Here is a 72,089-nt window from a genome sequence, read left to right on the forward strand (position 1 = left end):
ACTGCAAAAAGACCATCTTCTCCAGGGTCCTCTTCCTTCCCTGACAACAGCTTTCTCCACGCAAGCCCAGTGCCCAGTCCTGCTTTCCTGTACAAGGAAGAGGCTCCAGGTACACACTTCTTTACCAGAGACTTCATAATTGACAGCAGTCATCATGTTGTTTCAGCCCTGCTAAAAAGTGGAGGAGGCAACTGGAGAGGATATGATTGAGTATATACTAGAGTCTCGGCAAATATATCAGAACACCAACACTGTATGCAGCTGGAGGGCCTAGTTTCCAGAGGTCTTGGCCAAACCCCTGAAAAGGACACAGGAATGATAGTGGGGGAGGCACTAGGATAGGTACTATGGACAATTTTGCTATCTTTGAGTTTCATGTGTCAAACAAGAACAGGTACAAATGACAGTTCCAATGGGACATGACATTGGTACATCAGAAGGTACCTAATAAATTTGTTAGATGTGTAAATGCATGATTTACAGAATAAAGTTGATCAGTTTGGATAGGAGGTGAAGAGGATGGGAGGGCACTGTGCTAGGCAAGAGGGGAAGGGAATGGTGGCACAAAGGAATATGTGCTTATATAAGAGGCAGAAGACCTTCTCAGTAATAATTATTAGTAGTAATAATTAATTAGTAGTAGTAGTAATTATGCCTCAATCTGCTTTCCAGGCCCATCTGTCACTCTGCCCATGCTATAGCCATTTCATTCCTGGACAGGTACACACACACACACACACACACACACACACACACCTCTTCCACTATGCATACTATTTCCTTTACCTAAGGGACCTCCTTCTTCCCCCTTTCCTGCCATTCCTTCTTGCTAGGTAAACTCCCAGTGATCCTTCAGAATCCAGGCGAAATGCTTCCTCTTGAGTACCTTCCCTGGCACCAACCCACTTCTTGTGCCACCCCTTCCCCAGCTAACCATTCTCTCTCCCATGCTCCCACGGCATTTTGTGTTCATCCCTGTTTTAGTACTTGACACCTGTGTCATCATTGTCCAAGTGTCTGTCTTCCCTCTAGACCATGAACTAGGGCAAGCCATGAGTCTTAGGCATCTGTGAATGGGGACTCACCAGCACAACTCCAGGCATATAGTGAGTGCTCAATACATGCCTGGTAAATTATTGAATGACTAGGGTTTGGAGTGTATGTCCTGTAACTTTATGAGTCAACAGATGTTATTAATATTGCTAGGTGGTTGTTGTTTACTTGAGGAGTCAATGCTGAGTTTAAAGTGACTGAAGAATTAGTATCTATGAACAGTCTACATGGAACAACTCTGGGGAGAATATTTTTGAAGAAGTTGAAAAAACACTAATTTAGTATAACCTGAAGTGGAATCTGCTAAGATGTGTTACAACTGATGGTGGTAAAAATCTGTATGGAACAGAAAAAGGGTTAGTGAACAAATATGTAAAACTTGTGAAAATGTAAGGCATTTAATTTGTATGGTTATTAATTATATTATTTACCAGCAGTTACACTGCAGAAAATATTTGAATCTCTCGTGTGTTATCAAACCAATAGTGTCAATGGGGAACTTCATTGACTCTCATGAACTTAACCATTGCAGTTCTGTGAACTTTGGTCGGAAATAGAAGCTGGATATCCTGAATTGCTCCACTACACAGCAATTCTATGGCTGTTTTACAGTGGTAAAGGGATGAGTGTGTGTGTGTGATTTTTTTCGAGCTCAGGGTGGAGATTGAATTATTTTTGATTGAGAAAATCTCCCTCAACTGAACACTAAATGGCTTTGGAAATTAGCTTTTGCTGCAGGTTTGGTAATATTTCTTAATGAATTCAACCTAAAATTACAAGGCAAATAGTGCTTATATACAAAACTTATACTGTGGTAAAGTCATTTCAATGACAACTAACATTGTTTGAATCCAAGTAATGTCAGGCTGCTTTATACATTTCCCATGCTGTCAAAACGTAAAATAAGAAGCAAGATCTCTATTGCCACACAAATTTGCAGTGGATATATATCCAAGCTCAGACTACAGTTCCAGCAGCTTTTTTTCTGACCTCTGTGTAAGTACAAAGGAAATTTCAACATTTCAAACCCACTTAACTGTGCAATCGAGGAACTTCCACATAAACTCCAATTGGAAGTGATTAATCTGCACTGTAATGACATGCTAAAAGGCAAATACCAAGAGAAGAATCTAATAGAATTCTATAAATGTCTTCCAAGAGATCAACATGCTCAATTAAAATCATATGCCTGGGGATTGATATCAGTATTTAGAAGTACCTATCTCATGGATTGATATCAATATTTGCCAATATCTGTGTGAAAAGACATTTGCAAAGATGAACTATGTAAAACCTCATTACAGATCAACAGATGAACATATGCAATCAATTTTGATAATAGAGAACACTAACTTTGAACTCTAATTAAACAAAATGTTATTCTCCCAAAAAGTTCCATTTTGCTCATTAATAGTCCTATATTATTTAAAAAATTGTATGCAATTATTATTATATTTTTAGTTTCAACGATAAAATATTTTTGGAAATTTGTTTTCTCTCTTGTTATATAAATACCTACATAATGGTCTGGATTTTACTCCCGGCCCTCCCAAACCCAAAATGTTTACTCTCTGCCCTTTACAGAAGAAGTTTCCTCAACCCAGGTTGTCAATTCATTGAAGTGCTACAGTTTGGTGACAATCGCAAAATTGGGACAGGAGTTGTGTGGACCTAAGCGAAGCACAGGACCCTAAGGCCTCAAAGAACAGAGGCGATTGTGAGCAATCTTAGAACGCAAGGGCCTTGGCCATTCATTGGATGCAGGGCATGTCAATCCTCGCGTCTCAGCAAATGAGCTGGGAGCTCTGATGAGGGGGCGTGGCCCTTTGACTCTTCTGGCCCCGCCCCCATCACCTTCCTAGCGGGATCTTTCCCGCCTTGTCCGCCTACGTCTGAGGTGCCCAAAAAATTCCATTTTGCTCATTAATAGTCCTATATTATTTAAAAAATTGTATGCAATTATTATATTTTTAGTTTCAACGATAAAATATTTTTGGAAATTTGTTTTCTCTCTTGTTATATAAGTACCTACATAATGGTCTGGATTTTACTCCCGGCTCTCCCAAACCCAAAATGTTTACTCTCTGCCCTTAACAGAAGAAGTTTCCTCAACCCAGGTTGTCAATTCATTGAAGTGCTACAGTTTGGTGACAATCGCAAAATTGGGACAGGAGTTGTGTGGACCTAAGCGAAGCACAGGACCCTAAGGCCTCAAAGAACAGAGGCGATTGTGAGCAATCTTAGAACGCAAGGGCCTTGGCCATTCATTGGACGCAGGGCATGTCAATCCTCGCGTCTCAGCAAATGAGCTGGGAGCTCTGATGAGGGGGCGTGGCCCTTTGACGCTTCTGACCCCGCCCCCGTCACCTGTCTAGCGGGATCTTTCCCGCCTTGTCCGCCTACGTCTGAGGTGCCGCCTGGGCGGGAGCTCCTGACCGTGGTCCCCTGCCCTTCCCGTCGTGGGGCCTCCTCAGGCACCACCACAGACTGTTGTCCCCTCAGCGGCCGGCTCCTCTGCCGCCCCGTGCGCCTCGCGTCAAGCCCCACTGCCCACGGCCTCCTCTCAGCGGCAGCCGCTGAGGGGGCCACCATCTTCGCCGTCGTCGCCACAGCCGGATCGCCGCCCCGGTTGAGGTAGCGCCTGGTGCCATGTCTGCGACGGGAGAGGGAGACATGACCCTAGGTGGCCCGGACAGCCCCATGGGCATGGCGGGAGCGTGGGCCAGGGCGGCCGGAGCCGGCGACGGGGTGGGCAGTGAGTCCGGGCCCCACGGGGCGGCCGGCGTCCGGGGCGCCGCGGGAGGCCTCGGGGAGGCGGCGGGCGAGCAGGGGGCCGCTGCGGCGGAGGGCGGGAGCGCCGGGGAAGACTCGGACATCGGGCCGGCCGAGGAGGGCGAGGAGGAGGCGGGCCGGGACCTGGTGGTGGACGCCCACCTGTTCCCCATGGCGAACTTCCGCCTCATGTTCCTGGACCTGGTGCGCTCGCTGCTGCACCGCGTCTACTACAACGACCACGTGCTCGTGCGGCCCCGCGCCGGCCGCCTGCTGCTAGGCCGACCCCGGCCTCGGGCGCCCGACGGCGCGGCCGAGCTCCACGCGCCCCAGCCGCCGCCAGAGGGGGCCGCTGCCCCGGCGCCCGCGGAGGAGGCCACCCGGGAGCCCCCGGAGGAGGCCACCCGGGAGCCCGCGGAGGAGGCCACCCGGGAGCCCGCGGAGGAGGCTGCCGCCGCTGCGGGTGAGGAAAGGCTGCGGGGGGAGGGCGTCCCTCTCGGCGGGGCTGCGGGGGGGGGGACCGCGTCCCTCTCGGCGGGGCTGCAGGGGGGGCCGCTGCCCTCTCGCTGGGGCTGCGGGGGGGGGGGCGCTGCCCTCTCGGCGGGGCTGCAGGGGGGGGGCGCCTCGTGGGCGCAGCCGGGGCACGTGCCGCCCGCCCAGCGCGGCCCGGGGGCGAGGCCGTGGGTCCGGGTCCCCAACCCGCCGAGGGGCCAGTGGGCCCGATTCCGTGCCACCTTGACGGTTGTGAGGAACAGTACGCGGCCGTGGCGCAGCCTCTGATGAGAGCTGAGACCACCCGGGCGATTTCGGAGCCGCCGGTGCCTGTCGGCCGAGGCGGCGTTAGCGGGGAGCGTGGGAGGAAACGGAGGGGAAGCCTGGGGAAAAGAAGGAGCTAACGGCACGCCTCCTTTCTGGGTCGTGGCTGTCAAAATTCAAGATCCTTAGAAAGTTGATCCCAAAACATCAGGAACGGATAGGCGGGCACTTGGTAAAAAGTAAATATTCGGGGGGTTGAGGAACTAATGAGCTTCACCAGAGATTTTGTCGTTGAGGCAAAACGTATTTTCGCAAGAAAGTTCTGACCAAAACATACAACATGCATCAGGCCCCGGTAATTCGGATCCCTCCTTCTCGGAAGGGCCCGAGATAACCAGCAGCACAGGGTGGCGGGTTTACCAGAAAGAGAAATAAGGTCGCTGTGAAAACGGTCAGGCAGCAGAGAGGTGGGGGCCGTGGCAGCGTCGTACCAACCAGCAGGAAGGTGGCCAACCGTTCTTCTCTTAGTTCCTTCCATCCTCCTGCTTCTCCTGAGGGCAGAGTCCTGGATGGCACTATTCCTGATAAACTGGGATTGTGTTCTCTGAATGTCTGGTCCCAACATCTCTGTTGTTCTTCACTAAAGAAACAACTAAATGTCGGTATGAAAACGCGAATGAAGAGGTCGAGGACGCTGAAAGTAAGGAAGAAAAAGAGAAGTTTAACAGAAAACAGGAAGGACCCGAAAAGGATCTGGACCCAGCAGAGAGCACGCTGAGAAAATCCAGGTATCTGTGTATAACTTTGAATATCACCCAATCATTCCTGGAATTTACCTGTTACTGACAACTTTATTTTTTCTTAATTGTTCCAGTAAATTAATTAAGAAAATGTTTGTTTAAAATTAGTTTAAAAATTCAATTTTACCTCCTTAGAATGTTAACAGAATACTCATGTATCTAGTAATATAAAATGCGTCATATACTGAAATATACTTCATGGCTACTCATTGGTTCCTATGAGGTCTCTTGTCCTCTACCTGTAAGTCTACTAATGAGTAGTAAATGTATCAGTACCTAAGACCAGTATTTGTTTAGAAAACAGTTACTAGAAGCAGCAGCTAAAGTCACTGGGCTGTGCACTAGTTGGGCCTTCAGTACTTGGCTTCAGAAATGCAGTCTCCTGTACTAACTAGGAGACAATACCTTTTAGAATGTGACTACTTACAAAGAGCAAAACGTTAAGAATTTCAAGTAGGACCACATTTAATGCTTAATACCTAAACATTTGTTCCATTGTAGACTTTTGTATTGTATGTGACAGTCAAAAGAAAAGAAACTTAGTCCTAGTATGACTATTGTTTATCACTGAATTGGTAATTAAGTCTTAAGGTAGATCTTGTCTTTGAGTATATTTAAATGATTAACATATTTCTTTTTCTTTTCTATTTGCATTTTCACAGCTGTGTATTTCATACTAACACCTCTTTCTCATATGGTAGATATAGAAACCAAGGGTCTGGGAGGGTGAGGGAGTATCATTTGTGGAATGAGCACAGGCTTTTAAAGGTGGAGAGATTTATTTAAATCCCAGAATGGCCTCTCAAGGATCATAAAAGCATTTACGGTGTTGGAAAGAGACAAAGTTGGTATGATCACATGACTGAAGCCGTCGGTTGCAGGAGCACCTTATATCCAAGGGTGCAGGTTACAAGAGGAAAACGTGTTGTTCTTCTCTACTTGTTGGGATATAGCACACAAACGCAGCAGATACACATAGGGCTGACTATTTTCTTAGATTTAGAAAGTGACTGTGCTGGTTAATGCTGGATAATTGTTAATTTTCTCTCATTTCATCCTGCAGTTGCGAGGAATAGAAAGAAGATGGAAGAAGAAGAATCTGTTCTTCACTCTTTAGATTTCTTGTTTTTTAGAAGCGCGAGGGAATTTTATCAACACTGATTTCATTCCAACTTCATCACCCAAAAAGTGATATCCACTGACATCTGACTTTTCCCTCACATTTTACAGATATATTTGACAACATTTGTTCACGTTAAAAATAAAAGTTTGTTTTAATGCGCAAGTTGAAATATGTGCACATTTTTTTAAGGGTAAATAGCACTCAAATCCCTGTTTTACCTCTTTTTGTTCTGGCCCACTTTATCGTCGTTTGAAAGGGATCACTTTCCACCATTTGGTAAGCTCAAATTCTTTTATCCCAGCCCAAATAATTAAAATATCAAGTTTAAAACAGTTTTGAAAAGACAGAGCTGGAGGTCAAGCCTTTAGAGCTTCACTATTAACTCCGTTAGTCACTACCCACGTGTGGTTGCTGAGCATTCAAAATGTGCCTAGTCTGATTTGAGATGTGCTGTAAGTGTAAAAAATAATGTAAAATATCTCATTAATAATTAATTACATATTGAAATAATAATATATTGGGTTAAACAAAATATAATATTAAAATTACTTTCATCAGTTTCTTTTGACTTTTAAATATGGCTGGTAGAACATTTACAATTACACGGGACTGGAGTTATATGTGTATTGGCCAGCACTGCTGCATGGTTTTGAAGGAAACCTCATGGATGGCCCAGCTTGCCTGGAGGCCAGATGGTGTTGCTCAGCCTGGGCCCACACATTGATTTAGAGCGCTGGTTCTCAAAGTTTGCTCCCCAAAACAGCATCATCAGCATCACCCAGGAATTCTTAGGCTCTACTCAAGATCTACTGAATCAGAAACTCTGAGGGTTAGGCCCAGCAATCTGTGTTTTAAGAAGCCCTCCAGGGGCTTCTGATGCAGCTAAGGTTTGAGAAGCACTGGTTTAGAGGCATAGGGGAAGAAGCTGAGACTCACCTATGGTAGGACCAGCCTTAATTCACTGGCTTGGGACTGTTGCAGGTAAACTGAACAGGATGGCAAGGTCTGGACTGGGGAGGAGACTAGAACTCACAGTAGCTCAGACACAGAGGGGCTAAGATTGGGCGATGGCAGCAGAAAAATGCATAAGGGAAAAAGCTGGTTCCAGAAGGATACAAACATGATACTACGTATATGAAGTCTAAGAAAACATGCAAAATGATCACCATATATTGATTGTGGATACAAATATCTGGAGTAAACATGCATATGAGAGATGCATACAAATATAGCATGTGTAACAGCATGGGAGGAAAAGATAAACATCTCATTTAGGATGGTGGTTACCTCTTGGGGAAAGAAAGGGAGGGGGATCCTGTTGGGGAGGGCTCCAGCTGTTTTTGTCATGTTATATTTCTTAAGCTGGATGGTGGGTACACAGATGTTGATAATATTATTTTCTGTACCTTTGTGTAGGTCTGAAATATTTCCTAATAAAAAACGAGAAAAATAAAAAGAGGAAAGAGAGAGAATGGGCTTAATCTCTAGCCTCTGTTTTTAAGGGGGGAAAAAAGGTGAAGTCGTGTTTGACCAGAGGCTTAGAGAAGGGGAAGAGCCTGGGGTTTGAGACTAGAGGCTCATTTCTGCATTTAGTTAAGGCTTCCAAAGTGCTCTCTTGGTAGCACTGATACCTTCTCTCATAGTCTGTGGTAGCACATCTCATATTCTAACATATTAGCATTACTTTTTTAATTGAGGTGAAATTCATTTAAATTTAAAAGTGAACAATTCAGTGACAGTCACAATTTTATGCAACCACCACCTCTTTAGTTCCAAAACAATTTCATCACCCCAAAACCCTGTACCCATTAATCAGTCACTTCCCACCTCCCCATACCCCCCAACCCCTGGCAACCGCCACTCCGCTTTCCATCTCTATGAATTTACCTATTTGGGACATTTACTATAAATGAAATCATACAATATGTCAACTTTTGTGTCTAGCTTCTTTCACTTAGCATAATGTTTTCGAGGTTCATCTATATTGTAGCATGTATCAGTACTTCATTCCTTTTTATGACTGAATAATATTCTGTTGATGTATACACTGCAATTTGTTTTTCCATTCTTCTATGAATGGACATTTGCACTGCTTCCACCTTTTGGCTATTGTGAATAGTGCTGCTATGAACATTCGTGTCCAAGTATTTGTGCATTACTTATATATATATACGTGCATCTATTCCCTCCACCCCGCCACCCCCTGGACTGTGAACTTCTGAATGGTTGGGACCTGAAAAGTTTTCATGTTTCTTTCCCAAAGCAATAGGTACTGAGTTTTTCACTTAGTAGGTGCTCCACTAATGCCTGTTCAAGCGAAGTAAACTTAACACCTCCGCAATCCTTTTTTTGGTCACAAGTGTTGACGTTTTAAAATGTATCATCATGTATTCCTTATGGCTAGAACCACATGGTGAGACAGAGGCACAGGCCCTTTGTCATCATTACTGAAAATGAAAGAGCAGGCCAATAGACAGTTTTCCATATAGTGTGATTTGAGGGGCTTCAAACTGGTGCTGATTTGTCGATGTTTATGCTGTGCTAGTTGTTAACATGATATTCCTTTCAGACCCAGGCAAGAGGGACCTCTGTCCTGAGCTCCATGCTTTAGAGGCCCCACTTCGGCTCTCTTCAACCACAGCCCTCCCTACAGGGCCAGGAGCCCAGCCCTGGGAACAAGGGGTGTGCCCCTGCTAGACCATGCTCCAGGTACCTGGCACCTCTGCACAGTCCCAGGACTGCTGCCAGGGCCTGCATGCTCCTCTTGGAGCTGTCCTTGGGAGGGCTGACTGCATGGCCGGTATGTGCTCCCAGGCCCAAGGGAGGGTTGTATGCCCCAAACAGGGGATGGGGCCTGGTCTAGGAGCCGGGGCAGGGGTAGGGGGAAGGGAGAGGGGGCAGCTCGTCCCACTCCATTGGAGCAGAACTTAGAGGAATCCAAGAATTCTACATCCCAACCAGGACTTTCAGGTCATCATGAAGGTATATTTGTCATGGAAGGAGATAAACTATTAAGTAAAACATGCTGTATTAGGTGCTTTAAACATTCAAACATTTAGACATGGTATTTGGATCCCCAATTGAACTCTTTTTCTGAACGCTGCAAATGTTACAAATGTTACAGGAGGGCCAGGTTAAATATCTGGTCTATCATCCCTTCCCCTTGCTCATTCCGTGTTATACTTTGTTACCTGCATGCAGTGGGGCCCTCTCCTTTTGATAATGGCTTGTTCCAATAGCCCATCTTGCTATAGGACTTGGACCTAGTTCCTGGGCCCGACTGGAGTACAACCACCATCTTGCCCCCGCTACTCACTCCCATCTGCATTCTCTCTCCTGTCCTTCTCTTTGCTCTCCAGGTGTTTACATACATGAAAACCTCCTCTTCAATACCACTTTTCCCCCATACAAATACCCACCTGGGGGCCATCAGCTTGATCAGGCACACCTACATGGGGGCCCTTTATGCCCCGCACAACCTCTTAAGATTATTTTGCTTCTCTGACAAACCTCAGGTCTGCGTTGTCAACATCCTATTTGATTTCTCTCCCCATGTGACAGAAACAGACTACAGAATAGGTGTTATTAAATTTATTTGCTTTGCATATAGCAAAAATCAAGAATGCTAAAAGAAGCTGAAAACTTGTCCGAATGTGCCTCTAGGCATTAAAAAAACACTTAACTCTTTTACTTAAACACAGAGTTTTGTTGTTAACTGTGGAAAAGAAATTGTTAATGGAGAGTTCTCAGAGTGAGAATAACCTAATAGTGGTCCACCCTGAGAGAAGGGGGAAGGGAGGTATAACAGCTACTCTACCAGAATTACCTGGGTAAAGGGCATTGATCAACCTTAATGAACTGTTCACTATGGGAATACAAAGGAAAGCAAACCCAATCAATCAAAAACCAAGCATTATCAAAAAGGCAAAGATACAGTATCAGGAAAAATAGATGTTTTATAGAGAAAACGCAAATTTCAGCATATGATTGTACAATGTCACATTATACCATCATCAGCAAAACCAAGCACCAAGGGTTTAAATAAGCTCTGGCACCTCACTCTGTCTCTGATTTTTTTTTTTTTTTTGCATGAAGCAGCATGCCACTCAGAATTTAAAGGCACAGTTATGTCTAGGCCTGCATTTCTGTTCAAGCAAAGTAGCCCCGAGGTGACAGAGGCAGACACAGTGAGAGGTATACTAAGAAGACACTTCTGGGTCTCCCAAGAAAATGAGCTAGATACTGTCCAGGCATCCAAAGGGAGCTCTCAGTGTTTGGTGTGTTTGGAGGATGGAATAAAGGGGAAGGACTTGGGGGTGAGTGGTTCAGTGGGGAAGTTGGGGCTTTCCAGCCTAGTAACTTTTGAGGTGTGTGCCTCTAGGAATGAGGGCAGGGAGAGGCTGATTTAATCACTTAAGGCTTCCAGTTAGCAGAAAGTTAATCGTTCTATGGCTTTGAGATTGTAGTCTTGCTTTGGGCTAAAATCTTGTGAAACAGAGGCTGCTGAGGGAAAGGATCTAGAAACTAGGCTACATGGAGGTCTCCAACTTAAGGCTGGAGCCAGGGGGACAGACAGCTCTCCAGTGGCCCCAGACTTCCTCGTGGAAGGCTTCCCATCTCCTGATTGAAAGTACAGCTTTTGGCATCTGTAGAATTTTGAATTTCAACAGGGTCTTAAGTGCTTACAAAACAGGATATGTATGACATCCAGTACATTTCTGAGCAAGTGGAGAGGGTCACAGTGATGTTGGGGCAGAAGGTCAAACACTAATGGACTAACCATCCAGAGGAGTACAATAATCCCCAAGAAATATTCTGCATCATAGGAAGGTGCTCACTGCTGCCAGACCTGGAACAGGTTGACATGGGGCATGTGCAAAGAGAGAGCTCTGTATTGCAGGAATTGGGGTCCTCCAGGGATACAAAGAAGGTTGTTTCAAAGGGCAGTGTGCTGATTAGGAGACCAGCTGTGCAAAATTTTTCTTGGAGACCCAGAATTTTTACTTCCACCACCTCTTCTAGGGGCCTTTGCAAAGATTGGAGCAGCAAGCAAAGAACTGAAGCATTTAACTAGGCTCATAAAACCTAAAAGTGAATCCTTAGGCCAAATTATCTGGACATTTCCATTAGAATTAATTTATTTGATCAAGGGAAATGTCCACTTCTTAGTTGCTCCAATGAAATGTTTTTGCTTTCTCCCTCCTAAAGCACATTGTCCAAAGTTAAAGATTTCCCAGTTCTACAGCAGTGCAAACATTTTACATAGTTTCACAGAGGAAATGCTGGGTTTTCAGATGCTGGCAATGACTACTGAAGATTAGGCATTCATGGCATTTGTTTCATTCAAATAATTATTAGCTTTAATTCCCATTTCTAAGGCTGTTTTGCTTAATAAAAAATGGTTACGGTAAAAGAGTGACTATGTGGCATTAATACACCTATTGGCAGTTATCATTTGAAATGCTGATGCTCCACCCAGGAGCTATTTATTGCATGATTTCTGCTATGTGGCTCCATGCTTTGGCTTTCTTCTTGGCCAGAGAGAACCAGATTGGCTCAACCGGCTCAACCAGCTCAACTGGATCCAATGGCTCAACCAGCTCAACCGGCTCAACTGGCTCTTGGAGCACTGCTGGGAGAGTTGAAGATCGTCTGGTTTCTTTTCCCATGGCAGGCACTTGAAATATCTTCGGATCTTCAAATCCTACGAGAACCACAGCAAATAACACACAAGCAGTAAGCAGCCCCAGAGAAACTGAGGCATGTTTACGGGATGCAATAAAATTTTTCCTCCTTTCAGGTTTCTTCCAGCTTCTAAAAGTCAGTGCATGGGCAATGCCATGGGTGGTATGTCAAAGGGGTCAAATTAATATGGCTCTGGCCACAGGGGCCTGGACATGGGAAGGTCTGAGAGAAAATACCTACAGCTGTAACTGCCAATCTTTGAATGGTTATTATTGGATTGTCTTACACTTTTGAATTGAGACCACAGAGGAAACATTGTATGGTACCTGTTCGGTTTTTTAAATTTTAAATAAGGTAATATTATTTTTATTTTGCCAATCCATGATGTTGTGTGAAATGACTGATGATTCAACAGATCCATCCAGTAAAAGTCTATGCTAAATGACATTGTACCAACTGCTCTGACGCAGCAGACTACCTCCCTCTTCCCCAATTCAACTCCTTCCCTCATCCTGCTTTATGGTTGACTGACTTATGGCTTAGACTCAACCAGTGGTTCTCAACCCTGGCTACACATTAGAATCACCTAGGGCTCTTTTTAAAAACACCAATGCCCATGCCATTTCCTGAACTAACTGAATTGGAATCTCTAGCAATGGAGCCAGGGTCATCTGTAATTTTTAAAAAGCTCACTGGGTGATTCTAATGCACAGTGAGAGTTGAGAACCACTTGGCAGGAGTATAGTGCCCATGAGGCCATTAATAGCTATGAGCAGGTCAGGCACTGCTATTTCATGGCCAGACAATGGGTTCCTAAATTCCTAGTCTAATTTCTTCATGAGGGGCCTAAGGGAGAGGACAAAGATGAGGCAATATAAATCCACTCTCCACTCCCCCTGCTCCTGCTGAAAAAAAAAAAACCCTCTGGCACACAACTCCACTGATGAGACCACATTCTATTCTATCCCAGCACAGTGTTTTCTCAGCTTTCAACGTTTCCTTACCTCTCATACCCCTGCTCAGAATATGGGGGGGCTGAAACAAGCTTTTTAAATAGTTAAAAAACAATTCAATACCATTGAGCCTTTATAGTGGATTATTTTCAACAGTTTCATTGGGAACATAGAAGGTAAGAAAATACCGCTTTGATATGAACTGGAAGGTAGCTTGGTTCTTTCCTCTTAAATACTAGCCACAAGAATGTTTTAGTGAGTGATCACAATTTTGTGCTTATACAGCTTCCTTGATGGGGTAAAAGACTGGAAGACTCTCTGAAAGTTACACACTGGACTTACAGTAGTCATAATAAATGGACTTTCCTAAAACAAGTTAATATCTGTATCTAATGGAAGAGCCATGAGAGAATCATGAAGCTGATTTGGGGAGGAAGAGACATGTATTGTCTGAGCTTGAAATTGCAAAAGTTTCACAACATTCCATCAGAGCTGTTTTTGGGGGAGGAAGGTTGGGGTGTGTGTTTTTACCTGCTTTGGTAGACTTAGGTAGCTTCATCTGTGTCATCTTCTCCTGTCTATTGACATTAGAAGTGAAATTCCTTCTTGGTTGTTTTTCATTTGCAATGCCAGTTCCCTTTAACACAAAAATGAAAACAGAAAGCTTGTAAGTCCTGACATGAAAACAGCAAATTACTTATTCAGAAGATCACAAAGTACAAGCCCTGTCCTGGGTATTATGAGTTCAACATTAATCAAAAGGAAAGAGATAGAGAGCTAGAGGGAGAGAGAGATAAGGAAAGAAATAGCACTGAGAGTACCTTGGTTCAGAATTTAGGTTCACAAAACCTAAGCTGGTTCTAGTTTACCACCTTTTAGATCTGAAAGAAAATGTCTAATCATACAAATAGCGTAAACAGGTTAACATGAGAACTATATAACTTGAGAACAACCTTTTCCCTAGCACTTTACCAGCACCTAAGAGCAAACTAACAGAATGTGGTGGTTACAAACAAATCTTATCAATTAATTGAAGTGAGTTCCGTAGGATTTCTACTTAGCAAAACTTGTTGACATCTGACTTGCACTCCTTGCGTTAGAAAGCGATATAACTGTAGGTCTTTTCAAAATTGTACAGTTTAAGTTTTTCTTTTTTTTTAATTTTAATTTTTATTTATTTTATTTTTTCCCCCAAAGCTCCAGTAGATAGTTGTATGTCATAGCTGCACATCCTTCTAGTTGCTGCATGTGGGACGCGGCCTCAGCATGGCTGGACAAGTGGTGCGTCGGTGCGCACCCAGGAACCGAACCCGGGCCACCAGCAGCGGAGCGTGCGCGCTTAACCGCTAAGCCACAGGGCCGGCCCAAAAGTTTTTCAAATTAACTTCTCCACAACTGGTCTAAATGAATGAGTTCGTATACCCTAGTGTATTACCCCTGACAAAAGGTTTAACCAAGGTGAACTTTGCCCCTGCATAATCCCACTCCCATAAAAATATTAGTGATAAAAATGACAAGCTCTTTAAAGCAAAGAGTTAAACAGATCCTCACGTGATCCCTCAACAACAGTCAGCACTTAAAAATGTAGGAATTTAGACAGATCTCTTGCTATGTAAATTTGATGTTTTCCTGAGTCAGTTTTCTGCAGTTTTGACAAGAGGGATTCTCATTCCAACACTTCCAAAGACATTGCAAATGGGACATTGGAAGCAAGACACAGTCTCATTATCCATGATCCACATGTGGCACCATTAGCCTAGTCCATCACATAACTTTTCTTTTAACCTATAGGGAGGTGCCACACCAAACCAAATCAATATGGAGAAACCCAAACATCAAACATTACCTTTATTTACATAAAAGTAAATTATTATGTACTGATACGGAAAGGTGCTCAGAAATAAAAAGTTAAGTGAATAATAATATGTATAGTTTAAATCCATTTACAGTTTCTTAAATACATGTACATATTTATGGGCATAAAATATCTGTTACTCAACTCCCACCACAGTGGTTACTTTTTTTTTATGACTTACTCCTTATTTTTCAACCCATTTCATGGAATCCTGCTCTAGAATATTTAGGACAGGATTTGATTTATAGAATCTTCTCATATTCATTACTTTTCACAAATCCTTTAAGAGCATAAAGCGGGGCATGTTTGTATGAGTACAAAGCAAGTCTTTTCCCCTGAAGAGTCCCCCTTCCTTGATTAACGCACCCGAAGAGGTGGGTAGCTGCATGCCTGACAAAGTTCCCGATGCAAGCTTAACCAATTGGCTCCAGCAAACTTTTGGAGTATTTTGTGGGTTGCCCCAGGTCCTACCCCATATCTAGGCTCCTTAGTCTCAGCCTTGGCTTCAGCTCTATTCTTGGTTTTTGGCTCTTTCATAGGAATGTGGGCCTGGAAACTCCTTTGCCTCTGCTTCACCATGGTTATCCAAGCTGGCTCTGAGGTGGTATAATCTGACTGTCGATCAGGAGCCTTTCCTGAGAAAGGAATGAAAGGAGTTAGAACTGAAGTGAGGCAGGCAGGGTCTTGAGCCTGGCTGGTGCCTACCCACAATAATGTCCCAAATGAGATCCTTGTTAATTGACAAATGAAAATAAACAGATATCACGTAGAGAAGGGCCCCCTTCTTTTGTGCCCTCCCCACAACCTGGCAAGGCAGGAGTTCCTTGGGTAGATAAGAAGCTGTACTTCAAAGTTTGCATACTGTCATCTTACTGGTCCCTTTCCCTCCCTTGTCCATCCCTCTTCCTATCCCCAAATGGGAGTAGGACAATGGTTTCCAGGTGGGCTGGGAAAATGCCTGGGAGGCCAGAGGCTCAGGGCATTGATATCATTCCTCTAACTCCAAGGAAAATCTTATAGTATTTGTTACTTCATAGTCCCTCATGCAAGTGTGTGGTTACATGTGTGTGGTTATAGGCATATACAAGACTGTGTGATGGTGAGTCTGAAGGTACAAAAGCTTTGAGAGAGATTGGTGCTCAAAAGATCACCTAGCTCTGGATTCTTAGACATTTCAAGTGAGTGAAGAAGCTGTGGAAGTACAAACATTTACAGTAAACTAAGATTTCAAGACGAGGGTCTGAACATAGTGCTCTGTTAATGAGCTGCCTTTAAAAATCCACATGGTGTTGGGAGGAGCATAATATATGTAACAGTATTTTGAGAAAAATACAAAATTTCATCTAAATATAAGGTGTACAGAGGGTAGGGGAGAGGGAATGGGGAGATGGTCATGTGTCTATTACAAAATGTGGATGGATGTCCAGAGAGGACCCCCTTGGGAAATGGAAGACTCAAAATTAAGCATCTCCAGATCCATTAATCTAGAATGGGGCACTATCCTGCCCCTAAATCCCCAAGCCAGCCCTATCAAAGCAACAACTCAGCAGGCAAGGCTAGAATAGACTTCCTCCCATTCAAGACTTTGATTTCCAGTTCTTCCCTCCATTTGGTACCTACTTGCCATCTGGAAAGATAAAGTCTTACCTGGGATCTTGTAAGCCAGTTCCTTCTTGGCCATGCTTTCAGATTTGGGCCTGCTCCGTTGCTTCTTTCCAAAGTCAGATATTGTGGTGAGGTTCTCTGTGGTGCCCAGGAGCCCCTGGGAGGTGCTTCTTTTGATTGGCTGTCCTCTACCTATGGAAGATGAAATTGGGCCCAAAGAGAGTGAAGGAAGCTTGGTAAAATCATCTTGTTTCTCATTCTTGTACTTCTGTGAGGAAGGGACTCTTCTCAGTCGGACTCCAAAAAGATTTTCAACATCAGCCCCGTTGGCAGATAAATTCGAATGGCTGATATTTCGATTACCACTCTGAAGAACTTCCTCCTTAGAGTAAGTGTCCCCTGAAGTGGATGTTTGCCAGGCAGAAGCAATGGTGAACTTCACAGGTTTGGTAGCAGTAGCTGGCATGTTCTTAATGAGGTCTTCAGAGCCTTGGCTGTGTTTCTTGGTTTTGTTTGGAGAAGCTGGGCCTCTTGGTAGGGACCAGTTGCTAGAATTGCACTCAGAAATGGTTCCCTCAGCAGCAGCACTCACGGAACTGGAATAAACCTGTTGCTGATATTCAGGATCTGCAAAAGCCTGAAAAGGGTGCCTCGGAGGCAGGGGTTTCTCAGAACTGTTCCACTCTACAGGTACACTCACTGAGCCTGTTGAGGAAATCTGTGGCTGGAATTCAGCCACATCCTCGGCTTGGAAAGGGCATCTGGACAGCAGCTGCTCTTCAGAACTCCGTTCTTCAGTGGAGCTCTCAGAAACTGAGTAGACTTCTTGCCGGTACTCCAGCTTCCCCAATGCCTGGGAAACGTGCCTGGGAGGCAGCCGCACTTTAAAACCGCTGCACTTCACAGGAGCCCTCTCTGAATGTGAGAAAACTTCTTGCCGGTCTTCAGGCCTCCCCAAGGACTGCAAAGGGTGTTTCGTAGGAAGTAGCTTCAAAGAAATGCCTCCCTCGTTACTGGCACTCTCCCAACCTGCGAAAACTTGGTGCTCAACTTTAGGCCTCAACAAAGATTTGGAAGGTTGATTTGAAGACAGAGGATCCACATAACTTTCCCCCTCAATAGCAGGGCTCTCTGAAAAGATTTGCTGTGCCATAAACTTCACAAATGACTTGGAAGGATGCCTGGGACGCAGCGATTTCTTAGACATGCCTCCTTCAACAGCAGTGTTCTCGACACATGAGGACATTTCCTGAACTTTATACCTCATTAAGAACTGAGTAGGATGTTCAGAAGGCAGTGGCCTTCCAGAAATATCCCCCTCAACAGCAGCACTCTCAAAACTTGACATTTGCTGGACTTTATGTCTCACAAAGGACTGGGAAAGATGTCTGGGAGACAGTTGCTCTGTAGAAGCACCCCCTTCAATGGCAACACTCTCTGGACCTGCAGAGATTGGTTGGTTGACTACTGGTTTCATCAGGGGCTGAGAAGGCATTGTGGGAGGCAGTGGCTCCATAGAAATGCTCTCCTCAACAGCTGTGCTCTCTGGACCTGCAGAGATTTCTTGCTTGGCTATTGGTTTAATCGGGGGCTGAGAATGATGCCTTGGAGGCAGCAGGTCCATAGAATTGACCCCTTCAATAGCAGCAATTTCTGGATTTGAGGAGACGGGTTGCCCAACTTTAGGCCTCATCAGGTGCTTAGAAGGCATTCTGGGAGGCAGCGGCTCCGTAGAAATGCCCCACTCAACAGCAATGCTCTCTGGACTTGCTTGTTGCTCAAATTTAGGGCTCACCCAGGGCTGGAAAGGGTGCCTGGGAGGCATCGCTTCCACAGAACCGCTCCATTCTACAGAAGCACTCATTGAACCTGAGGAGACCTGCTGCTGAACAATCGGCCTCACAAAGTGCCGAGAAGGGTGTCTGGGAGGAATCTGCGTCACAGAAACATTCCACTCCTCAGGTGTGTTCTTTGCAACTGAGGAGACTTCTTGTTGGTCTTTGGGCTTCCCCAAGGCCTGGGAAGGGTGTCTGGGAGGCAGATCTTCCTCAGAGCTGCCCCAATCCTCAGCACTATTGTCCTTTTCAACATAACTATTTGACTCTGTGGAGACTTCTCCAGGCTCCCTCAAAGCCCTGGAAGCGCATCTGGGAGCCAGCTGCTCATTAGAACCGCTCAATTCCACAACAAAACTTTTTGATTCTGTGAAGACTTCTTGGTTGTTTTCGGGCTTCTCCAAGAAATGGAAAGAGTGTCTGGGATCCAGCTGCTGTTCAGAACCACTCCTCTCCTCTGAAGCACTCTCTGAATCTGAGGAGACTTCTTCAGCTTCGGGCTTCCCCAAGGACTGGGAAGAATATCTAGGAGGCAGTTGCTGCTGCTCAGAACTGCTCAGTTCTACAGCTGGACCATCTGATGCTGCAAAGCCTTCTTGTTCATCTTCGGGCTTCCCTAAGGACTGGAAAGAGTATCTGGGAGCCAGCTGCTGCTCAGAACCACTCCCCGCCTCTGAAGTGCTCTCTGAGGAGACTTCTTCAGCTTTGGGCTTCCCCAAAGACTGGGAAAGACTTCTGGGAGGCAGCCTCTCTACAGAAATGCCTCCCTCTGCCAAAGCACTTGCCATACCCCAAATGCTTGCTGTGAAGGCCTGGAGAACATTTCTAGGAGGTTTTTCTTTGCAGATAGTTGGGATATCTTGAGCTGACTCCATTTTAAATTGGATGCTTTGCAAGTCAAAGCTGGAAGCTTCCTCCTCTTCTGACTGAATATGAGAAGGATCCATAAATACTCGATCCTTCACTGCCACTGAGAAAAGGACATCTTCTTCAGTTGTAGAAAGGCTTTCCACCACTGGTAAAAGAGAAGCTCTGGCTTCTGTCTTCTTAGCTCCTGAGGCCCCATCTTCATGGTGTGGTGATGGACCACTAACTATGGACTCTTCCATGTCTTCAGGTATGGGTTGTGATGCTGATGCTTTGCTGGCTTCAAAATCTATACCGGAATTTCTCCTTCCCATGTCATCTTTATCTGAAAGCAACTCCTGAAAAGTTGTGGTTTCCGCTTGTGGAGTTATGGGCTGCTCCACAACTAGCTTCTCCAAGGACAGGTGCCAGGGAGGGCATTCCCTGGCAGTGTTATCATCAGCTGGGGATCCAGCTCTATCATCTAGGCCAAGCCCACGACTGGATTGTTTCAAGCTTCTTCCTCTGGGACCACACTCACTCATTACTGAAGCACTTGACCCTTTTCTTACATGTTGCCCTCTATACACTGCTGACAATGGGCAGCCCTGACTCTCAGCAGCATCTGTGTTTGCAGCCTGATCTGCTGTCTCCTTCTCATAAATCTCAGTTTTGTTTCTCTGTTCCCGGCTTGAGGGACCTGTACCAAATAGAAACAAGGCAAGGAAAAATATGTGTAAAATAAGAATACTCTGCCCTGGCCCAATGGGTACTTGTTTGCTATTGAATTCCCTAGTATGAAGAAGTAGCTAGCTATTCAGAAGATAGAGAACAACTTGGTCACTATTAGCCTTCCGCAGTTGGAAATTTTTAAATCAAAGTGAAATGCCAGTTTTATGAAGTGATTCCAAGGTTGGTTCATCACCGTTAGTCTGGTCCACCATTAGGTGTGAGACACATCAAAAGGCAATTTTTGAACTTGTAACAACAATTACCTTTTAGGAAACTGACTGGGGCAGGACGCAGGGAAATTTTACTTTCTAATTAGTATTTATATTTTCTACTTAATTCTACTTAATTTTCATATCATGTGAAGCTATTGTTTTATTTTTTAGAAAGGTGTCAACAGGGGTTATCTGGGAGGTAAGATTATGCCCCCCTTTTCTTCTGCCTTCTATTCTCTTGTATTAAAATAATCCAATGTAATATACATGCAAAGCAATTCTTGGAAAGCCTTAACAATTGCATCAGTCCATAGGCTTCAGGTCAAGCACAAAGCAGCAGTTATACAGATTGCTCGTCTCCTCTCTAGTACTTTTACTGAGAAACTCAGTTTGATCCCCAGGTGGGAGGGCCCGCACTGCCTTCCCTCCCTCATCTTCCCTCCCTCCCCACTGCAGCCCTAGCTCCATCTAGTGGTTTCACATCCAGCATACAGCACTGAGCATAGCTGGCTGCACTCCAAACCACTCCCATTATATGGAAAAGCAATCAAAGTATCTGCCCCCATGGACACTGAATCAGTTCTATCCTCTGTGTATAAAAGGGACAACTATTAAAAATAAATATGTAAAAAGATAAAAAGAAATTAAAAGAGATTACTCATTTAATTTCTTTTTCTTTTTCTTTTTCTTTTTTTTTTTTTGCAGAACAGTTTCGTGGTTTCGTTAGTTTTCATGGGAAAATGTGTTTAGGGATATGCTGTCTTTGAACCCACAAGTGAAATCCTTTGTGATAAAAATATGAAATAACTGTTCGACTTGATCTGTGGAACTGGAATTTTGTTTTATCAAGTATTGCTTGAAATTCGCTTGCCATCAGCTGGAGCCAACACCCATATATACACACACACAAACACACAGAGAGATTTTCACTCCAGTGGTATTTATTGTTCTGGGATTTGATAGGTGTTGGCTGCCAAGGACATCTGTCTGCAGCTGCCCAAGCCCTCTATGCTCATGGATATGGGAACTGGTCTCACTGTTAACACAAGACCTTTCCTCTCTACTGGAAGAGAAAGGCAACTTTAAGAAACTAGTTTGGGGCCAATTCTGTTATTATTGCTGAGGGGAAGGCGGAAAGGAAATCATTGGCTGCCTCAGATGTCTGGGCTCACTGAGGAACTCAGCATGCACGTTAGACTTGGAGAGGATTAAACAAACTTACAAACATATCAACACAAAACACCTTTCTGGTTGGAAATTCATTTAGATAAAATAGGGATCCAGGTATGACCCTTTACCTAAATCCCACACAAGTGGCAATTGTATTAATTAGGCAGTTTAGATGGAGAAACTTGGACCACATTAATATGTATCTTAGATTGAAAGCTCTCTGAGGACCAAGGACAGCAGGCCTGGGTAATTCTCATTATACAGCTCCTGTCACTGTGCAATTAAGCTCGTAGTACATGTTTCTGGGGGAGGGTGAAGATGTGCCAACCTGCACTGTCATCATTTGGCTTCTTTTGGTCAGCTTCTTTTGGTTTGTTTGTACTCTTCTCTTCTTCAAAAACCAGTAGAAGGCTTGGCTCATCCTGCTTTGGTTTCACCTAAAAGAGAGAAAGAAAGAGCTTGAATCAGACTGACATGTTCTCCATCCATCCCTGCATGGTTGCCAAAAAAAAAACCATCAGGAAAAAAGTCCTTGATATCCAAATGGCTCTGTTGGGAACATAACAATACCGTTAACGATGGAAATTATTTCCAGTGGCATCCATCACCTGGTGATCATTTTACCTATTGGAAGTAGTTCGCCTCGATTGGAAGTTTCTGATCTCTGAATGATATGCTGCAGGGAACTCTCTAAAACACCCTGGAAACCACTGAACCACACTGCAAGGCCATAAATCTGAAAATGGGGTTGTTGGGCCTGACAACAATCATACTCTTGGCAACACTGGAATTCCCAAATTTGCTTCACCAGATCTAGGAGCCAAAATCAAATCCTGTTTGGCTTCTTTTCTGGGAATTTAGTGACAGCATGAATTATGTCTTTCCAGCTCAAAAGAAGAAAGAGTATCGGGGTTTTCTTTGGAAAGAAGAGAGAAAAAGATGAAGCATTCAGCCCTTACACTGAAGGGGTTGAAATTGGTTTAGTATAAACAAGGTTTTCAGATAATTACAGTGCAGCTTTGGGAATGTCAGAGTAGCACTGCACTGAACAGTGTCTGGAATTTGCTTAGTGTAAGCCTTTATGACATGCATCTAGAGACAAATGTTCGACTCTTTATTCTCCCACTCAAAGTGCCTGTGCAAACAGACTCAGCTCAAAATCATTTACTTTTGAGTGATGAGGTCAGATAGACCTGGGTTCAAATATCTGCTCCATCATTTACTCTCTGTGCGACTTGAGCATGTTAGTTTCTAAATCTCTGTGTCCACATCTACAAATTAGGGATAATGAGAAACCTCCCGTGGGACTTGAGACCTAAGAAATTCCAAAGCAGGGAGCAAATGGCAGCAGCCTCTGTGTCACAAATGATACTGGACTCTTTTACATTCATCCATGTGTCAGGGAGAAAGTCACAAGGAAGTAGATGTCACAGCCTTCTAGAGAGTGCTGCCCAGGCCTTTCTTCAATTAGGCTATGCAGAAGGAAGAAGTTAGAAGGGTCACACTAAGTTTCCCTTAGCCAACATTCCCCATCTCCCAGGTTTGTGGTGAAGTGTCTAGGTGATAACGCATGTATAGGGTTTAGCACATAGTAATTGGTCACCCTCTGATCGACACCAAACTAAAGAGATCCTCTCAGGGCCTGCCAACTGTTCATTCAACTTGTACTTCTTCTTCTAAAGCTAAATTGAGATGTCTAAGCTAGGGGTGACATGGTGGGGTGAAAAGAGTACTGGGCTGGAAGTAAGAAGACTGGGCTCTGACCCCAGCTCTGCCATCACAAGGGTGTTTGACCTTGGGCAACTGTTTGTACTTTAATGTCCTTCCCTGTAAAATATTTGTAACTACAAAATCTTTTAGTCTCTTCCAGCTCTGATTTATAGCCCTTTACTTATAGCTTAGAGTCACTGAGGAATTGGGTGTTTGACCAAAGTGAATCCTCCAGCTAATTGACATATCCTTTTAAACACTAACATCTTTTAACTCTTAGCTTTTAGTAAAAATCTTTTCCAAAGGCATTACTTCCCTATCTTCCTAAACAGAGATCAGGGAATATAATTCAACTTTGCTTGATGACTCGGACAAATAATGAACATGATCTATTGCACTGGACTATGACACAGTGTGGCCCTGAGGGACTTATTGAGGTGGGCAAGGTTCTTGATCCCTGTACTAAATGGCCCCAGGTCGTTTCTGTCATCTCTCTCTGCCATCAACTGTCACTTTTCCTTGTTGTCAGATCTATGAGTTTGATCTGTGACCATGTTTTTAACAAAATTGGCTTGCCTAAGTGTAGCTCTGACTGCTAGAAAGTCATGTGACAGGACTTTGTGACATCTACGTGACACCAAGAGATCTTTGGAGAGGTTAATATCTGAGTTCTGAACGCTTAGAGTTGCTGGAAGCCTGACCTCCAAATGAGTGGAACAGTGCTGCAATTTGTAACTCATGGGTCTTATCTGATTAATAATTAAAAGAATCCTGATCTGGACTATAGTTTAATAGCTTCTACAAAGAGGGCTGAGTGAATTCCCAGATGCTAAGCCAATAAGCAGTTTCTCGGGGTTTAGGTCACTGTTTCTGCTTTCTTCAGTGCCTTTTATGTAAGTTCCACATGGATGGGGCGTCCCATCCACTAGATACAAGTTTGCTCACCTCTCCGGGGGTGTCAAGCCTGAGACAGTGCCCTTGACTTTACCATCCCTGCTCAGAGTATGTATCCCCCAAAGCATACCGCTTCCCTAGGAGCAGTTTGCAAAGGTTGGAACTCATCTTTTATTGTATAGGAGTTTATTCCCAGGCCTCTTGAAGGACTTACAGCCGCTTGAAGGTCCTTCTTCTTTAGTTTCCGGGGGTTTAAAGCCATCTTGTGTCGAGCAGCTGAAGAATCCAAACAGCCCTGGGTGGTGGCTGGGGTGCTGAAACCAAGAGGCAGCTGAGTGCTGCTGGGAGAGGCAAGCACGGCAAATGTGGTGAAAGACTGTGAGAGAACAGGTCCAGATGAGGGCTCAAAGGAGCTCTGGAGAGAGTGGGAGAAAAGAAAAGAGTCAACTCTGTTTGCTGTCACTGGTCTCAAAGGTTGGAAATTCCTCTCACTGAAGAATTCCTAAAGAAGAAATCCTTCATGAACTACTGTCCCTTTTTCCTACAGCAATATTGATACTTCTGGTCAATAGGCTCATTGGAGGCAAGGTGCACACTTTCTGCTTGTTCCCTTGCAGGTAAAAACAAGAAACAAGAAGTTTGGGCTGCTCCCCTGCTTAGAAAGCTCCCCTTTGACCACAGGATAGAAACCCAGCCATTTAATGGAGTTTACAAGGTCAGTTTGCATGTTCTCTCGTCCTGTACTGCCTTTTATTAATAGGAGGGGCTAACTGGGGTGAGAGGCACAATCTGTGTCAGTAAAACCCAACAGGGCTTTGGTTTCTCCATAGAAGGGCTTGGTGGAGGGAATAAAATCAGGTTGGAAGAGGGCTTGTCTGTAAGCTGTGTTTGCATGGACAGCACACTATCTTTCCTTATATTTACTGTTCATGGGTGCAAGGCTGATGGCAGCACCCTGAGGAACTGAGTGTTCCCACCCCCAGTGGGGTAGGGATGGAGCCTGTCACCTTGTCCTCATTATGACTGGCCTCCACCTCTTCAAACTATCTGATCCTGGGGCTCCTAGCTGGGTTTCTCTGTAAAAGCTTCAAAATACTCTTTTCTGGGCTTCTTGACATAGCATTTTCCACACCTCAAAGAGAGATCGCAGAGCGCCTCTCATTCCTAGGAAGCTCTAGATATTTGTATTAGCAGAAGCCCCTTTGAAGGCCAAGTGATGAGCCATTTCTTTCCTGGACACCAGTGGCAAATGATGTAGTTTAGCAGGGGGACAAAATTTACATTTTTGGGTACTCATTCATTCTTTTCAAACTAGCTTTACACAGTGCCAGGGACCCCTTTGGTATTTGCAGCTCTCACAACCCTTCACATTTCCCCACCTCCATTGTTGGTTGATCCAGTGATAACCTTAGCTACTATCTTGGTTCCAAATATGGTGCTTTTATGGCCTGTGAATCCAATGCTAATGGGTGAAGCTGACGATACATCCAGCTCATCATTCTGTTTCTAATTTTAGGAAACGGGGGAGGAATACTACAGTTATCTTTTGTGGGGTCAATCACACAAAATTAGGAGTGGTCCCAAGCCTTTCCTAACTTCTTTATGCAACTGTCACCCATGAATTTATTTATCACCTCTTACTGATACTGTATACTTGGCTTATGTTATCAATTGGAATTATGAATTTAATACTCAGTGTACCAAGTAATGTCTCTCGTTTTATTGTTCTGAAATTTTTTCATGCTTCAGAGTGGTCTTATAGATCTGGTCTTCTGGAACTGGATGAGAACACTTATGTTCCCACTAACCTCATGTGATCTATCTCCCCATTTCCTCCCTGACCATGTCTCTTACTACTTTCTGCTCTAGACACACTGCTGGTTTGCTGTTCCTCAAACATTCCATGCATGCTCTTCCCTCAGGGCATTTGCACTTGCTCTTCCCTCTGCTAGGCATGCTCTTCCCCATGTCCATGTGGCTAGCTCCCTCACTTCCTTCAGGTCTTGATACAAAAGCCACTTTCTCAGTGACACCTTCCCTGGCCAACTTATTTAAAATTTTTGCCCTCCACCCTGACACTTCATAATCCTCTTCCCTGTGTTATTTTTTTCTCCTTGGCACTTTGATCACTGTCTAACATACTGTATATTTTGCTTATTTATCTTGTTTATTGTCCATATCCTCCGCTACAAAGATAAACTCCATGAAGAAGGGTTTTTCATCCGTTTTATTTAATACTGTATCTCTAACACCTAAAATTGTCCTTGGTACATAGTAGTTGCTCACTAAGTGTTTCTTTAAATGGTGAATTAATTATGTTAAAAGCTTCCACCAGCTGTTACCTTTTTGAGAAGTCATCAGAGAAAGCTCCTCTGTTCTCTAACATTTTAGTTATACTTCCTGAGACCTCACTAGCTCTAGCCAAAGGTAAATGGAAAAAATCAAGGAGGTCTGTGAGTCTGGAAACCCTAAAAGGACACCATGCAACTTGCTTTGCATGAAAACTAACTTATGATGCCTAGACAGCAAGTAAACATGCATTTAATAAACATTTTCAATTCAGTTGGCATCCCAAACTTTATGGTATTAACACTATAGACAAAAGCACTGTTTAGTGAAACTCATTCTATAGCATAACAGAGAAATCAGGCTCAGAAAAATTCTGGCAATTTCTAGATTGTGCACAGGAGAGAGCTTACTGTTCCCAATCACAGCCTGTGCCAAGAGTCCATCAAACTTAATAATAGCCACTAGTCTCCCTGTGCTTTATTGACTCTCATTAAGGAATCTATAGGCATTAGATCTAAACACAGACCCACAGCTATCCTCAACCCTGGGCTAAAAATGAGAGAGCAAAGCCATCAAGTATTATGCCCACCTGATTATGGTGCTCCAGCTCGGGCATGTGATTCAAAACAGCCCCAGGAGGATCTCTATTGTTGGGTTTAGAGTATGTTGTATGGGTATAGAGTATGTGTATATTTTATAACTTTCCTTAAAATCACTAGTGAATTAAATAAACTATTCATTAAATAAACTATTCAAACTCTCTGGAACTCTGGGCAGTGTTTCTCAAAGTATGGTCTGGGAACACCCCAGCATCAGAATCACCTGGAGTGAGTGTAGAAGAAGTACATTTTAAGGACATATCAAGACCTGATGAGTAAGACTATCAGGGGAGGGGCCTTAAAATAGCTTAACAGGCTCTCCAAGTGAGTCTTCTGGGGGCCAGGGTTGCAAACTACTGCCCAATCCTCTGGCATGTAGAGAAAGCCTCCCATCTTCAAACAGAAGCACAGCAAGTTCCTAAATAACCCCATCAGTTGCCTTAGAACAGGAGCCAGCAATATCTGGATTCCTTCTGGGAAGTGAGGCTTCTTCTTAGGCCCTATCTTTTCCCTCAGTCATATTGGTTAGGAGAAACCTAGAAAAGTTACCACAGGATCCAACCGCAGAATTTTATGAACTACCCAGAAAAAGCAAACCTAATCCCTTTCGGGAAGGTTTATGAAAGAAAAGTGAGCGAAGGAAATGGGGCTCCTTTCTCTACTTTTCCTTCCCCACCCCTCCTCCCCGCACTCTGAGAGCCAACACACCCTCTCTGTACCCAATGTCAGACGTCTTCATTTCCTCTGTGTTTTAGAGGGAGGTTAGCGAGGACAGCTTCTGATTAACAGCTAGAGTTAAATGAGCTCCTTTTGTCCCAAGATCTGGGAGATGTATCAAGCCTGGTGTCTACTAACCCAGAATCTTCCTGAGGAAGGAACCTGGGTCAGGCTTTGGGCCAGGGGAAGGGATCCTTCAGCACTAGTTGGAAGGGCTGCTGGACACTCCTTTGCTGTTAAGTTGGGGTAAGGGCTGCTCTTGGGAAAATTAAGACACATTTTGGTTCCTTTTTCCCCTTCTGTCAAGTTTCTAGACCCAGTGCAAAATAGTTCAGTTAACATTGCACGCTTTTGGTCTTCTTTTTGATGGTTTCTTTGTCTGTTGTATGATGCTCGAGTTGTCCCCTTTTCCTTTAACTGTTGATAAGAAACACTTGAGTGGGGATAGAGAGCAGTTTGGCTGCTTCTTGGAACAAAGGAGAACCCTGATTGTTATTTCTTATATAAGGGCATTACCCGGTGGCTATTTAGGCCCAGATTTCATTAAACATTTGGCCCGAAAAGCTATCACCCTGGGGAAAAGCTCACTCTGAAACTGTCTGGGGGGGTTGACACTAGGATGCTGGGGAGCTGGGTTCTGTGCGAGCCATTCAGCCCACAGCTCGAGAGGCACGTAGTCTTTGGAACATCTCCAGAAGAAGAAGCAGCTCTTTGTGGGAAAAGCGGTTCTCGGTGGGAGGCTTCTCCACAAGATGTACTGGCATGGGACACGAGACCCGATATTGGCTGTTAGGATTTTAATTTCCCGAGTGTGTCAAAGTTTCTTATGTGCCCATTCCTGAGAATTCCTGTGCAGCTGCTGCTTCACTCAGAATCTTTGCCTCATAAAAGCTATTGTGGCAACCATTTTGCCAACTTGAAAGTTCTAGGAGGTGGAATTTCACATATTCCCTGCTGCTTGCCTCCTATCACAATCTCTTCAATTTCTTAACTAGTATAGAGAATAAGAACATAAACTTTGGATTTGAATAGGCCTGAATTTGAGGTCCTAGCCATGCCATTTATTGGCTGTTTGACCTGGGACAAGTTACCTAACCTCTTTGAGCCTCAGTTTCTATGTATCTGAAAAAGGGATAATAATAATATACACTTAAGTGTGCTGTGGTAAAGATGAAATGAAATGATACAAGGGAAGTGCCTTTCACATAAGAAAGTCTCACTGTGTTAGCCGCCGTTGCTATTGCTGGGTGTCGATTGCACAAAGAGAGCTGCTGGAGTCCATGTGGTTTGGTGGAAAGTGCTATAGATTTGGGCAGGAATCCTGGGTTTGAGTCCCAGCTCTCTCTCTAATTGGCTCTGTGGTCTTGGCCAAGTCATTTCACCTCTCTGAACCTCAGTGTTTTTCATCTAAAAGGGGAATAATAGTATTTTCTCTATCTACCTTACAGAGTTATTGAGAGAATCAAATGCACCTATATATGCAAAATCATTTTGTAAGCTACAAATTTCTATGCAACAATGGAGAGGGGGCATAATGTTTTCCTTTGATGTATCAGAGAATTAAAAAAAATACTGATCTGAGTTTCAGAGACCTATTTGTAAATAATAATGGTGAATTATGAAGTAGGCCATCAAGGGTAAAGCAAGAGACATGATAAGGAGGCAACCTTGCAGCAATCTAAATTAACTCTTCATTAGCCAATACAATGGAATAACTGGCAGCAACTTAACCCCCACCATGTTAAATAGCAACATTTATCCTGCAATGGAACTAAAGCACAGGTGTTTAATCAGCTCAAACTTTAACCACTAATAGATAGACCCCTCTCTCAAGTGTGAAAACTGATTGAGTTGTATATGCATGACTTCTTTTCCACACAATTATTTTTTACCATGAAAAGCAGTATTGAAGAAAAATATTCTACAGACTCATTAGGGAATACAGATGAAGATGAACCAGGTTGGGAAAGTGGCAGGGCTCAGGGAAGTGCTAAATAGGAGAATCCCCTGGTCAGAGGGTGGGCTAGAGATGGTAGGGAGGAGTGTATTGGGGGGTGGATTAGTCAGGTTCTGCTAAGTCAGACTGCTGGGTGAGCCTTGGGCTTTTGTCTCTGTGTGGTGAAAGCTGAGGTCAAGCAGAGAGTCACAGTGGCTCATTATGTCACATACACCACACAGAGATACCTGTTCATCCTCACTGCCTGTCTCATCTATACTCAAAGAATGCAAGCCACTGAACTGGGTCAGAGGGCTATGAGACCCAAAGAGGAAGATCACTCAGGGAAGAAACAGCAAGCTTTGCTAACTAGAACTGAAAGGGAAAGAGCACCCAACTCTTCACCCAAGGAAATGTGGAAGAAATAGGCTGAGACAGCAAGGGCTTAAGGCAGTCCTTCCTATTCTGTCCCAGGGGCTTTGGAGGAGAAAATAAGCCTAGGGTAAAAGGTCTACTGGGTCTTTGAGAGATAACGTGTGTTTCCCCCTGCCACCAGTAGGAGGCAGCAGCTTAGAGAAGAAAGAATAAAACAGCAAACTTGGAAAGACTCCTCTGAGAGGGTAAAGTTTTAGTCATCTTTTTGTGACCCCTTATTGGATATATGATTTGCAAATATCTTCTCCCAATTGTTAGGTTGTCTTTTTGTTTCCTTTTGATGATGGTTTCCTTAGTCTCATTTGTTTATTTTTTCTTTTGTTTCCTTTGCCTGGGGAGACATGGTATTCAAAAAGATACTGCTAAGACTGATGTTGAAGAGCGTACTGCCCATGTTTTCTTCTAGGAGTTTTATGGTTTCAGATCTTACATTCAAGTCTTTAATCCATTTTGAGTTAATTTTTGTGTATGGTGTAAGGTAAGGGTCTATTTTCATTCTTTTGCATGTGGCTGTCCAGTTTTCCCAACACCATTTATTGAAGAGACTTTCCTTTCTCCACTGTATGTTCTTGGCTCCTTTGTCGAAAATTAGCTGTCCATAGATGTGTGAGTGTATTTCTGGGCTCTCAATTCTGTTCCATTGATCTGTGTGTCTGCTGACTTTTCTATTTGGATGATTTGGTTTTCTGCCTAGCTCCCTAGTTGATGCTCAGTGAGAAGGCAGTAGGAGCTGGGTTTGTGGGGAGGCCTTTGGGGATATAAGAGTTGGGGGTCATAATTTATGAGAAGCTCAGAGAAGCATCCACGCCAGCACATCTGGCTTGGATGATGATTACAGTTGCTTCTTGGGATGCTGCTGCTGCTATTGCTGCTGTTGCTGCCACCTGCCCCCCCCCCCCCGTGTTCACCACAGTGAACTAATAAATCAGGAAGCATGGCAGAAATAGCCAAGAAAATCTCATGCTTGGGAGTGGTAGGGGTTTGACTTCACCACCAAAGACTAGAATTTCTGCCTGCCAGCCCAACATTTAACCTACAGCGACCTGACTCAATTCTTGAATTTACTAATAGAGAGTTTATTACATTCAAACAGGACAAATATTTAGACTGATGCTTGGAAATGTTGACTATAAATAATTTAACTCTATTCATTAACCTATAAAATACATAGTTAGCCTATTCAAATTAATAGAAAGAGAAAACTACATGTCTTAAAATGTTATCTAATTTTCTTAATTGTAATCCCCAAGGTAACTGCTAAGAAAATAATTTTAAAATATATAGAGAAGGAAATGAGAAGGGAATGAAAATGGTACACTAAGAAAAAAAAACAAACAAACAATTACGGGGCTGCCTGGTTGTGTAATGGTTAAGATCATGTGCTCTGCTTTGGCAGCCCAGGCTTCGAGGGTTTGGATCCCGGGTGCGGACATATGTACCACTCATCAAGCCATGCTGTGGCGGTGTTACACATACAAAATAGAGGAAAATTGGCACTGATGTTAGCTCAGGGACAATCTTCCTCAAGCAAAAAGAGGAAGATTGGCAACAGATGTTAGCTCAGGGCCAATCTTCTTCACCAAAAAAAAAGAAAATCAACTAAATCCAAAAGAAGGTAGTAATGGAGGAACTGAGGAACAAAAAAGATATAAGATATATAGGGAAACAAAGAGCAGAATGGCAGAAGTAAGTCTTTCCTTATTAGTAATTACTAAGAATGTAAATGAATTAAACTCTCCAACCAAAAGGCAGAAATTGGCAAGATGGATTTAAAACACATGATCCATCTATGTGCTGTCTACAAGAGATTCACTTTAGATCCAAAGACACAAATAGGTTGAAAATGAAAGGATGATAAAAGATATTCCAAGCAAATACCAACCAAAAGAGAGCTGAGGTTATACTAACATCAAACAAAATAGACTTTAAGTCAAAATTGTTATAGGAGACAAAGATGGACATTACACATTGATAAAAGGGTCAATCGATCAGGAAGACAGAACAATCATAAACATATACACACCAAACAAAAGACCCACGCCCAAATACATGAAGCAAAAATTGACAGAATCGAAGGGAGAAATAGACAGTTCTACAATAATAGTTAGAGACTTCAGCATCCCACTTTGAATAATGAATAAACAACTAGACAGAAGATTAATATGGAAATAGAGGACTTGAAACAATACTATAAACAAAGTGAACTTAACAGATATATACAGAACATTCCATTGAACAAGTGCATAATACATATTCTTCTGAAGTACGTATGGAACATTCTCCTGGATAGACCATATGTTAGGCCACAAAGTAAGTCTTAATAAATTTAAAAAGACTGAAATCGTACAAAGTATCTTCTCTAACCACAATGGAATGAAACTAGAAACCAATAACAGAAGGAAAACTGGAAAATTCACAAATAGGTAAAAATTAACACACCCTTGAGCAACCTATGGATCAAAAAAGAAATCAAAATGAAAGTTAGAAAATACTTTGGCATGAATGAAAACTAAAACACAACATAACAAAACTTATGTGATACAGCAAAAGCAGTCCTCAAAAATTTATAGCTGTATATGCCTATGTTAAAAAAGAAGATCGATCTCAAATCAATAACCCAACTCTTCACCTTACGGAACTAGAAAGAGAAGAGTGAACTAAACCTAAAGCTAGCAAAAGGAAGGAGATAATAAAGATTAAAACAGAGATAATGAAATACAGAATAGAAAAACAATAGAGAAAACTCAATAAAACCAAAAGTTGGTTTTATGAACAGTAAAACAAAATTGACAAATCTTTAGTTAGATTGACTAAGAAAAAAAGAGAGAAGACACAAATTACTAAAATCGTAAGTGAAAGGGGAAAATTACTACTGACCTTCCAGAAATAAAAAGGATTATAGGATACTGCTATGAATAATTATATGTCAACAAATTAGATAACTTAGATGAAATGGATAAATTCCTAGACACACCCAAATTACCAAAATTGATTCAAGAAGAAATAGAAAATCTGAATAGACCTATAACAAGTAATGAGATTGAATCAGTAATCAAAACCTCTCAAGAAAGAAAAGACCAGGACCAGATGACTTCACCAGCGAATTCTACCAAACTCTTAAAGAAGAATTAACACCAATCCTTCACAAATTTTTCAAAAAAAAAAAAAAAAAAGAAGTGGGAACACTTTCTAATTCTATGAGACCAGCATTATCATGATTCCAAAGCCAGATAAAAGCATCACAAAAAAAGAGTGCTATGGACCTATATCCCTCATAAATACACATGTAAAAATACTAGCAAACCCAATGCAACAGGATATTAAGGCAATTATACATCATGACCAATTGAGATTTATCCCCGATTGCAAGGAGGTCCAACATATGAAAATCACTCAGTGTAATATACCACATTAATAGAATGCAGGAAAAAAATAACATGATCATCCCAATTGATATAGAAAAAGCATTTGACAAAATCCAATACCCTTTCATGCTAAAAAAAAAAGCCTAACCAACTAGGGATAGAACGCATATATGTAAAACCAATAGCTAACATCATACTTAATGGTGAAAGACTGAAAGCTTTCCCCCTAAGATCAGGAACAAGACAAGGATGTCTGCTTGCACCACTTTTATTCAACATTCTACTGGAAGTTCTAGCCAGAGCAATTAGGCAAAGAAAAGAAACAAGATGCATACAAATTGGAAAGAAAAAAGTAAAACTCTCTCTATTTGCAAATGACATGATCTTATATATAGAAAATTCTATATATAGATAGGGTTACAGTCAATATAGTCATGATGAATGATCAGATGGGGAATTTCAAAGAGAAATGGAAACTATAAAAAAAAAGGAACCAAACAGAAATTTCCAGAACTGAAAATTACAATGTCTGGGGAAAAAATTCTCAGACAGACTTTGCATACTCATGAAAGCAGAAAAAAATACTAAGTGAATTAGCATAGAGAAATCAATAAAAAAGACATAATATGAAGAAATCAAAAATTAACAAATAAAAAAAGAAAATCCTAAAGAATTCCCATAAATCTATTAGACCTAATAAATGAATTAATCAAAGCTGAAAGAGAAAAGATCAACACAGAAAAATCAGTTGTATTTCTATACACTGGGAATGAACAATCCAAAAATGTAATTAATAAAACACTTCCACTTACAATAGCATCTAAAAGAATAAAATACTTAGAAATAAATTTAACCAAGGAGATGCAAGACTTGAACACTGTAAACTACAAAACATTGCTGAAAGAAATGAAAGACCTAAATAAATGGAAAGACATCCTGTATTCATGGATTGGAAGACAATATTAAGGTGGTGATCTACAAATTCAATGCAATTCCTATCAAAATCCCAATGTGCCTTTTTGAAGATATGGAAAAACTGATTGTAAAATTCATATGGAATTGCCAGGGACCCCAAATAGCCTAAACAATCTTGAAAAAGAAGAAAATTGGAGGACTCACACTTCCTGATTTCAAACCTTATTACAAAGCTACAGTAATCAGAAGAGTGTAATACTGGCATAAGAATAGACATATAGATCAATGGAATAGAATTGAGAATCCAGAAATAAACCAATTCATCTATGCTTAATTGACTTGCAACAAGGGTGCCAAGACCATTCAATGGAAGAAAGAACAGTTTCTTCAACAAATGGTGCTGGGACAATCAGATAGCCACGTGCAAAAGAATGAAGTTAGACCCTTATCTCACACCATATATAAAAATTAACACAAAACGGATCAAACACTTAAATACAGGAGCTAAAACTCAGAAGAAAACATAGGGGTAGATCTTCATGATCTTAGATTTGACACTGGATTCTTAGATATGACACCAAAAGCACAAGTACTGAAAGAAAAAAAAATCAATAAGTTGTATTTCATCAAAATTTTTAAAATTTTGTTCTCTTGATAGAATTAAAACACAACTCATAGAATGGGGGAAAATATCTACAAATCATATAGCTGATAAGGGTCTACTATCCAGAATATATAAAGAACTCTTACAACTCACAACAAAAAAATGAAAATTCCAATTTAAATTTAAAAATGGGCAAAGGTCTTGAATAGACATTTTACCAAAGAAGATATGCAAATGGCCAATAAGCACATGAAAAGATTCTTTTTTTTTTTTTGAGGAAGATCAGGACTGAGCTAACATCCATGCCAATCCTCCTCTTTTTGCTGAGGGAGACTGGCCCTGAGCTAAGATCTATTGCCAATCCTCCTCCTTTTTTTTCTCTTTTTCTCCCCAAAGCCCCGGTAGATAGTTGTATGTTGTAGTTGCACATCCTGCTAGTTGCTGTACGTGGGATGCTGCCTCAACATGGCCGGACAAGCCGTGCGTCAGTGCGTGCCAGGGATCCGAACCTGGGCTGCCAGTAGTGGAGTGCACGCATTTAACCACTAAGCCATGGGGCCAGCCCCAAAAAGATTCTTAACATCATTAGTCACTAGAGAAATGCAAATCAAAACCACAATGAGATACCACTTCACCCTCACAAGAAGGATTATATTTACAAAAAGGAAAATAACAAGTGTTGGCCAGGTTGTGAAGATACTGGAACCCTCATACATAGCTGATAGGAATATAAAGTGGTGTAGCTGCTGGGGAAAACAGTTTGATGGTTCCTCAAGAAGTTAAACATAGAATTACCATGTGACCTAGCAATTCCACTTCTATGGATATACCCAAAAGAATTGAAAACAAGTGTTCAAACAAAAACTTGTACATGAATGTTCATAGCAGCACTATTCACAACATCCAATAGGTGGATAGGACCCAAATGTCCATCAATGGATGAATAGCTAAACAAAACACGGTACATCCATACAATGGAGTATTATTCAGCCATAAAACAGATTGACATACTGATTCATGCTACAACATGGATGAGACGCAACAACATCATGCTATGTGAAAGAGGCCAGACATAAAAGGCCACATATTGTATGATTACATTTATATGAAGTATCTAGAATAGGCAAATCCAGAGATAGAAAGCATATTAGTGGTTGCCAGGGGCTGAAGGAGAGAAGAATGATGAGTAACTGCTTAATCGGTATGGGGCATATGTTTGGGGGAACCAAAACTATCCTGGAACTAGACAGTGGTGATGGTTGTACAACACTGTGAATGTACTTAATGCCACTGAATTGTATACTATAACACAATAAATTTTATGTTATGATTATTTTACCACAATAAAAAATGTTATCTAATTCAATCTTTCCACCAATTCAGACTGTTCCAATTCATCTGATTTAGTGGTATTTTGCAGAAAATGCCTATAGTTATAGCCTAAATCCATAAATCAGTGAGCATCCACCCACCTGCCACCTGCCAAAGCTTGTGATTTAACTTTGGTCCTAACCTACTAGTTTTTTTGTTGACATATTTAACTGAAGGCTGCTTCTCTCCATAGGAACTCTTAATATCAAAACAGAGTTTTGTGCTGACTGGCCAATTATCGTCGTTATAAATTACATTTCTGTTTACTTTTCAGTTCCCAAGGTTAATTGCTGTAAACTCTACTTCACTTTAAAAGCTCTCTTAAATTCAATAACCAATTAAATTAACTACACATTAGTTTGAGAATGGAAGTGTTGATATGGGCACAATCTACTAATTTTCCAATTTTTTTTTTTGCTGGGAAAGATTCACCCTGAGCTGACATCTGTTGCCAATCGTCCTCTCTCTCTTTTTTTTCCCTCCCCAAAGCCCCACTACATAGTTATATATTAGAGTTGTAAGTCCTTCTAGTTCTTCTATTTGAGCCGCCACAATAGCACAGCTACTGACAGACGGGTGGTGTGCTTCTGCACCCTGGAACCGAACCTGGGCCACCGAAGCAGAGTGCACCAAACTTTAACTATCAGGTCTAGCTCCTAATTTTCCAATTGTTAATGGATATTATTTGGTTGACAAACTTAGATGTACGAAATACACATACATGCCCTCTCATGTGTCAAATGATTTTTCATATGGATATGTGTTTATCAAACAATATTACATGCACTAATCTTTGAGATTTTGGCATGTGAAACCGTAGAGGCTTTACTTCCATAAAAATCTCTATGGTTTTCTTCCTGAAATAACTGAAAACATCTGCAAACTATTATTTTTTTCTGAAACACTGTCTTCCATTGCTTATAAATTAAAGTGCTGATGATTTGGTTTATAGATTTGGACAGAAAAATGTAAACCACCATGCACATAAAAAGCCAAGATGGCAGCTCCTAGCATTGAGCTACAGCAGGAGAAAAGAGAGTGCAAGAAGAAATTATGTCTCTGACTTGTGCCCCCTGCCCACAACCTGCCACTTAGGATGGGACTAACACTCACCTTCTTCAATGTCAAAATCTTGTGTGGTGAAGCCTTCTTTTTTGGGATCTTAGATGACTCATCATCAGCAGAGATTTCTTCAAAGTCCTTAGAGATTGAGTGAGATGGGATAAGAGGTGGGCTGATGCTGGGTTGGCGTGGGCGCAGTGGTGGGATCTGTCAAGGAGGAGGATGGAAGGAACAAGTTAAAACTTGTGTGCTTTCCTCCAAATTATTGGTGTTCTCTTGTTGCTTAATGGTTGAAGGACTAAGAACTCAAAGCGAAAAAAACAAGTCAAGGAAAGAATCTTCTACCTCCCTGTCTTCACTTCTAGTACCTACACAAAACCATAGCCTTTGTTCACACGCTGGGATGCCACACACCTTTGCCAATCCCCAAACACAGACAGAAACTTCAAATTGCTTATTTGATCAAAACCAGAATTCTGGTGTTATCTCCCTACTGATGCTAACTATAAATCTTGTTTGAGTCTGATCTTGGTATTGATTTCAGCCTTGTCTTTGGAAATCCAGTTCTTATGGAGGTGAGTCTTTGGGTTATGATCTGGGCTTGGCATCCAAACTACAATCCTTGCTCCTATCATTCCAGGAATTATCTGGATAGGATCTTGACTGTGTTGGTTGCATATCTTAATCCTGTCAAGGTTGATTTTCAGAAAATCTACAGAACTAGTCCTGGTTGGAATTGCTTTACTAGTTTTCCTAAGGGGATAAAATTGATCCTTTGGGTTTTCCTTGGGCTTCAGCAGACTAATTTAGTTAATTAGTTTGAAGCTCATGGTACACTTGAATTTGAGGCACTGGTCCCTGCCATGGTCCTCTTGATGTGGATCAGAATCCCTGATTTTATCTTTAACCGGCTAAGCATCTACAATGTGCCACACCCATTCCAGGCGCTAGGCCTACAGCAATGAATAAAACAAAATCCCTGCTGTCATGGAGCTGACATGCTTGCTTCTGTCAGAGGCTCTGCTCCTGCTCAGGGCAGATGGCCTTCAAACTCACAAAGCCAAAGAAAAGGGGCCACAATGAGGGTTTGCAAAGATTCTGCCCCGAGGGTACTCCTGCCCAGTGTCTAAGGTGCCCTCTTATTACTACCAGGCCTCATTGGGGGATCTTGAGGAGAGGCCTTGGGGGTTAAGCATCCCCAAGCCCAATTCTAATAATGATAACTACGATAATGACAACTAACTTTTACTGAGGGCTTTACTCTGCTTTAATCTTTATTATTATTTCCTTCCTTTTGCTAGCTTTGGGTTTAGTTTGCTCTTCTCTTTCTAGTTCCTTAAGGTGGAGAGTTAGGTTATTGATTTGAGATCTTTCTCCCTGCCAAGTAAGGGGTGCTCTCCATATGTAGTTCATTTGAATCTTACAACAGTTCTTTAAAGCATTTGCTCTTGTGGCCTCCATTTTACAGATGGGGAAAACCAGGTCCAAGACATGACATAACTAGCCCTAATTCTCACAATGGCAGAGCAAGCATTTGAAAGGTCTGCTTGTCTTCATAGCCCATGTTCTTAACCACCATATACTTCTATATCCTAACTATATGGGCCAGGAAGAGGATGTCCCATACTCAAGTTCAGGAAATTTAAAGGCAACAACCAGAAGAGATGATGTGCTTGCTTCTTTAAGAAGGGCTGCAGAAGGAGAGCCAGGCCTGTGAGCAGTAAGAAAAAGTGCTTTGCAGTCTCAGTTTCTTAAATTATTGAATTCGGTTTGATTCAACAATAGGAAGATACTAATAATCTGCTATGACATCTTCTTATCTATGTGTCCTCAAAAAAAAAGAACATGAAATGTCTTGGAGAGTAATCTAGGCATTCACATTCCAAACACTTCAGATAGGACAGCAGGTGAAAATTTGGCAGGGGAGAAAAACTGGCTTAGTCTCAGTATTTCTAACAGAACTGTATACCTGGATTTCCTCTCCCACAATCTCCCAGTTGCTCTGAATGTCACTTAATCCATTAAGAATCCTGGCCCTTCAAGGGACCCAGCCATTGGCCAATTCCATTCTTGCCCCAGTTTCTATGCAGCACTGGGTGTCAGGACATTTGACTTATTGCTATCAACTCCGCTGTCACTTAGGATTGTTACCTTGGCACTTAAGGGAAATTTCCCAGGCAAAGGTCAATCCGGTTGTGGATGACTCAGGATCTATGAACATCCTATGCTGTCTTCAGCCCTGTTTCCCAGGGGAGAGACTAAGGGAGCAGGCCAAATGTGTGAGGTGTAGGCCCAAGCAAGACTTTTAAGAAAACTTGCCTTTGGGCTATTGTGGCTTTCCCCACCCCGTTCGCTGTGAGAGGAAATGCTCCTGGAATCTTTTCCTTTAATTTTCACCAAAAAATAATCTTTTTTTTTTTTTTTTTAAAGGGATATCTCTGCTATAAGAGTCTCTCTGTTGCTGGGACTAAGGGATGAGGGAGGGAGAGAGGAGTCCAGGAAACAGGTTTCCCCTTTCTGAATATGAGAAATAACCCTGTGGCACTTGGTCATGTATGCCTAGATTTTTGCCACTGGATGGCAAGGGAGTGTAGCTGTGGAGATAAGTGAAAGCTGGTGTTAATGTTTAAAATTGTAGACTGGAAAGTTCACGGAAGCAACTTTTCCTGCTGCAGTGCAAGAGGGCAACAGTCCCCTGACCTAGGGGCTGCTTTACAACCACTAGATCAGCACTGTTGTAGACCATCTCAGTGTTGGCTTCTCCACCCTTCACGGCTAATGTACCCAGGAGAACTTCCATATACAGTAAGGAAACCATAGTGAGAGATATAGGATCTTAAGCAGACATGTCAGAAATAAACCCCAGTTACCTTTTGCCAAATTCAAAATAATCAGCTCTCCAGTGGAAAAGGGTCTCTTCCTTGTGTGGCCTTCCCATTTACACAGGGATCTTTGGGTATAATCCCACCCACAGCTGAGAGATGGAGGAAGGTAGGTGCTAAGGGTTGTCTCCCTGGCAATATCTCCAGCGCCCCCTGGAGCATTTCTAGATCAGAGCTCCAAAAGAGTCTGACTGAGCAATGGTTATGATTAGCTGGAGGTAAGGGACTGTCCTATGTACATGCTGCATTTTATGGAGACTACATGTGTACCCTTCTCCCTGTTGAGGCAGGTACAAAGAAGTTGAACATCTTAGAGACTGGAATAATGGAAAAATGATGGGTTTTGAGGTCAACACATGTGAGTAAGATTTCCAGGCCTACTGCTTACTATCTGAGTGAGCTTGAGTAATGTCTTTAACTTTTCTGAGTCTATTCAATCCTCACAAGCAACGCTTTGAGGTAGATATTAATATTATACCCATCGTAGATGAGGAAACAAAATCTCACGGATGTTAAGGAATTAGCCCAAGATCACAAAGCCAGTAAGTAGCGGAGCAAGAATTCAATCATAGGTCAGTCTGACTGACTCAACTGCCATACTTGGAACAATTTCACTCTATTACCTCAGTAATCCTGGATCCTTGAACCCAGATTCCACTTCTGGGTGCATATCGGGGCATAGCTCCAAACACAGCTCCAGGAATAGCTCCACGCACACTACCGGTCCCAGTTCTAGGCAGAGTTCTGGAAACATGAGATCTCTGTGAAGAAAGGAAAAACATGGGGGTTAGAATGGCTGCACAGTAACAGTGGAATGTCACTGTCATAATACTTAAAGAGTTCTTGGGGTGGGTCAAGAGAAGTGAATAAGGTCATACCAGCCAACACTGTGTGCGGGAGACTAGGTAAGCACATCATATATTTATACATTCTCTCATTAAGGTTGACAACAGCCCTGCGGGGTAGAATCAGCTGAGAAGCACAGCCAAACTCCCCCCTCTTGTGTTTTGGCAGGGCAGGAGCAGGGAGTGGAAGAAGAGTAGTCCAGTCAGGCACAGATGCTCGAGTTCACTGTTACCTGCAGAGGTCTGCCTCTCTGGGGCTCCGGAGAGGGGTATAATTTTCTTGCTGATCTTTCAGGCTCAGGCTCCAACATGAAGATGCTGTCATGGGAGAGGGCTTTGATCCCCATGCTGCACTTCGCTCTGGACAGGAATGAAAAGGTCTTGTAAAAGCAGCCCAAGGGCCATAGGAACCAAAGACACATGTATATACAGAATATGGCCTACCATAGACACCACAAAAGAAGGGCAAGGATGCATACATGCTGACATAGAAAGTTGTCCATGAGATATTAAGTGAAAAAATAAAGAATAGTATGGTCCCATTCAATATATACACATATATTGCATACATATATAGTTTATGTTCATAGAAAAAAGTCTAGAAGGATATCCACCAAATTGTTAGCGGTAGTTCCCTCTGAGGAATGGCCCTAGGGACAAGAGGGGGATTTTCATCTTCTACTTTATGTACTTCTGTATAATTTTGATTTTTTAAATGATCAATACATGTCTTTTTTATTTAATAGTTTTATTGAGATATGGTTTACATACCATACAATTCACCAATTTAAAGTGTACTATTCAATAGCGGTGACCTGTATAATGGCAGGGAAGACCATGAGTCTTGCTATTACTAAGGTGAGAGTTATAAAACATCCTTCACACCCAAATTTCTCTCTAGTGTTTTTGTTTTGATTTGTTTTAAAATATCAAATATCTGCCTAGATGCTGGAGACTTTCATTCACCAGGTCTTTTTCTCTTTCATATAAGAGCTCTGCGATACATCTGTCCTATTTTCAAAGTCATCTTATGTACCCACCACACCCCAACCCCTACCCCTTACCTTGCTAAATCCATATAGAAACACCTTCTTATTGGGAATGGAGCTAGGTTGATGACAATTATTTGTGTTAAGACAAATCAGAGGAAAGTAAGAAACAAATGAAAGGCTTACAGGCACAAGAGACTCCTTTCGGGATGTGGGAATATATTTTACCTTTTAAAAGTGTCAACCAAAGACGTTACAAGAAAAGAAAGCTACAGACCAATATCTCTTATGAATATAGATGCAAAAATCCTCAATAAAATACTAGCAATCTCAATCCGGCAACATATAAAAACAATTATACACTATGACCAAGTAGGATTTGCAAGGAATGCAAGGTTACTTTAATATATGAAAATCAATTAATGTAATACACCATATCAATAAAATAAAAACAAAAAATACATGGTCATTTCAATAGGTGCAGGAAAAGCATTTATAAAATCCAACACCCTTTCATGTTAAATACACTCAACCTTGACAGAGGACATCTGTGAGAAACCCACAGCTAATATCATACTTAATGATGAAAGACTGGATGTTTTCTCTCTCAGATCAGGAACAAGACAAGGATGTCTGCTCTTCCCACTTCTATTCGACATTGTACTGGGAGTTCTAACCAGGGAAATTAGGTAAGAAAATGAAATAAAAGGCATCCATATTAGACAGGAAGAAGTGAAATTATCACAGATGACTTGATCTTGTGTGTAAAACTCCTAAGGAATCCATTAAAAACTACTAGAACTAATAAACAAGTTCAGCAAGGTTTCAGGATATAAGATCAATATACAAAAATTAATTGTATTTCTATATACTTGCAATGAACAATCCGAGAATGAAATTAAGAAAACACTTCCATTTACAATAGCATCAAAAAGAGTAAAATACTTAGGAATAAATTTAACAAAAGGCATATAAAACTTATACTCTGAAAACTATAAAACACTGGTGAAAGAAATTAAAGAAGACCTAAATAAATGGAAAGACAACCTATGTTCATGGCTTGGAAGAACAACGTTGTCAAGATGGCAATACTCCACAAATTGATCTACAGATTTATTGCAATCCCTATTGAAATTCAAGCTTCCTTAAAACAATTTTTTTTTCAGAAATGGATAAACTGATCTTAAAATTCATAGTGAAATGTAAGGGGCCGCAAATATCCAAAACAATCTTGAAAAAGAAGAACAAAGTTGGAGGACTCACATTTGCTAATTTCAAAACTTACTACAAAGCTACAGTGATCAAGACAGTGTAGTACTGGCATAAGGATAGATATATAGACCAATGAAATAGAATTGAGAATCCAGAAATAAATCCATCTGTCTATGGTTAATTGATTTGCAACAAGGGTGCCAAGACCATTCAACGGGGAAAGAATAGATTTTTTGACAAGTGTTGCTGGGACAACTGGACAGCCATATGCAAAAGAATGACGTTGGACTCTTATCTAATACCATGTATAAAAACTAACTCAAAATGGATCAAAGACCTAAATATAAGAGCTTAAACTCTTAGAAGAAAACATAGGGGTATATCTTCATGACCTTAATTTGGCAATGGATTCTTAGATATGACACCAAAAGCTTAAGCAACAAAAGAAAAAAATAAATGGATTTCATCAAAATTAAAAACTTTTGTGCTTCAAAGGATACTAGCAAGAAGTGAAAAGACAACCCACATAATGGGAGAAAATACTTGCAAATTATACATCTGATAAGGGACATGTATCCAGAATACATAAGAAACTCTTACAATTCAATAATAAAAAGATGAATAACCCAATTAAAAAATGGGCAAAGGATCTCAATAGACATTTCTCCAAAGAAGGTATACAAATGGCCAACAAACACATGAAAAGATGCTCAACATCATTAATCAGCAGGGAAATGCAAATCCAAATCATAATGAGATGCCACTTCATGCCCACTAGAATGGCTAGAAACAAAAATTCAAATAATAACAAGTGTTGACAAGGATGTGGAGAAACTGGCACCCCCATACACTGCTGGTAGGAATGCAAAATGGTGCAGCCACTTTGGAAAATGTGGCATATCCGTTCAATGGAATACTATTCAATAGTATAAAGGAATAAAGTACTGACTCATGCTACAACATGGATACAGGAGTATCCATGTATATGGGTACAGGCTTTCTTTTAGGGAAGGATGGAAATGTTTTAAAATTAGATAAAATAATTTTTTAAAATTTCAAATACTTTTTTTTTTTGCATTTATTAACCTTTGTTACAAAACAATACATGTAGGTTGGCACTTTAAAAAACAATCTTTAAATGAGAGCTAGAGTAGCAGCTTGGGCATTGTAGGGCTAGCAGCCACCTGTCATTGTGAGCCTGTCTGGCTGTGGGTCATACACATGGATATACTTGATCATGACACACCCCGAGGACAATCTGGTGCTATGGGGATTAAAATGGCACCCACACTAAGGTGGCTGTGGGCCAGCAAGAGAAGAGACGAGGCAAATGTCTGCCACTTTCTATTAAACTCTTACCCACCTTTTTCCTAGAAAATGCTGCTACCCAGGCAGCCTTGGTAGTGAAGGCAACATGCTCTGCTTTATTAACATAGCAGTCCAGCATAAAATTAACATGACTCTAGATAAACACTTAATGGGCATGTATGACTGATGCAGCATTGAGAGAGCAATGTTTCCAGACATCTCTAGATACACGCATTCGCTCATTATGCACACGGGCACACTTTCAGTCACTGCTTCTCTATGACCTGCTGGCTCAAACCAGGCTTGGGACCAGCGTAGCATCAGTGACTACCTCGCCCCCCCTGCTTTGTGCAGAAAACCTGCAAGGAAACCTTAGGCCATGAGTGCATCAGCCAGAGTGCAGCTGTTGAATTGGCTCTCTAGTGCTAGGCCCTCCCTGATCAAAGGATTACATTAGCACCAGCTGTGGCCAAGTTTGTCAGAAACCAAACCTCCTGTCCACTGACCATATCTAGTGCTTACTGATCTGCTCCCTGGAGGCAAAAAGAAGAAAATATACCCAAAACTCCAAACTAAATCTTGGCCTTAATTAAGGGCAATAAAGCACAGTATATCAGCACCCATTCAAAAATCAAATGGAATGGGATTTGTCTATTCCATCAGATATAGCTTAATATGGTCTTGGAAATAGATACTGGCCCTATTGTGCAGGCCAGAGGAGGGCTGGCTATAAGTTTTGTTATGAGTGATTGCTTTGATAGAAGAAAAAAGCGTGTGTGACATTCTCCAGGGTTTCTCCCCTAGCACATTAAGCAAGAGACTGGGGTCAGGGGTGATCTTCAGGACTCTTAAGTTATACTCTTAATTAATTTATGCTCTTTGCAAAAAAAAAAAAAAACCTATCTCAGGTCCTTAGAAAAATATCCTTCCCTATATTTGAACTAGTTCATGCACTTACACTGAACTCTCTCTCCCACTCTCTCCATCCTCTCCCTCTCTCTCCCTCCCTCCCTTATCCCCCATCTTTCAGAGAGGTGCACATGCACACACCTTCTTAGTATGCAGAACGCATCAGACTACATTGGCCATTTTGGAGGTGGAGGGATAAGTAAGAGGGGGAAATGTAGAACTTTAGTAGAGAAAGCCCTTGCCAATTTGTAGAGACAACGCAGAGTAAACCCAAACACCCCTCCCTCACCCCACCCTGGGGTTTTTGGCAGGGCTAGTCTTAGCCTTACTTAGAGCTATAAGGCAATGGTCTCTAATAGTATGATTTGTGAGGTATGAAACAAGCCCCTCTGTCCAAAACCATCTCCTCCACTAGCAAAGCTGTCTGAAGTTCCTTACATTCAATGCACTCATTAAGGTTCCTCTCAAGGAGACCTAAGTGACAACTTTTAGGGGCAGTATGACATGTTCACTAAATGTTAATTAGTACCGAGCAAAGCCTCAAGGGAATGGGTAGTAGCACAGGTGAGCTCTGTGGGGAGTCCAGATAAGTCTGGAGTTTAAGGCCAGAGAACAGGCCCAAGTGGAAACCCAGAGAAGGGGATCTGATTGATCCAGGAACAGCTGGGGGTACCGGGTGTTCAGATTTTCCACAACAGGATGTGGAAGTTGGGGCATCACAGATGAAAATTTGAATAGGGGTGGCAGTGGTGGCTGAGCAACGTTCTTCCTCACACCTTCTGTGACCAGTTACAGCGTTTCTCCCAGTCTACTGGGATGGAGGGAGATATGGATTGGGTTCTTGGCTTGCTCCTTTGTTCGTTTTTACATTATCACAGTGATGAGACTTGAATCACACATTACAAGATCTAGCTCCCCTCGCCTGGTCATCATAGATCTGAGGGCCAGGCAAGCAAACCAGACCAAGCTTCCTGAATGATGTAGGCCGTCCTCACCTTATGAAACAGAGGCCTCCAAGTCTTTACTGGTGGTAGGCCCCACTGGTGACTGTAGCTGTGACGGGGAAGGGGTGCCCTGATCTATCTGCACCCTCTCACCCAGTGCTCTTGGGGAATGAGATGTGCATTTCCCATGCTCCAACCCATGGATTTGTGCAGCCCAGACAACAAGCATACGTACGAGCACAGAGAAAGGCCCCCGGGACATGGCTGCATTGGCAATGGCTGCACAGGCAGTGGGGACAAGAGTCCCTGGGACCAAAGGCTCATTGGTGATTTGCCTGCCAAAGGGGGACCTGGATCCAGCTGTCCACCTCTTGTCCTGTCCTCACCCTGCTCCACGCCATGTGAGCTTACCTGGGCACAGTTTGTCGGCTCTCCTGAACTGGCTTCAGAGAAGAGACGCCAACATTGCCGCTGGACAAACTTGGTCTTAGTCTCCTCTCTCCCTGGGCACCTTCAGGCTCTTTTTTCTTCTTCTTGCCAAAAAAGCTCTTGAAGACTTTAAATTTGGATTTCTTCTTTCCTGGAAGTTAGAAATGAAAGTGAGGCAGAGTGTGATGGAGGAAGGGAAGACAGAAGAGGAAACAGTGCCCTTGTGATGAACAAGGACTGTGATCCCAGGTGCCCCGCAGATCTTGGCCTGGCCCGCAGTGCCCATAGCACCATTCATTTGGTTTGTTCTCTTCTTAATAACTCAGTAACAAAGTGTCTAGTTTCTGGGAAAACAGAAGCCCAGACCACAGCTTGTGGGCTTTGGGAAGCCTCTATTCAGACCCCATCCACCAGGCATTTACTTGCCTCTCAATTTCAACTATTAATCCACACCTCTTTCCTGGTCCTCAGAAGTTCATTCATGTGCTGCAATTATTGAGCCAACGTAAGCACTTGGTACCTCCCTGACAACACCCTGATGGCTGAAAGCATTGCAATCCAGTTGGGGAGCCAAGCTTCCACATGTGAAAAACATTTCAGGACCCTTGGAAACCCATGCGGGAGTTGCTACTGCCCAGTCTGTATGCTGAAAGGATACAGACCCAAGGAGTGAGAGGCAGTCGGTTGGTGCAGTCAGGAAAGACTTCCTTGAGGAAGGAATTTATGAGCAAGGCAGAGGGCTGGGAATCGGAGAAAAGAAAGGGCTGCTAGGCAAAGAAGCTGCTTGTGCAAAAGGCATGACAAAATTGGATACCAAAGGGTTTTGCAAGGGGTGCATACATGCGTGCATGTGTGTGCACGTGTGTGTGTGTATTATGTGCATTGTGTATGTTCTTCAGTTATTGCTGATTGGTTTGGATTATCTACACGGCTGCTGCCCTCTGCACATGCAGATAATTGAAAGTTTGCTCTATCTATAATAACTACCAGGGCAGCAGTGAGGAATGTGAGCTTTAAACCCTCCTCAGGCTGTTTGGGCTTTCTTCAGTTTCCTAATAAACACGTATATCCTTATCGGGCTCAGTAGAAAAAGGGAAAGGGGAGGGGAGTTCATGCTGCATTCTTCAGAACGAAGGAATTAGCTCTTCTTGCTTTCACATGCAATAATTTACCAACTCAGGTGTCTCATTTCAATTCCCAACAGTCTGGTCTCCAGAAGGCGTCTTGCCAGCACAGCGATGCTGCGCTGGCAGTGAAGGCCTAGCCAAGGGAGTTGCCAATGGGGCTGCCATTGGAAAGGCTTAGTGTGTAACGGAAAGCACCACCCAATAATCAGAAAACTCTGGGATCCTTGTTATCAATTAGCTCTGTGACCTTGGGGAAGTCACTCAGCCTCTCTGGGACTCAGCAGGAAAATGAGGTCACACTAAGCAGCATCTCCCACAGTGTGTTCAGAGAGATACTCATAGGTCTGTTGCAGGAAAAAGGGATGTGCAGTCTAATCAGTCTGGGAAAGCTGGATTAGACAAAGTTTAGGGGTCTGCTTTCCAACAAGACTTTTCTGAAATGTCAACATGCTTATGTGCATGGTGAAACTGCAAGAAACCAGGCGATAATATTGTCTCCCAAATGCATGTAAGCAGAATGTGTGACAAAACACACTTTGGGAAATGCTGAACTAGGGTTCTTTCTAGCTCTGAAATGCTATGACCTATTTGTGTACTGATTTCTCCTGGGCCTGCCTATTAGAAATGTTTCTAAACTTCAAGGCCTGCTTTAAGTTCAGTTTCTCACCAATCACTACAATTCATGCTTCTCTCTACACACCTAAAACTTGACTTTTGGCACCACAAGTTTTACTTCTGATTGCTCTCTAGTCTGCTCATTCATTCATTCATTCATCTATTCAATAAATATTAAGATCAAGTACTTGCTATGTTTGGAGTATCAATGAGAAAAGAGTAAGATACAGTTCTATGTCTTAGCTACTGTCCCTCCATCAAGGCTGTAGGCAGCTCCTCTTCAGCATCCCCTTTAGCAACTAGCACAGTGCAAGGCATGCAGTAACACTCGAGGGACCACTGAGTCCCCTGAGGGGTACAGAATGCCAGCATAGCTTGTCACTTCCCTAAATTGAGATCACTGAGCAGAGGTATCCTTAAGCATCCCATAATTTAAACACTGACCTTTATTGGGGTTGATGTAAATTGTAAATAATGTTGGTAAAGAGCTTAGCACAGAATCGGGCATGTAGCAAGAGCTAACAAATGTGAACTAGTACTAAGGAATCAATAATTACTTGTTTATTAAGACCAGATTCAATTCTATCTGTAGAATTGATCTATCAATTCTGTGTATCTAATTTATCTATCTATGGACAAGGGAAGCAGCTGCATATCTATAACTCAATAGTGAACTCTAAAATACACATGATTAGAAGCAGAAACCAGCATGGGGTGGGGCAATGAAAGAACACTATAGAATTGTTTGCTTGATAATCACTGCTTAAGTAATTTCAGTTTTAAATGACATGAGCAATTTCTCATCTACAAGGATGTACCTATATAGGGTCATGGTTGTGACAAAGTTGTCAATTCTACCTAGAGATAAAGAGAATAAAACATGAAGATACAACCGGAAACATCTATTTTCCCAAGTTTCCTTCTTTAACTTTTTTCAGGAAAAAATTAAACTAATTTTTATGATAATAACATATTTAAAATGATGTTTGACCTCATAGAACTACTGTTAGGATTCAATGTGAAAGTGCTGAAAAGTATACAGTACAGAGTAGGCTGGCTCTAAAATAAGCTATATTTTGCTCTCTGGCCTTCTCTCTTAATCTCCCACCCTCAAATGATTTCTAAAATCTATGAAATAATGAGATGTTTATGTAAAATCCTGATTACTATACTAATTACTATAACCAGTTTTTTGCTGAAAAATATTTATCAACTTAATCTGTGGGGAAAATGCCCTTATTTGTAGTATTCGCCTATTTCTGTGGTGTAAATACTCCCACCATGGTCAATTTCAACCTGCCAACATGACAATGGGCAGTGTCCTTTCACAAACAGGAAGGGGCATGCCATATGTTGGCCTTTGCAGGCATCGCCATTTTTCAAATAGAAGGAATAATATTTATGGATTGTTGACAGGTGGATCTCCATCTGGTCTTCTGAAAGGGGAATAACTGTATGCTCAGAGGATTTGGAAACATGGTGATTATTGTCCCTCTTGCTTCAAAATCCCAGAATAGAAGGGAGGAGGGCAAAGCTAGAGGATTTGGAGTTACAAATCTGCTTCTCATGAACCAGCAAAGAGAAAGAGGAGAGAACCAGCAGCTGGTAGCTCCATTTGTGACACAATCTATAAACACTTAATAACTGAATAATAAACTTTTTGGGCTATAAAACCAAATGTACCAAAAATAATCATTGTATGAGTAACCAAAATTATGCATTAACACGTTTTTATGTTCCTAAATTAAAAAAATGACTGGTGACTTTAGAACTGTAACAGGTGCTAAAACTTAAGTATGCATATATTCCAATGTCCCCTCAATTTTCCATTTTTGCTGGGCAGAAACAACAACTTATTTTCCCATGAGGATTCAAAATACCTTCAGCAATGTGTGTCTCCTTCAACCATGGGCACTAAAAGGAAAAGAATGTTTCCATTCCCCGCTGTGGGGTAGCTCTGAGTATGGGGGTGGTATAGCTTTGCTGGTGGAGAGGCTGGGGGGGCATCAAGAGATGGTAACCACCACACATGGTGGGTTGGCTGCTCATCTAGGGTAGTGACTTGGAAGCTGTCATCAAGTCACTAGGGTAGTGACTTGGAAGCTGGACACAGCCTTAGTGAGCAACCCATTGCCAGACACTGAATGTCAGCTGCAAGAGCCCAAGTCCTCAGCCTGCTTTGCCTTAGGAGACCTCCCCATCGTCAACCACATGGGACCCCATGTGTGCAGAGGAGCCCTGGGAATAGATACAAAGCTGGGAACTGTCCACATGCTACGTTCCTTTTGAAACCCTAATGGAATCCAAGATGGTTGCCACATATTCAAGTGTATAAATTGGCCTCTCAAGCTTTCTTTTGTAAAGGGATGCCTTTCAATTGCCAGCAGCTGAGCCCTGCACAGGCTGGTTTTCAAAAACTGCTGAAAGTGCAAAGGGTAGATAGACCTAGACAGCAGGTATAGGTCAAAACCCACATTTGTATCCAGGAATGTTTGCGTAAGTCACCTATATACCAGGTAACTTATGCCCCCACAAGGCACAGCAGTGATGGTCAGTGAGCTGATGGCTGTCTGGACTTCTCCTATAACAAAGCCACTGATTTTCCTGTCCAAGCCCAAGGACTGTGTACTCCCAAACAGGCAGTAGCTTTCAACATCCTCATCCAATGAGGGTCTGCAGTGTGTCACACACCAGAAAACAGTCCACGGAAGGCAGTTTTTTCCCCGGAGAATAAAACACTGTTAAATCCAATGAAGAAATCATTGCTTCTGGGTTGTATGTCTGCTTATCTGTCATGCACACAGGCAGCCCATCTGGGTTGAACTCAATGAGCCTTAAAAATGCATCACCTAATGGTGACCCTGTTCTCCTGCATTGCTGCTTGGAAAGAAAACATTTCTAACTAGGCTTTCTTCCCTTCAACCTGTCAACAGCCACATTAGTCTTGGGCTAGCAATGACTAATACTAAAAACGTACCCAAATGCTTGGTCTTTAAAAAAAAATCTTGGGAACAGAGAAAAGGCATTTCCTTAACTCCACTCTTCATCTGTCTAGCTCATATCCAAAAAGATAGGTCGGTTGGTTTGGTAGTCGGGACTGCCTTGGTGAGGAGGCCTATCATTCATTTATTTATTCATTCATTGATTAAATAGTTTTGAGTGTCGAATTGCTCTTGCTGAGACCCAATAATAAACAATGGTGACACAGAGATGAAGACCCAAGCCCTGCCCTCAAGGATCCACTCACCAGGCTCAGCATCCCCCATCCCACATCATCAGTGAAGTCAGGCCTCTAAGAAACCACAAGAAGGTTCCCCTCTCTCTCTCCTTCCAGACCAAGTCTTCTGTACCATACACTACTAAGAAAACTCAGCAAAAATTGAAGAACAAACCAGTGAACTGTTCAATTCAGTTGTCTTTAAATTCACGGTCTCATTTTATGCCTTATGATTCCTTTGTTTTTGGTTTTTGTTGGTTGGTTGGTTGGTTTTTCGGTGTCAATAAAGCTTATCATTGTTTAGTGACTTTTGCCTCCCTTTCTATTATTCCACTCATGGTCACCTATCACTCATAGGTGGCACCACAATTTAGGCAAAGAATACACATCTGAGTAAGTTTTGCAAAAACAGAATTTTTGTCAATTGAATTCTATGTAACAGAAGCCTATAGTGGTCTCTTGTCTCTCTCCTCCCTTTACTCCTCAAATTACAAATGTATCTATTGGTTAAACCTGGATTGCTCGCTACAGTAAAACCTCAGTTGACTCTGAGGTTATAGCCTGCTCTGATGTTTTTTTCTGATTAAGCAGAAATACTTCCCCTGCCTTAGTAAGTAGAATGTGGTAACCAGCCTCAAAGATTACAGGGCCTCAGACAAATCTTTTGTCTATAAGAGTTGGAGATGAAAGAGAAGAGGTAGAAGACTGAAAAGTAAATGTGGCCTGAGTCTAATGTTATTAGAAATTTCATATGAATCTCTTTTCTTGTGACTCGATACTTTGTCCCAGGGGCTAAACACAGTAAACAAATCTAGTTCTAGTTATCAAGATTTTATTAGGTTACTTACTCTCATCACTGGCCTCCAGAACTTCCAGACTGCTAGAAACTTCCCTTAGTGATTCAGCCATAGTAAGAGCACTAAAAGAAAATATAGAGCAAAAAAGCAGAAGATCATTTAATATCCAGGACAGAACACAATCATTTTACCCTACCCTTTATCCTTCAGTTAGATTCTTAAACTATTCAAGAAAAGATATACAAAGGGAATTGCCATCAAAGAGAATTATCCTTCCTTAAAAAAGACAATGACTCCATTTATATGAAACGTCCAGAACAGGCAAATATGCAGACACAGAAAGTGTCTTGCCTAGGGATGGGGGTGATGGTTTTCTCGGTTTTTTCTTTTTTTAAGAGATAGAGTACAGGGTTTCTTTTTGAGGTGATGAAAATGTTCTAAAATTAATTGTGGTGATGGGTGCACAAATCTTTGACTATATTAAAAAGCATTGAATTATATACTTTAAATGGGTGAATTGTATAGGATGTGAATTACATCTCAATAAAACTGTTATCAAAAAAAGACAAATGTAAAAACCCTGATCTATTGCTTTGTGTTGGGGCCCATTAGTGTTGGAGGCCCGTTACTATTCATGGGTGTGCCCACGGAGACAAAATTATATTGAGAAGACATAAAAGGAAGAGATCGAGATATTTGACTGCATAAAAATTTAAAACTTTTGGCCAAAAAAAGTAAAGAGTCAACAGAAAAATAACAAATTAGGAAACACTACTTGCAACAAATACAGATATGGGGGCCAATTTTCTTAATTTGTCAAGAGCACATATAAATCAATAAAAGACAGCTCGATATAAAAGGGGGCAAAGGATACAAGAGCAGTTTATAGAAAAAGAAATAGAAATAGCTAATAACCACATAAAGAAAAGCTCAGGCTTGGGGGCCGGCCCAGTGGCATGGCGGTTAAGTGCGCGCGCTCCGCTGCTGGCGGCCTGGGTTAGGATCCCGGATGCGCACCGACACATCGCTTGTCTGGCCATGCTGTGGCAGTGTCCCATATAAAAGAGGAAGATGGGCACAGATGTTAGCCCAGGGACAGTCTTCCTCAGCAAAAAGAGGAGGATTGACATGGATGTTAGCTCAGGGCTGATCTTCCTCACAAAAAAAAAAAAAAAAGGAAAAGCTCAGTCCCACTTATAACTAAAGAAATGCAAATCAAAATATCAAGCCAACATGCTCACCTATCAGATTGTCAAAAAACTTTTAATTTTGATGACATTACATTGCTGACAAGGATAGGAAAAATAGACACTCTCATACATTATGGAGTGTAAATTGTTCTCTGAAGAGCAATTTCACAAGACCAAAATTTAAAAAATGCACATACCTTTTGGTCCAGTAGCATCACTTCTAGAACTTTACCCTGTAGATATACTCACACTTGTACACAAAAATAGACCTGCAAGAATGTTTATCACAGCATTGTTTTAAATAGCCAAAAATGGGAAACAACCAAAGTGACCATCAAAAGGATAATTCTCCCACGACTCTGATTCTATGTCATGGGAGAATTATCTGTCCTTGTGCTCTTTTCCATTAGTGCAGATAATCAATTGAGAGTCAACTGTAAATTTTCCATTCAATCTAGCCTTCTAGCAAAAGCTAGGGATGACAGGTCTAGAGAAGCCTGTCAGTTGACAATCAAACCTTTATAAATCAATGCTGACATTTTTAATGGGACTTTGGGAGGGGGAGGGAGATCTGATGAGCACCTTAATCCAGAGAAAGGCTGTTATATTCATACATAGCAGGAGTGCTGTAGAGAGGCAAGCAGAGACTGCCTCATAATAGCTCCCCTGGGGTCTTGATGTGACTGACTCAAGTAACATCAAGTGGGGTTAAGTAGGTTCTGGGGTGCCCTCCCCACCTCAGATCTGCTCTGCTCCCAGATATAGTCAAGCTGCCATTGCTATTTCATGGATGGGCTCCAGGCCCATCCTGTGCTGCTTTCTAGCCGTAAGCCCCTGATACAATTCTGGAGGTAGAGACAGGAGACCACAGGCTCTGAGGTTAAGGCAAACTTGAGAGGTCACCCAGCAAGAGTGACTGAGGCCTTGGAAAGCGAAAGCTTCCAAACCACAATGAGGGCTGACAGGGCCCTGGTGTCAAGATGGTTTCAGGTTCTCTCCCGGGAAGTCCTATGGCTCCCCACGGTGTGTGTTCCTTCTCGCTGCAGCGAGTACTGAACCCAACTTGTTCAACGACAGGCGTGTTGCTGGCGGGCTTTGGTTGAAAGGTATTGACACTTCGTTCAAGTCATTCAAATTCTATGAGCCAATATCACAATTGTGCCTGAAGATGACTTAACCCCAGGCCCACAGAATGCTCACTAATTACCACACACACACACACACACACAAGTTCCACCTGGAGATCTGGAAGGATCAAAGGGGTAAGGAAATTCAGACGCCCCTCAGAAATTCAGAGGGAGAACAGGAGAATTCCTTGGTCTAGGAGCAGTTCACATCACTGGTGAGTTCCTGGGCCATCTTAATGAACATGGCAGCACCCCTGCCCCGCCACTCAAGAAGGTTTTTTAGACCCTGGGGAAATAAACTTTCTCTGAGCTTTAGAGAAGTCCGTGGAAAATGAGCCTGTTTTCCGAAACACCAGGCCACAGTAGGATAACGTTGTCCTTGACCTACCACTGTCAAGGGTAGAAAAAGAAAGGGAAACAACAACCAAAGAGAAAAATATGAAAGACAAAGGGGAGAACAAAGAAAGAGGGCATCTTGGCAGCATCTGCGTCCCTAGATCACTAACAGTGTCATTATTCGATTTAACTAACTCTTGAGTTGAGACTGTCTCCAATTGTTTCTGGCACACTTGCCCTATTTCCCCAACTGAATCCTAACGGGCCTGAGGACAGCACCACCATCAGCTGAGCTGTCTCCCCTTCTAAACAAACCAACACCCACAATAAAACACACAAACTTCCCCTTGATTCAAAATCCTCTTCCTACTCCTACCCCGTTTCTCTGCATCTCTTTAACGCAAAACTCAAAAGAGTGATCTCAACTTACTCTCTTTATGTCTTCACTTATTCTCTTGAGCTCTCTCCAATCAGGCTTCCAAACCGAACTGCTTCCAAACCACTCCACCAAACTGCTCTTGTTAAATCCAACTGTCAGTTACCTGAACTCCCAGCAGCATCTGACACTTCTTCCTTTTCGAATAATGTTATCACTTGCCCTTCCGAACACCCCACTCCCCTAATTTCCCTCCTACCTCATTTGCTGTTCCTTCTCAATCTCCTTTGCTGGATCTTTCTTTTCTCCCTGAATTTGAAATGTTGTAGCACCCGAGGGCTCTGTCCTTGGCCCTCTCCATCTACAATCATTTCCTAGACCTATGCCATTAAATAGAAATGTTAACGTGAGCCACTATTACAAGCCATGTATGTGATTTTAAATTTTCTAGTAGCCACATTTAAAAAAGCAAAAAGAAACAGGTGAAGTTAGTTTTAATAATATATTTTATTTAACTCAATAGAACCAAAATATTATCATTTCAACATGTAATCATTATAAAAGTAATGTCAATGAGGTATTTTACATTCTTTTTTTCATACTAAATCTTTGAAATCTGTTGTGTATTTTCCATATATGGCACATCTCAATTTGGGTTAGCCACATTTCAAGTGCTCAAGGGTCACATGTGGCTGGCGGCTACCATATCCTGGATGATCTCATTCAGACTTTAAATACTATCTATACACTCTGGACTCCAAAATTTTTATCTCTAGACTGGACCTCTTTCCTGAACTCCATATTCCTATAACCAACTGCCTAGTCGACATCTCCACCTAACAGTACATATGGAAATCTTGGTTTCCTTCACACTCCCTCCTTCCCCTAGTTTTCCCTGTCTCAAGAAATGCCACTAACCAGATGCTCAGACTAAAACCTAGGAGTCATTGATTCCTCTCTTTCCTTCACATGCCACATCTAATCCAACAGTAAATCTCGTGACCCTTCCTTCAACATATTTCTGTAATCCAACCACTACTTGCCTCGTTTGAGCCATCATTATCTTGTTGCTGGGTCACTGCAATACCTAACTGGTCTCCTTGCTTCCATCTTTGCCTCCCTATTCTCCACACCGCCGCCACAGCAGTCACATCAGCCCCCTGCTCAAAACCCCCCAGTGGCTTGCCATCACACTCAGCAAATCCTAGCTCCTTACCCTGGGCCTTATGTGATGTGGCCCCACGCCTGGGCCCCCTGGACAACCACTCCTGCTACCCTCCTGCACTCTCCCTCCCCTCCAGCATCACTGGCCTTGCTAATCCCCAACACAGCCAGCCCCTTGCAATCTCAGGATCTTTGCATTTGCTGCTCCCTCTGCCTGGAGGGCTCTTTCCCCAGCTAGTTGCAAGGCTGACTCCTTTGTAGCATTCAAGTCAGCTCAAATATTACCTCCCAGAGAGGACCTTCATGAGGATACTAGTTAAAGCCCTCCCAGTTTCTCTCCATCACTGATATCCTTTATTAGCATGTTCATAGCACTCATCACTACCTGAAATTATATTCTACATTAATTACTGGTTTCTTGTCTGTCTTCTCTACTAGAATGTAAATTCCGTAAGGGCAGGGGCCTTGCCTATTTTGTTCATCACTGGATCTCCCAGCACCTAGAATGGTACCTGGCATATAGCAGGCACTCAATAAGTGTTTGTTGAGTGAATGCCTAAATCCAATAAAAGAAGAAGAAGTAGCAGAAGAACCATCTTTGTGGTCAGCAATTTCTTAGAAGTAGAGGCATGCTATAGGAGGCAGAGGAAGACTTGTTTGGGGAAGGAACCTCCTTGTTTCCCAACTTAGCAGGGCCTGCCTTCCCTCCCAGCAAGGTGGGCCCCACCCCTAAGTTATTCACCTGTGCAGAACCAAGCACTCTTGGACCCCTCTTGTCCTTGGTGCAGAGAGTCCATTCCCAGGTGTCCCAGCCACGAGGACCCTGGGTGAGAAGCCCCATTCAGCTGGGCTAGGCCCAGATGCTCATGGAGGAGGTTTCAGGAACAGACATCCTGCTTCCTCCTACTTTACAGCCACCACCATTGGCCAACCTTCTCTCCCTTTGCCCTCCGGCTGACCTTATTAACCAGAGCTTTGCCTCCCAAGTATCTCCTCATAGAGGCATCACTGTATATCTTTCATGTGTCTCATTACGGCTAAAATAAGTTTAAAGTGAATTTGTTCCTTAATTATACCAGGGCTCTTTAATAGTGGCCTTGGTGCCGCCTCCTCTGGTCTGTACTTTTATTTATGATATTGAGCAAAAACTACTGTCACCTCACTGGCGTCTCGAAAAAAGTCACAATGTTCTCTCTAAAATACCAATCCGACCATGAGCCTCCCCTGCTTAAACTAGTTCACCAACTTCCTGGTGCCTGCAGGACGAAAGCCAAGTTCTTACATTCAAGGGCCTCTGCAATCTGATGTTCCCTGCCCCCTCCATTCTACTACCATCCACCGCCACTCACACCCCCACGTTCTGCTCTCCCAGAATCACCAGTCGTTCCCTAAATACACCATGTTCTTTTACATTCTCTGTGCTCTGCACAGGCTGTCCACTTGGCCCGGAAAACCACCTTCCTAATCCCCACATCCTTGAAATCCTACACATCCTTCAAGTCCCAGATCAAAGATTACCACCCACGCCCCATGCTCTCGGCCCTTTGCACACACCTCTGTCATAGCTGATATCACCCTGAAGACAGGGACCACATTTTGCTTGTCTGGATATCACCGGCACCTAGCACGACACCAGGCACACAGAAGGTGCTCACTGTGTGCTTTTATGGATGGTAGAATGCAGGAGCTGGGGGGGGTGGGTTGCAGTGACAAACAGGAATCAGTGGGAAAAGTAACCTATTTTTTTAAACATGTGGGGACAATTTGAGACACACTGTGGGTAAAAGAACCCTCTGCATGAAATTCATGAAAAAGTTGACAAGCTGAGTAAGGAAAGAGGAAATAATGTAAGTTTTTATCCAGTAAATGATGAAAGGCCTTCAGAACTACTTTCATGGAGCATAAAGTTATGGAATAATGGTCATCAAGAAGTCTGGCCCAAAGAAGTGGAAACAACCCAAGTGTCCCTCTACTGATGATTGGATCAAGAAGATGTGGTATATATATATAGATATATACACGATGGAATACTACTCAGCCATAAAAAAAGAGAAAATCGTCCCATTAGCAACAACGTGGATTGACCTGGAGGGTATTATGTTAAGCGAAATAAGCCAGACAGAGAAAGACAAACACTGCATGATTTCACACATAACTGGAAGATAAACTAACACATGGACAGAGAGAACTGTTTGGTGGTTACCAGGGGCAAGGGGGTTGGGTGGGTACAAGGGGGGAAGGGATTATACGGTGACTGACAAACAATAATGTACAACTAAAATTTCACAATGTTGTAAACTATTATGACATCAATAATAAAAAAAAAAGAAGTCTGGCCCAGCAGAGATACAAAGTTTCATGATCAGTCATTATTTAAATGCTTGCTTGCTCTCTCTGGGCCAACCCCAGATGCTTAAGCCCCAGAAGCATCTTTTCCTCCTCAGACTGACTTGAGGGCTGAACAAGGGCTTTAGAAAAAAAAAAAAGAGAAAAAACAAGGGGAAAAGGCCTGCTTTCTAAGGTTGTTGAAATTTTTAAACCACAGCCTGGTTCAGGTTCAAGGATTCAGGAGACTTCACTTGACAGCTTTGCTGCCTTCCCAAAGCGGGGAATGCTAATGGAAAGCAGCTGGCCTCATTTTTAAAAAGCTAATCTGATAGGATGAAATGCTCTACATAGAGTCTGTGGTAGGCAGAATTCTAAGATGGCCCCCAAGGTTGTTGCCCCCCCTTGGTGTGCATGCCCTGTAAATCCCTTCCCCTTGAGTGTGGGTGGGCCTGGCCTAATCAGGTGATCTCTTTTAAAAGAGTGTCTAGAGGTCAGATATAGAAGTCAGAGAGATTCGAAGCTGCAGCAGATACTCCTGCTGGCCTTGAAGGAACAAACTGTCATGTTATAGGGAGGACCATGTGGCAAGGAATGGCAGGTAGCCTCTAGTAGTGGAGAACAACCCTTGGTTGACAGCTATCAAAAAAGCAGGGACCTCGGGGGCCAGCCCAGTGGCATAGTGGTTAAGTTCGCACGCTCTGCTTCTGCAGCCCGGGGTTCGCAGGTTCGCATCCCAGGCACGGATATACATACTGCTCATCTAGCCATGCTGTGGCGGCCTCCCACATACAAAGTAGAGGAAGATGGGCACAGATGTTAGCCCAGGGCCAATCTTTATCAACCTTACAGCCTCAAAAAACTGAATTCTGCCAACAATCAGTTAGCTTGGAAGATAGTGTAGGAGATCAAAATTGGCCACTCTGAAATATATCTCTTTACTTTAAGTATTTTCTCTGATGGACATTTGACCTCCCCCACTAACTGCCTAAAGGAATTTAACTCGGGGTATGGACAGACTGGCAGGGTCCTTGCTAAGCCCATTCTTAACAAAGTTCTGTTTACCAAATATTTACGTTTGTAAAGGTATTTATTTCCCTCTGTGTAGTGGTAAGGGGGGGATGAACTTATCTGTGAAAACTCTTATCAGGACAGAAGAAGAAGACTTAAATCTACATACTCTTGATTACTATAATTCCTGTCTCTCTGGCCACATTCTCTATAGGTGGACCTGCAAAGCATTGTCTGACAAACATTTACATTTCCCTTTCCATGTAAATTGTCTTCTTCCCCTCTGAAATCCCAAAACACCACCCACCCCCAACATCCTCCTTTGTCTTTAGCTGAAGATGGTATTTAAGACAAGAATCTCTGGATTGTGTTGAGGAATTCAGTGTCCTGGGTTTCTCCCATGCATACAAGTTATTAAACTTGGTATTATTTTCTCCTGCTAACCTGTCTTGTTAATTATTTGGCCAGCCAGAAGAACCTTAAGGGAAAGGGCAGAGGGGGATTCTCCTTCTTCCCCCACAATAGCCTCAAACGTCGAATGAGCCCTCAGCCCTGGCTGGTACCCTGATTACAGCCTTGTGAGACCCTGAGCAGAGGACCCAGCTACACCACGCCTAGACTCTTGGCTCGTGGAAACTGAGAGATAGTAAATTTGTGTCGTAAGACACTAAAATTTTGGTCACTTGTTACACAGCAATAGAAAACAAATACAAGTCCTACAAGCCCCAGCTCTAATTGAGGAAGAAGCCAAAAGTGGGGTAGGTTTGGAGTCATGTAAGTTGCAACACAGGACTTGGTAAGAAGCCCATGAGGAGACTGTTTGCTCCTGTGCCCCAGGCCATCCTGTCACAAACACTTCTTTTCGAAGAAACATAAGTTGCCACTCTCTCAAGCGAGGTGTCAACCGAGCAGGTTAGGCCCTGCCAAAACATTAGAGCATACGAGAGCACCCTGAAGATTCACCTTGTTTGAGATGGCTTTCCCTACCCCAAGACAATGTCTCCAACTTCTTTCAAACTATTGCTATATTCTGTGCCCTCAGCCCAGGGTGTGTGTATTGCCGATCGGTGGATGAAGAGCCCTGGAGTTGATCACTCTGAGGCATGACGTGGGGGAGAGAATGATGGCGAGTGCCTTTCTCCTTGAAACTGCCCAGCTAGTTCTAGAGGAAGTATCTGCTGCCAGGAAGCAAACTCAGAGAGGAACCTGGGCTGCCTCTGAAAGGAAAACATCAGAAAGGGTCCCCATTCCCATTATTAATTGAAAAATAAGCTAACCTCAGGGGAGAGGAGCCTGTGATCACTCCCCCTTCCTCTTTTTCCCACATGAGCTTGGCAGGAGGGCACCAGAGGTTCAGCCAGCTCTTGGAAAGCAGCCCTTGGACGCCATGGTGGAGAGGGCTGTCCCTTAAATCCCACAATGAGCTCCAGAAGCCCCACTCCCCAAACCCACCAGTAATCAGAATAGCTCTGATGTGGACGGCCACCCCACTGATTGGAAGAGTTCATTTAGGATGGTAAGGGTTGGATACCATGTTCCACCCAGGATATAACTACTTCCATGCAAAATTCAGAGTTTTCCAAGGTAGTCAGTATGACTGGCATTTTCCCAGCAGGGGCCAAGAGCAGCAGCAGCTCCTGGAAGGCTCAAAGCTGACTTGTTACCTCTAGAACTTCTGTTTGCTTATGCTCCTAGGAGCAGATGTGAGCACCCTGATGGTATCCTGAATAGAGGAGAACAATATTTTTTTTTCTTCCTCCCCAAAGCCCCAGTACATAGTTGTATACTCTAGCTGTAAGTCTTTCCAGTTCTTCTATGTGAGCTTCTGCCACAGCATGGCAACTGACAGATGGGTGGTGTGGTTCCATGACGGGGAAATGAACCCAGGCCACTGAAGCAGTGAGTGCCGAACTTTAATCACTAGAACATCAGGGCTGGCTCTAGAGGAAAACAATCTTGATGGTCATTTATCCTGGCTCTGAGAGCCTTGGGTGGGTATCTGCCCAATGCAGAAACTGCTGCATGGCTTTGGTGGCACATTATTTGAAAAGACATCTTCAGCAACTTCTGCAAAGTCAACCCTCAAAATGCCCATGGGTGTTAGTAGGAAGACATATGAGGGATAGCGGGTCACTTCTCTACATTCCATACACTCGCCTATGGGCATTTGACCATCAGAACCATTGAGCAGATACCCAAACATGCTCTAGGGGCCTCCTGTCTCAGATACCTGCTGTAGACTAATTGTCACCCAGGCCTTTCTTCCACTCTAGGAGACCAGAGAAAAATGAAAGCCTACCACTCTCCACTTCCCTACCATAGGGAAGCCCATTTCAGGAATACCTCTTAGCATCCTGATCGTCATCCAGGGAGCATGTGCTTGTCCTGGAGACTACAGGCAGCCTCAAAAGAATAGGTTGCCTTGGCTAGAAGACTGCTCAAAATTTCTGTAGAGCTACATTCCACTACTAGGAGAAGAGAGCAACAGGAAAGACCCACTCCTTATCTTAGAGAAGCAGCTGCAACAGCCATACTGGCTGAAGCTTCTCCTCCATCTCCTCCTCTTCGTCGTCGTCTTTCTTCTTTTTTTCGTCGTTGTGCCTTTTCCTCCTCCAGCATTTCCACTTAAAAGGTCTTTAACTCTGCTTCCAGTCCTGCTTTCCCTTCCTCCTCATTGCTTCTCACCCCCAGAGTAATCCAGCAGAGGCTCAGAAAGACCCAACTCATGCCACCCTTAACACCTTAGATCCTCTGGCGGGGTTGGTGGGGGGCATTAAAAATGCAAACAACCTGGTCTAAAAGGTTCTTCCTGCCATCTCTTTAGCGGCCTCAAAGCCTCGCTGATGAGAAGTCCTATTCTGTCTTGTCAATCCACATATCCTATGATTAAAGGCTCTGTTTTTGCAATCAGGCGCAATTAATATTATACAATTAATACAATGAATGAAGTTGCTGAGTTCTTACTCTGTGCCAGGCAGGCACTGTGAAAAATGGTTTTACATGTGTTAGTTCATTAATCCTCACAAGAGCCGTATGAGGTAGGCATTGTTATTTGGTTTTTATTATTTCCATCCCCATTTTCCAGATGAGGAAACTGAGTTGCACTGAAATTAGGTAATCTGCGCAAGGTCATACAAGTAGTAAGCGACAGAGCCAGGACTCAAATCCGGTTCTGGTGGATTTCAGGGCCCATGATTCGACCACTACACTCTGCTCCCTCCTAACTTGGCAAAATCTGGTAAGTATTAAGTGCACATCCACTCCTGCCCCAAAGAATCTCACGGACTGGCCTATTACAGGACCTGAAAATAGGATAACTCTCCAGGTCATTATCAGCCCCTAACATCTTTGCAAAGATTTGTTGATCATTTTAGCAATGAAGAGTCCTTCCAAAAATGGCTCACTGGACACGTATATTGTGATGAGAGATCGCACAATATTAAAGAGGATAGGTCTGTAGCACGGGCCCCTCCGGTGGCCAGGCTGAAGTGGGGTACCAGCAAGGGGAGCAGGAAGCTTGAGGACCCTGGGGGACTCAAGGAAGAGCCAGAATTGAGTCAAGAGGACCTGAGGATGGATTTCACAGCTTTAAGTGTGTGTTGGGGGCCAAGAGCTCTGGCCTCAAAGTCTCCATCAGCTCTCAAGTCCACCCCCGGCAGAGTGTGTCTAAAGCTTTTTATTTTGTTATGCATTTGTTGTGGTTGCTGTTATTACTGCTCCTAGCAGTCAATAAACCATCAGTTGGGGGCAGGAGGGAAAAATCTCCAAGAAGGGAGAAAAGGGGGCGATGGTGCTGGTGCAGGGTGTGAATTCCACGTGGCTGGTTGGATTCTGTGGCTATGACACAGATGTTTCCTGGGCTTAGAATTCGAAAGGCCACTAGGAGAGCAGTTGGGCAGGGAGCAGCAAAGCATGGCTAGAAAGCTGAGATCTACATATAAATGAGGTTAAACAACAACCAGCAGACATTCCCTGGCGCGGGGGGGGGGGGGGGGGGGGGGGGGGGGGGGGAGGCAGGGGAGATAAAGGAGGAAGAGAACTAGGCCACAAGAATGTGGCCCTATCCCAAGCTGAACTAGCTGTGCCTTTTGTGAGGGCAACTTGTAACTTTTTGGTTTCATCTTAAGGCCCTTTAGCCCACGGGGTGGGGGCTGGGGGAGGCAATCTCAGCATCACCTCATAGCTATGATACATGGCCTTTGGTCTACCAGTTCTGGGGTGCGGTAGGGAGAGGTCTCAGAGTGAACTGTGTCTTAACAGGGAGGGAATGGGTCTAAGGAGGGGTGATGCTGCTGTCCCCAAGGGGCACATGCCCACTGAAATAAAAATGCCTCCACGAATCTGAGAGTCCTGGCCACTCTCAGTCAAAGTGATATCTGAGAGCCTTTAAGACCTCAGATTTCCTTAACCCTTAACCCCATAGACAGCCCTTCAGTCAGGCAAAGAGGCAGCTGCCTACCTGGAGCTGTGGGAAGCATTACCCAAAGCTTCCCTGGACCTCAAATCTCTCCCCTTACCCCAGCCATGGCATTGCCCTCTCTTTCTACAAGGCCTAAAATACCCACCATTAAAATCATTCCCCTTGAACCAGACAACACAGTGAGAATATTATTTCCCAGGGCCTCTCTCTTTAGTACCCCAAAGTCTTTATGCAGACCTACTATGTGCTCAGACCTGTTTTAGGCGCTACAGAGGCAAATGACAAAATAAAATAGTTAACATTAACTGGACATTCAATATGTGCAGACACTGTTTGAAGTGTTTTGCATATATCATCTCATTGAATCCTCAGACAAAATTCTACGAGGCAGGACTATTTATTCTTCCTCCTCCTCCAGTTTGTAGACGAGGAAACCGAAAGGGTAATTAACTGCCCAGGGTCACACACAAGTGCATGGTCAAGGCAGGATTTGAACCGAGGTCGTTGACTCCAGAGCCCATAAGTGCTACACTAAAGTGGCCCGCTCCTTGATGACAAAGAAAAAAATACACATGAGAAATTTGAGAACCGTGCTTGATTAGGAATCAGAAGGCCAGGGTCCTGATTTTGCCCCTCCAACAGATTATCCTTGTGGCCTTGCCCAAGTCATAGCTCCTCGCTGGGCCTCAGTTCCCACATATGTAAAATGAGGAGGGGTGACAAAATTATCATGTGTTCTCTTATGATATTTTATGACAAGGATTCATTTTATGATGAGGACCCAAAGGCTAAACTCTAGGGTACTGACTACCTATTGGAGTGGCCTGTAGGCCCCAAGAGTCGTGGAACAGGAAGCTGGAGTGCAAGTTGCTTGCATGTGGCATACATGGGGCTAGAGGGCAGAAATGAGGCAGAGGGCCAAGGTTAAGCCAGAGAAGTATGTCCAAAATCCATCGCAAAGCCGAGTTGGGCAGGAAGCAGCAAAGCAAGGCTAGAGAGCTGAGATCTAGGTGTAAATGAGGTCAAAGAACTAATCTTCCTCAAGCAAAAAAGAAAAAAGAGGGAGATTGGCAATAGATGTTAGCTCAGGGTGAATCTTCCTCAGGAAACAAAAAGAAAAAAAAGAACGAGGGAAGGTGAGAGTGAAGGGGAATAGCAGATGGGAGAATTGGGGGATAGGAGGCAGTCTCGCCACAGGCGGTCCTAGAGGGTGCTTGTGTGGTGGCTCCATTTAAAGCAGCAAAAGGGACGCAAAAGGACCTCTGGTGTAGGCTGGAGTAATCATGAAAGGCCTGGTAGAGGAAGCCCACCTTAACATGGGCCTTTTGCTAGACAGAAAAGTTTGGCCACAGCTTGAGCCCCGAGGCACTGAGAGTCAGCACAGGTGAGTTCAGGATCGGGGCAGAGAGGGCGGATGGCAGCCACAAACTCTGGGTGACCAAGAAGGGCCTGAGGACTCTGGCCGGAATGATGTGCTGGGGGCAACGAAGCATGGGCAGCACCTGGCTCGGTTACAGCCCTTGTGCCCAGCGTCAAGTCTGCTCTCACACCTGACTCTTGTACCTCTTTGGTCCAGTGCCTGGAAAAGAAGCTTCTGGGGTAATATTGGCAGGCCACAGGAAGGAGGCTCCAGGACAAGGGTCCCAGATAGCAACGGATTGGAAAATGGAATGCCCCAGGGCCAAGGGCTAGACAGGACACCAAGAGGGCAGAGACAGAAGGGTCACATGAAAGAGAGCCTGGAGCTGGCCAGACTAGAAGGCAGCTAGTAGGGGAGGAGAGAAAGACCCAGATGGCCAAGCACGGAAAGGAGATTCCTGGCACCCTCCTCCTGTGTTCACTGCAGGCCGCAGAAGCAGAGAGCATCCCAACACGCAGTGCTCAAAGCCTTCTCTCACTCATTCTCTCATTCAACCCACTTCATTGCTAGGCAGGGAAAGGAAGAGGATTGCCACTTTGAAGAAGTAAATGATGTGCACAGAGCTCTTCCCACTGGGGTAACCATCTCAAGGGAAAAGAAAAGCGACAGTGAGAACCAGGAGAGCAGAAATCTATGGGACTTCCTTAAACTGTAAGGCTCAAGAATCCCTAGTCAGAATAGCTTAGGAAAGTAAAAAGCCACACTGGGAGTAGTGCCTGGGAGGAGCACTTGTGTGGGGGTGGGAGGTAGCTGGCCCCTTCTCCCAGCTGGACACTACTCTGTTGTCCACTTGAGAGTGAGTGGGAAGCACACAGCCAGCATCTGAGGAATAAATGAGATAATGCGTAAGAAACAGCACAGTGTCTGGTACAAAGTAAGAGCTCAATAAATAGGAGGGTTTTTTTTTTTTAAACTGCTACTACAGATATGGACAATGGTGTGAGAAATGAGTTCCAGGAGGAAGGCGGTAAGTCAACATCCTACATAACAATCACCCATTCATTGGCTTTCACCCTCAGGGATTCTGATTCTTCATTGGAGGCAGGGCCCAGAGATCTGCATGTTCCACAAGCTCTCATGTGATTCTCAGATAAAGAGTCCAAACACCCCGCTTTAAGGAAACCCTGCTGTAAATCATATTGGGTACTGGGCATGACTGGAACAGAAAAGCTGAAATGGGAAGCCATAAGAAATGGATGGCAGGGCAAGGGCGGTGAAGAAAAAGCAACTTGAATGATATCTAGAGAGGACTGTGACCACAAAGGAAGGTATTTTGTTTTTCTAATAAACCTCTCTAAGACTTGAGCCTCCAATGAGGCCTATAGCAACTTTTGGAGAGCTGACACACCCCCATTCTGCTATTAATTAGCTGTGGGGCCTTGGGCACACCAAGTTCTTTCTCTGGGCCTCAGTTTCCTCAGCTAAAAACCAAGGGATTGGACTAAACTTGAAGTCTAGGGTTCCTTTTAGCTCAGGCATTCTAGGATTCTAGGATTCACTGAGACAATCTTTCAAAGTTCCCAGTTCATCCCTGGAGAGGCCAGATTTTGCAGAGGCCCCTACTGGTCCTGCTTGACTTGGCCAACAGGGGACCAGACTTCAGAGCAGGACCTTCTGAAGCCTGTCGATATTTTCAGAAAACTCTCCTACTTTCAGATTGTTTAGAAACCTAAGCTATTTTTCCCATCTAAAAAATTCACAGGGTTGCAGAAGATTTGACTTAAACTTCCCTACTCGTTCTTTCTTCCCCTCCACAAGAAATTTTTTTACAACTCTTCAAACTGGGAGTTCATCCCTATCAGAGAACTAACTACCTCATCCCAATTTCCTCCTTCCTCCAACTCTGAATAAGCAAACATAGGCCATTTCTGCATGAAATGAGGCTTTTGGATTATGAACATTTGGCTTCTGGAGCCACAGGCACAGAAGAAACAAACATTCCTCATATGTAAAAGTAAAATTATGTCCTTCAAAAAGAGGTGATGGAGGTTTAGTGGGGATTTTTCCCCGTCTCATTCTCTTAAAAGGCTTCTGGAGACTCTCTCCAAGTATCACAAGTGACTAGTGAACCAATGAAGAAACCTCTGTTCATATGCTTTATGCGAACTCAGGACAGTAGACTTTTCCTGCCTTATCTACTGGGATCCGCTCAAAATGTGAACAGGCAGATGTGCCTGGCACCCTTTTCTTTCCCCAACCCCTATGGGCCTCAGAAGTCTCCCTTTGACTTACTTTCCTCTCCACTTTTTCAGAACAGTTGGGCTCAGGGAAAGGGGAGCTCTGAATGCAATAAGAAAATGGAAGTAACGTAACCCACAGATTATAGGTTGGTCTGGTCCTTGGCTCATGAGTACCCCAGGATGGGAAATAAGAGATACCAACCTTATTGATATAAAAATGCACCATGACTTTATCAATCTTTCTGAAATACAGTGCCTAGCATTTTTAATTTTTTTCTCATCCATATCTAGACTTTCCCATGTCTGTATCTCTTCTTTTTCTCCTCTCTTGTTTCCATTCCTCATTTTGAGCATCTCCCTCATATGCTATAGTAGATAACTGAATTATATTGTTATAATTTGTGGTGTTTGCAACAAGGAATACAGTCTCAAAAGTTCAAATTAGATGAGTAAAATGTTTTATGTTTCTACTTTTAAAACATTCAAGTAAGTTGCTTTAACAATATGGGGCCTTTTGTCAATTTTCTCCCATTTAGGTCTTGGCCCCGATAGATGAGACTTTTTCTCTCCCTATCAGGCTCTGAGCTTTTTGAAGACTAGAACTTCAAGCTAATGAAGATCCCGACAAGCTGTGTGATCTTGGACAGCTCATATAATTTCTTCATGCCTAGCTTCCTTCCCGTAAAATGAACCTGTCTGGGGACAGAATTTGGGAGGTGGAGGGAGCAGGTGGGATGAAGGAGGTATAGATGTCACAATATCATGTCTTTTTGCAGTGTCCCTGATTCTCTGATCCAGTAGTTTCTGAGCAGACATCCCTTTGCTGCAGAAAGAGAGATATGGCACCCTGACCTTCTGAGGAGGAAGCATAACATAGTTGCACAAGAGTTAGGCTATGGAGTTGGACAAATCTAGGTTTGAATCCTGGCTCTTGTCAATTACTAGCTTGTGATCTTGGGCAAGTCACTGAACTGTTCAAAACCTAAATTTTTTCATTTGTTAAGTGGGGCTAAGAGTAGTACCTTCATCATAGGCTAACCATGAGGACGCATTCATTTAATAAGTGTTTGTGGAGCACCTACTATGTGCTAAGAAGAGACCAGAACAGTGCTCAAAAAAGAGAAGGGCCCTGCTCTCCCAGATAATTTGGTGAACTAACTCATACTTGGCATGGGGGTAACACGTAGTGAGCACTTGATGCATGTGAGCTATTATCATCATTACTCTCCCTTCTCCCTGGGAAGGCTATCCTTCCCAAGGTGTTAATGACCTTTGTCCCCTGATCTTCATTGGTTTCCCAAAAGTAGGGGATGAGACTTCCTGCAGTTACCCATACTCTCTCCAGTAGTCTCCGGGTGGCCAGCAGCTTTGTGAATCGGCTATCCTCATGGAGGGCTGGGGCCCACGGCTGCGGGAGGGCAAAGCCAACTGGATCCAACCTGCACCCTTTGGTCATTACCACCACAAGAGCCACCGGCCACAGAGATGGCTCGAGTTTAAATTCCAGATGCCTGGGAAACCCATGTCCCCAGAAAGCCTCTCTCTGGGCACACAGAGTATGGTGACTTCTTCCAGGGAATTCCCAAGCCCAGGCAAGGCTGCTCAGGCTCCTCATTAACACTGTACTTGTGACTAACTCAGAGCCCCGTGCTTGCTCCTTTATCTGAGCCTGTCCCCAAACAGTTCAGACTGCTCTTCTGGACATGGTAGCAGCAGAGCAAGGAGAGTCCTTTTCCCCTTTCGCCTTCTTAACAAAAGACTAAACAGTTTTCCCATGCCATCAGCAGAAACCTTTCATTTCCTTTTCCATCTCAGAGGAATGGAAATGGGATTATGACCAATTAATTAGTTAAAAGTCGATCTTTTTTGTGTGTGTGTGAGGAAGATCAGCCCTGGGCTAACATCCGTGCTAATCTTCCTCCTTTTGCTGAGGAAGACTGGCCCTGAGCTAACATCTATTGCCAATCCTCCTCCTTTTTTTCCCTTTTTCTCCCCAAAGCCCCAGTAGATAGTTGCATGTCACAGTTGCACATCCTTCTAGCTGCTGTATGTGGGACGTGGCCTCAGCACGGCTGGAGAAGCGGTGCATCGGTGCGCGCCCGGGATCCAAACCTGGGCCACCAGTAGTGGAGCGCGCGCACTTAACCGCTAAGCCACCGTGCCGGCCTGATCTTTTTTTGTGTGTGTGAGGAGATCAGCCCTGTGCTAACATCTGCCAATCCTCCTCTTTTTTTTTTTTGCTGAGGAAGACTGGCCCTGGGCTAACATCCGTGCCCATCTTCCTCCACTTTATATGGGACACCACCACAGCATGGCTTCCCAAGCAGTGTGTCAGTGCACGCCCGGGATCCGAACCCGAGAACCCAGGGCCCCCGCAGTGGAGCTCCTGCACTTAACCGCTTGCGCCACCGGGCCGGCCCCTTAAAAGTCGATCTTTGTTTACCAACATTAGGTGACAAGGGAACTCACATTTACTGAGGTTAACCTATGTGCCTGTCACCTACCTGATTTAATCCTTATGACAACCCTGTGATGTAGGAACCATTACCTCCATTTTACAGATGAGACAACTAAGGCTCAGGAAGGCTGAGGCATTTGCCCATGGCCACACAGCCAGTAAATAGCATTGTGAGAATTCAAACCCATGTCTGACTCCAAAGCCCCATGCTCTTTCCACTGTATGGTCCCAAATATTTTCAGCGTGTGTACGTGTGTATCTCTCAGGCCACATACTACGCTAGGTGGCTGAGCCCTGGGGCAGTATAGCCTTTGATGGCACATTGGAAGCTGCTGTGAGGGGCCCTCTTCTCTCCCCTGGGGCCAGATGCCTTGCTCCTTCATGAACAGCCTGGGAGCCAGGCTGGTCCATACACTGCTCTGGTTTCCCAACCCCAAATGCCAAGCTTCCCTGCATTCTTAAAGGGGTGCGTGGGCTCTCCTGCCACACTACTGGCTGGGTGATGGACAGAGGAGGACCTGACATTGTGAAGAGCTCCTGGCTTCTGCTGCTCTCCAATACAACCTCCTTAATTCAGGCACTCTCATTTCACATTTAAGACGACAGCTCTACCAAGGCAGAACTTTTGCACTGAATCTAAACAAAAGCACTCCTGTGTGCAAACTCATAACATAAACCTTACACTTAGAGGGCTTTGTACTATTCAAAGCACTTCCACAGCCATTTGCCCCTCCCAATGATTCTGTGACATAGAAAGTTAGGTACGTGGCATTATTATGATTACAGTTTTTATTATTCCCATTTTACAGATGAGAAAACCAAGGTCCAAAGAGGGATAAGGACACGCCTATGGTAATGTTGTGAGGGCTGAGAGTTAGGGCTCTGCCTCTGAAGTGGCCTTTCAATAGTATCCCAGGGGAGGTCTCATTTGTAAGCCCTGCAGAAGCCCCGCTTACATGATGGCAATTGCCATACTAATCACAAGTCTCCAGCAATAATTACTAACACCCTCAAAGGCTTACTGTGCTGGGCACTGTGCCGCATGCTTTATTTCTCATGCATTATTTCACTGAATATTCACAATCCTCTGAGAAGATTGAGAAGTAGGTCCCATTATTACCTCCATTTCACAGATGGGGAAACTGAGGCTCAGAAGGCTTGGGTGACATACTCAAGGCCGTAAAGCTAGGAAGTGGTAGACCATGGACGCAAATCCAGGACTGTCTGATCCCAGAACCATGCTCCACTAGACTATAGTGCCTCTAAAGTTGAGTCCAATATGGAAGCAAACACCCACATGTGACTATTTTACTCTAAATTAATTAAAAAAAAAATAAATTAAAACTCATTTCCTCAGTCATACTAGCCACACTGCAAGTGCTCAATAGCCACACGTGGCTAGTGGCTCTCGTATTGGACAGCACAGATAGAGAACATTTCCATCACCACAGAAACTTCTATGGGATAGTGCTAGTCTAAACACTTAAGGGTGGTCCTCCTCAGACTTCTACTTT

The 72,089-nt window shown here is 43.3% G+C and overlaps 2 protein-coding genes across 2 annotated transcripts; one reads left to right on the forward strand and one right to left on the reverse strand.

Moving 5' to 3' along the window:
- Positions 1-3,702: 3,702 nt before the first annotated feature.
- Positions 3,703-6,664, forward strand: CT47C1 (cancer/testis antigen family 47 member C1). Its single transcript, XM_058535104.1, has 3 exons — positions 3,703-4,288; positions 5,228-5,369; positions 6,445-6,664. Exons 1-3 carry the CDS (start codon positions 3,703-3,705, stop codon positions 6,455-6,457), a joined length of 741 nt encoding a protein of 246 aa, XP_058391087.1. The 3' UTR covers positions 6,458-6,664.
- A 3,778-nt stretch (positions 6,665-10,442) lies between these two features.
- Positions 10,443-52,684, reverse strand: KIAA1210 (KIAA1210 ortholog). Its single transcript, XM_058536585.1, has 12 exons — positions 52,620-52,684; positions 46,795-46,963; positions 41,255-41,381; positions 40,800-40,937; positions 37,346-37,501; positions 24,216-24,416; positions 22,022-22,133; positions 21,726-21,830; positions 16,645-19,983; positions 15,469-15,632; positions 13,674-13,779; positions 10,443-12,208 (listed from the first exon to the last, which is right to left on the reverse strand). Exons 1-12 carry the CDS (start codon positions 52,678-52,680, stop codon positions 11,991-11,993), a joined length of 4,896 nt encoding a protein of 1,631 aa, XP_058392568.1. The 5' UTR covers positions 52,681-52,684; the 3' UTR covers positions 10,443-11,990.
- Between the last annotated feature and the right edge of the window lie 19,405 nt (positions 52,685-72,089).

This window comes from Diceros bicornis, chromosome X, assembly GCF_020826845.1.
Source record: "Diceros bicornis minor isolate mBicDic1 chromosome X, mDicBic1.mat.cur, whole genome shotgun sequence".
NCBI lineage: Eukaryota > Metazoa > Chordata > Mammalia > Perissodactyla > Rhinocerotidae > Diceros > Diceros bicornis.

Excerpts from the sequence above, each read along its gene's own strand:
- CT47C1 (XM_058535104.1), top strand. The coding sequence starts at position 3,703 with ATGTCTGCGACGGGAGAGGGAGACATGACCCTAGGTGGCCCGGACAGC. Across the intron at positions 4,289-5,227 it reads GGAGGCTGCCGCCGCTGCGG|AAACAACTAAATGTCGGTAT; the intron begins GTGAGGAAAGGC and ends TCTTCACTAAAG.
- KIAA1210 (XM_058536585.1), bottom strand. The coding sequence starts at position 52,680 with ATGGCTGAATCACTAAGGGAAGTTTCTAGCAGTCTGGAAGTTCTGGAG. Across the intron at positions 41,382-46,794 it reads AGCCGACAAACTGTGCCCAG|AGCGAAGTGCAGCATGGGGA; the intron begins GTAAGCTCACAT and ends ATTCCTGTCCAG. Across the intron at positions 24,417-37,345 it reads AGATTTTGACATTGAAGAAG|AGCTCCTTTGAGCCCTCATC; the intron begins GTGAGTGTTAGT and ends CACTCTCTCCAG.